The sequence below is a fragment of the Nicotiana tabacum genome, chromosome 7, assembly GCF_000715075.1.
Source record: "Nicotiana tabacum cultivar K326 chromosome 7, ASM71507v2, whole genome shotgun sequence".
Classification (NCBI taxonomy): Eukaryota; Viridiplantae; Streptophyta; class Magnoliopsida; order Solanales; family Solanaceae; genus Nicotiana; species Nicotiana tabacum.
The window spans coordinates 160,490,208-160,562,296 of NC_134086.1; the positions used below are offsets into that span (position 1 = coordinate 160,490,208).

Genomic DNA, 72,089 nt, shown 5'->3' on the forward strand with positions numbered 1-72,089 from the left:
GGGCTGGGCAGTGTGTTCTTTTAAAACGAGGGTTTGGCTCATTTTCACCATTTTTTTCCTCTATGGGAGCCGATTTGGAGCAACTTAGGAGTGTCATTTTCACCACTAAGCATGAGGTAAGTGGGTTGTGTTAGTTTTGAGTTAAATACATTGATTTTTGTATAAATTTTAGCATGAAAATCGGTAGAAAGTTCGGGTTGAGGGAAAAACCTAGAAAATTGGTATTTTCGGATTTTGACCACGATTTTGGACATGAAATTAAGAGTAGCTTATATATTTGAGTTCGTGAGGTTATGGATAAACTTTATCTTCGAAAATTTTGGAATCCGGGCACGTGGGCCTGAGGGCGTTTTTGTTGACTTTTCGATCGGGGTTAGGGATTGTTATAAATTGGATTATAATGAGTAATTGAACACATATTAATGGGTTTACATAATTATTGGCTAGTTTTGGAGCATTTTGCATCGATTTGAGTCTTCGGAAGGGTGTGGAATGCCGGTTATGGAACTTCAGAGCGAGGTGAGTCTCTTTTCTAACCTTGTAAGAGGGAATTGTCCCCATAAGTAAATTAATTGGTTATGTGCTTCTATGTGTGGGGGCGACGTACGCACGAGGTGATAAGAATCCGTGCGTAGCTACTATTATACCTATGTCCAAGTAGTTTTAGGCCTATATCATGCCTTGATTGATATCATTGTTAATTTAAGTTATTGTTGTCTTAAGAAGAAACAAGATTAGGGTTGCGTAATAATTGTGTTGAAAGGAAATTGAATTGGGAAAATCTAAGATGTTTTTAAGGGTTTCCATGAAACTTCGTATTTTTGAAAGAATTGAGAAATATTGTAATGACTTAAAAAATCTATGTGTAACGGCGTCGCATGTGCAGTTCGCTAGCGGGAAAATCTCTATAAAAGCTTCACGTTGAATTGTCCTCATTTTGAAAGAAAATCAAGAAAAAAGATTTTGATTTATTAATAAATTATATTGGCCGCGTCGCATGTATGATTCGCGAGCGGGGGAAATTTCGTAAATTATACTTGACCGCGTCGCACGTATGATTCGCGAGCGGGGTATTTCCTTTTACTACTCTTATGGGATCGGGCCTTTCGCCTCGGCAGGATTTGTGTACCACACTCTCATGGGAGCGGGTCATTCGCCTCGGCAGGTTAATAGATGCATCTGTGGTTCGCGTCGTTCGACCCTCGGCAGTGCACAATTTACTTTTATGTTGGATCGGGTCGTACGCCTCGGCATTTTCTATATATATACATCATCCTTATAGAACTCATGCGTAATATTTGGTTAGAAGCCGGTGTATCTTAGGGTTTTTCCCTGATTTGATTTATGACAATCTCTTGATGATATCCACCATATCTATATATGTGTTCCAGTTACGAAGGGAACTTGCTAGCTGAAAACTTTATAAACGAAAGAATTGTTTACTTGCCTCATGCTATTTGAGTTACCGTCATTTTTATAAAAATCCTCGATTTATTAAATTATTGGTATATTATCATTGGACCACTAATAAGTGTCGAAGTCGACCTCTCGTCTCTACTTCTTCGAGATTAGACGGGATACTTACTGAGTACACGTTGTTTTTGTACTCATGCTACACTTGTTGTGCATTTTTGTTGCACGGGCGCATGTACCCCTAGCGGCCTAATGGGCGTAGCAGCATGGATGATACGGAGACTTAGGTGAGCTGCATCTCTCGAGGCAATCCGCAGCCAGCAAAGTCTCTTTCAGTGTATTATATTTACTTTTTGTCCAAGTTTGTATTTCGGACAACTATTGTACCTTATTACTTTTCCTAGTAATTGCTCATGTACTTGTGACACCGGGATGATTTCGGAATTATTCAGTAAATAAATTTTGTAAGAACATCATTATTTATTCAGTGAAATTTATTATTCATTGTTTCATATTTAGCGGAAATGATTTTGAAAATATTAAAACGAGAATTTACTAGTTAAAGAGTGTTGGCTTGCCTGACAGTGGAGTCTGGCGCCATCACGACCCTTAGTGGATTTTGGATCGTGACACCTAACACTTGAGAGAATGTGATTTTAAGATTTACGAATGTTCGGTCAAACCTTGTATTACTTTATTTAGGTATGAGAGAGCATGTGAGAATTGATAGGGACATCTCATCTTTTGGAATTTGGCGTCTAGCAAGCAGCGGTGTACTGCTGCCATTTAGTATAGTGAGACAACTTTTACAGCTGTAGAGTTGACTGTACCACAACTGAGAAACTGATCACATTCGATCCCTATCTAGTTGCTCGACAACGTTTGGCCAGGCATCAAAACATGAAGAAACATATTAAAACAAGACCGAAAGAACACTGGTTTCCTCGAGACTGTTCGGCAAATCATCAAAACCCAAAATAACATAACTTATCACAAATTGTTTTATTTATCAAGTTGCAAAAAAGAAAAAGAAAAGAGACGATTAACATGGAAAGTTTCTTTTTAATACTTAAAATAAATAAAACAACCCAAGGAACTCCATGTGCTGGCTGGAATTAAACTGAACGCCGACTAAACTATATAAATATAAAGATAAACCTAACAAAATTACAACTTACATCTAATTTAATTCTCTGTCTTAATTTGCTGGAGAGTCATTCAACTTGTAAACCACCTTTATTTTACGCCTAAATATATGTTTCAAAGTTCTGCAGAATCCAAACTTTAAAGATCTCTATTATATCTCAAACCTAATCTTAGCATGATGTAATCGGTCAAATAATCTTCAGTATGCTTTAATTTGTTTAATTTGAAAGACTCGCATTCTTAATTAATATCACACTCATTGTAAACAAATGAAAAATTTACAGAACAGAGCTCACCAGATAACCTTTTTTAAAGGACATGTAAGATTGTTTCACGGTTAGTATCACAAACCTTGCAAGTATTTATCTCAATAATACTTGTGTGTTTTAGCAAATTCAGAGTTGGGAGACGGTTGTGCTTAATCTGCCAGAGGAAATACCTGATACTAGTTACTTCTTTCAAATTTTTCGAAAAATATTCTTTTCAGGGGAAGCTAATTAAACAGTGAAGATCATGTAAATATATAAAACTTGTCAAAATCAATTTTACTAATTGTAACCAACTTGTCACTCAGTTTCAGTTTAACTATGCTTCTGGATCGTTACGATTCGAAGTCAGATTGAACATAATTATATAAATTAGAGATCATAGAAGAAAAATTCAAAAGATAATACCTGATGTAATTGAGTACAGGGGCAGCATCCAAACTCAATAATTTTGTCTCAGATACGGTATAATTATATTAATATGAAAATAGATTTTAATTGCGGTATAATCCAAACTCGAATCCATAATGTTAAATGTTGAATATACATATGCTTGAGTACTAATTTTGTCAGCATGTACTTACAAATGATCGCCTCATTGAACAATTAAGATTATTACTTAAGCTTGTAAATGGCTCTAACAAGAATTAAGGTTTTGTCTTTACTATACCCAACCTTAACTCTCGGTTCCTGGAAGCTAGCTGCACGTATTAAATTATGATTAAGAATACTATGGTCTTCTAGTGGGATCTGTGCATATGGCACACGTTACACGAACCATAGTCAAATTCGAGCGCATGTGACATACACCCTTCACATTTTCTCATCATATTTCGAAAAAACAAAATTATTTCAAACAAAATGTTTATGTACTAAGCTCTTTCTTAGAAAATGCTTCTGACAAACAGAAAAAATTGCCCTTCCTCTTTTGCTTGTTCATTTTCTCAACATAATTAATTACCATTTATTGACTTGAGTTGTGTAACAAGATTCTTTGCTATTTTGGGATTTCACTTTCAGGAATTTTAGTTATTTCATTTTGTTATTATAATTGTAATTTTTCTTGAACAAACATTGGGATTCAACTTTTTCTAGTATATACTAGGAGTAATTGATATGATGTTGGGAAGAAGATAAAGGCAGTCAAGAACTAGCCTAGACCAGTATCAGCTACAGAGATATATATATATATATATATATATATGACAATATTGACCCTATTAAACATATTAATTATCTTATACTAAACGATAAAAGTTTATCTTCTTGAATTGGTTGAATTTTAAGAAAAAGGTCTCTTTTTCCAAGTTGTGTGTTTCTTCAATCGAAATAGTCAAGATGATCTTATCAGTAATTTGAAATTTCTTAAAATTCACCTAAAGAATCATAGGCTTCAATTGCAATTTACTATTCGAGTCTCTACTTTTGTGTAATAATTCTTAGAGATCTAGCTTTATAATTACAGAATGCAATGCCCGAAAATCCAAGTATTATGTTGTTCAACCAATCTCCAATAACCTTTTTCACTACCTATGAAGAAATTCTTTTACCGGCTTAGCTTTAAAATATTGAGTGCTACACATATCAAAAGCTCAAATTTAGATGTCCTGTAAAATGTAGTAAATAAATTGTGACTGTTTTACCTTAAAAATGAAAAAAGAAATCATTGGTTTACCAAAGAAAAAAAAATCACGTGATTTAAGAGACACTCTTACTAACTTTTTGGTGTCAAAGCAATCACACAATAATAAGTTAACGTAATTACGAAATAGCTTGGACAAGAATTAAGGTTTGTGTTTACTAGACCCCAAACATCAGCACCTGGTTCTTCCAAAAAATTGAATTAAAAAACATATTACTGTAGTATTTTGTAAGCAGGAATGAGTGTACTAAACTTCTCATGCTCATGCATGTGATAGCCCTATTCTATATAAACCTTAGCACCCTCTTGACAATTTCCCATCAAAATAAACACAGCAAAAACCATTCTATCTTCATATTCTAAAAGCTTAAGCATTTTCCATTGTTATATTTCTCATAAAATGGCAAAATTTGTCCTTCCCCTTATTTTACTTCTCATCATCTCTACCTTTGTTGTTGAGGGTGCTCTTGTGCCTACATTTATAGAGTCACAGTGTAGGCGCACTCGTTATCCAGATCTATGTGAGAGATCTTTAGCAAACCATGTAAATCCAACATCACAAGATCCTCAAGAAATAGCTCAAGTTGCTTTGAAAGTGAGCATAGTTAAGGCAGTGTACACAAAAATCTACTTGAGAAAAGTGTCCAAAGAACTCAAACAAAACAAGGCCAAGGAATATCAAGCAGTGGAAGATTGTTTAGATCAAATGTCTGATAGTGTTTCTCAGCTCACAAATTCATTTAAAGAGCTTCAACGTATGAAGAGTGCAGATGCAGAAGGAGATTTTGTATGGTGTCAAAGCAATGTTCAGACTTGGCTTAGCACAGTATTGACTGATACATATATTTGCATGGATGGGTTTTCTGGTTATGGCATGGGTGGTAAGGTGATGGCTACAATTAAAGCTAGGGTTCTAAATGTTGCTCAAGTTACTAGCAATACTTTGGCTTTGTTTAATGGATTTGCGGCTTGGCATAAGTCTAATTCTAATGGTGGTAGCTATGGGGAAAATGAGCCTTAAAAGGTTTCCATATATTAATCTTCACATGAGAGTACTGTTTTAGCTAGTTGTGATGTGAACTTTAATTTATGTCTTGATGTTGTATACATAGCATATATTTGTAAACATAAGTAAGACCATGAATTGTGCAAATGATATTTTGTGTATGTATCATGTAAAAGAAAGGAAATAATTTTGATTGGTTAAGTGACAATCTTTTGCTAGAGGTCTTTAGCTTTGTTCAATATTTCTACGAGACATACTCTTCACATATATTTATAAACATAAGTAAGACCATGAATTGTGCAAATGATATTTTGTTACAAAAAAGAAAATAATTTTGATTGGTTAAGCGACAATCTTTTGCTAGAGGTCTTTAGCTTTGTTCAATATTTCTACAAGACATACTCTTCACATATATTTATAAACATAAGTAAGACCATGAATTGTGCAAATGATATTTTGTGTATGTAACATGTAAAAGAAAGGAAATAATTTTGATTGGTTAAGTGACAATTTTTTGCTAGAGGTCTTTAGCTTTGTTCAATATTTCTACGAGACATACTCTTGACACATGGTACATATGGTCCTAATCGAGCTAGGCTTGCTAAGATTGCATCGGTCACTACCGACAGGGGTGTCAATAGTTCGGTTCGGCCGATTATTTTATAAAATTTATACCATACCAATTTTTCGGTTATTCTATTATGTATAACCTAAATTAAACTTTTCGAAACCGTCCCAATCATGTCGGTTTCTCTTCGGTATCGGTACGGTTCGGTTAATTTTCTGTATTTTTTTTAATATCATGTAAAATTCACCAGTAGAAGTAGAATTGCAATAACATATGTTCTTTTATAGGACTTAGCAAAACTGTCTAGACATTTTTACTGTTTAAAGGGTGATGAATTAAAAAAAAATGGCTAGAGTATAGATCCATCAACTATTCTGCAACAGCATAAAAGTAATCAAACAAAGGCAAAGAAAATATTAATCACACGAGTTGAAAGATATACTAAGCTGGGACCCAAGAATAAAGTCAATCGAAGATTAAATATTCAAAAAGATAAATCTAAATTATATGAAAGAAAACATATTCAATACATTGTAGTTTGCTACTCATAATCGCTAGAATACTTTGTGTCTTGCTAATAAAGATACTTGAAATAACTTAGTTTAAGTAGAAGTAGCATAATAGGTTTTAGGAATTAGTATTTTGAGTTTAATTACTTGTTGGCTTGTAATAGTTTTTATAATTCCAAGGCTCAAAGAAAATTTAATGCATTATTATTTTTAAACTTACTAAATAAATATATTTTCTACACGTAAAATTTATTCGGTACGGTTCGGTATTTTTTTGATTTATTTTTATAAAATAAAAAACCTACCCTAATTATCGGTGCAGTTATAGATTTATATAAAAATCTACGGTTTCTTAAAAAGAAACCTAAAAATCGGTTCGGTGCGGTACGATTTGGTCGATTTAGTCGGTTTTCGAATATCCATTGACACCCCTAACTACCGATGCAAACACCTACATGCTACATATATATGTGCCACGGTTGGATTACACAAAATTTTAAGTGTTTATTAAAGAATATTTTTGGATAAAAAGAGTATTAAAGAAAGTAATACAAGAGAAATGTACATTTTTAGCCGTTTTAAAAAAAATGATCGATAAATTATATAGTTTGTATATGTACTTAATCTATATACTTTTTGACTAGCGAATACAATTGATTATCTACTAACCGGCCAATTCTGTATTTAGCCCGAAATATAATTCTAAGGGGAAAATTCAAAATTAGCCAGATTTACAATTCATTCAAAAATAGCCACAGTTTCAAAAATTATCGAAATTTAGTCACTTTTCATGTAAAGATAAATCTGAACGAAAAATTGTTCAAAATCTGGAAAATACTCCAGCAAAGTATACTAGAACTCCAATATATTATACTGGAGTTTGGAGTTCCAGTATATTATGTTGGACCGATCTCTGTTACAGCAAAATAGTGGCTATTTTTCAATAACTTGGCAAATACTGGCTATTTTTGAATGACCAGTCCGAAAACTGGCTAGCCCGTGCTATTTTAACAATTCTAAGTTGCTTGGACTATTAAAATTCTTGTAAAAATTGTACGAGCACTCTATTCGGGCGCCCTCATTTAACCTATACCCATTTTTTTTTAAAACTTTTAACTTGTACCCACTTTTTAAATAACTTCAGCCCCTTACAAATACTAGAAAAAAGATGAATTATACAAAAGACGCACTGTGTAGTTATTATTCATCTTTAGCAAAAACTACAGCGAGGAGCAGAACGCCAACAGAAGTGGAATAAGCCGGAAATACATTAACATGTACATATTCAACATATTCTTATAGATATATGTCCTTATTCTCACGGGCACACAATTTTCTGAGTGTTCTTGAAATTGAAGTTAATTAACAAACTCCCATCCATTCTCCTAAACACAAAGCTGAAGTTACAAAATAAAACTCGACAGTTACAAAACAAAAACTTTAGCTCTAGAGTTGAAGTTCGCCAGTTACAAAAACAAAAACTTCAACTCTTTGCCAGTTACAAAATAAAAACTTCAGCTCTAGAGCTGAAGTTCGCCAGTTATAAAACAAAAACTTCGCCAGTTACAAAAACAAAAATTTAAGCAATTACAAACAAAAATTTCAGCAAATAGAGAACAAAACTTCAGCTACTATGCTTAAGTTCAGCAATTACAAACCAAAACTTCAGCACACTTGCTACTTCAGGCCCGTCTACTAGAATGTTGAAGTTTTGCGTGATTGTCTTTGCTACTTCAGCCCCGTATGCTGAAGTTATGCGAAAAAATGGATACGCTTGTAAATTTTTTTTGCAAAGTGGACACAAGTTAAAACGTGACACAAAAAAGGGGTGTAGATGTAAATCGGCCAAACTTCTTTTCACTCATGAGATAGCCCAACACAAAAAGCCCATAAAATTTTAGAGCCAAATTATGGGCTGTACAGCAATTCAATTTGGGCCGTCTAAGAAGTTTGACCCATCAGCTTACTCCGACGCTAATAATTGCTTTTAAACAGATGAAGTAATCTCTCAGTCCGGCAAATACCAAATACCAGCGGCAAAATCAAATCAAATTAATCAAATCGTCGAAGTGTTTCTCTGCGTCTCTGTTGGGGTTAGCGAAGTAGAAGAAAGGCTCAAAGATGGAGGAAGAATTGAAAATGGAGGCAGTAAGCAAAGTTGAATTAGACGATGAACACGATTCTAAAGAGAGCGTTGTGCAGAGATATTTCCTTCAGGAATGGAAGCTTGTCAAATCACTCCTCGACGATATTATTTCCAATGGCCGTGTCTCCGATATCTCTTCTGTGCATAAGATCCGATCTATCGTACTCTCTCTCTATCTCTCTATCATTTCTTTCCTCTGTTTAAACTGCATAACTATTAGTTCAATGCTATATCTGTAATTGGATATACCATTAAAATATAACTTCGGTGAGTAAATTCTGATGAGGCCAAGCCCAAAAACCTTAATAGTGTACTTGAGTTTCGCTTTCAAAACAGCAATTGCTTATAACTAGTGGAATTTTTATAATAGTTACTCCATCTTTTTTTTCTTTGGGTAATACTTTAACAGCTTGTTTGGATTATTGTTACATGTCATTTCATAATGCATCGTATTGTATTGTACTATATTGTACTGTATTGTATTGTATTGTTTGTTGAATATAATGTTTGGATAGATTGTATCGTTTGCCGTCATTTCATGATATCACACACCAACAATATGAAAAATAAACTTGCAATATTACTAACAACAAATGATACAATAAAATTTAAGCAACAATCAAAACAAACATTGTATTTGAAGTAACAATACGATACAATACAATAGGTAACAACCATCCAAACAAGCTGTAATTCTTTGTTCGACTATTAAACATATATGATTTGCAGATGGACAAATATCAGGAGCAAGGTCAATTACTTGAGCCTTACCTCGAGAGTATGGTTTCCCCTCTCATGTCCATTGTCCGTTCAAAAGCTGTCAAACTGGGTGCTGCCTCGGAAGAAATTCTTGAAGTAATCAAGCCTATATGCATCATAATCTATTCTTTGGTGACGGTTTGTGGCTACAAGGCTGTTGTCAAGTTCTTCCCTCATCAGGTCTCTGACCTGGAGCTTGCAGTATCTCTCCTGGAGAAATGCCATAATACACAAGCTGTAACATCATTAAGACAAGAAAGTACTGGAGAGATGGAGGCTAAATGCGTGATGCTATTATGGCTTTACATTCTTGTATTGATCCCGTTTGATATATCTTCTGTGGATACTAGTGTTGCAGATAATAACTACACTGGAAGTGATGAGCCACCTCCACTTGTACTAAGAATCTTAGAATTCTCTAAGGACTTCCTTTCAAGTGCAGGTCCTATGCGAACCATAGCTGGCTTGCTGCTTTCAAGGCTTCTAACACGCCCAGATATGACAAAGGCTTTTACCAGGTCCAACTGCCAAATCTTTTCCATTTATAACACATGATTTGAAATCATACCTTAATTAAATTAAATTACCCCCCCCCCCCCCCAACAACCCACACACAAACAAAGGAAAAAAGTAAACATAAAAGTAGATGAATGCTCTGGTCATTCTCATGCATCCACAGTGATGTTGGTTAATGTGAATGAAGAGATACGTGCTAGAGTGGCATTTACTGCATTTCACTTTGCTTGTTATGTGACACATCCAATTCACTGCTATGCCTGATCAGCAAATGAAATGCATGTCCTTAAGGATGCAAATTGTCATAGATGCCTGCTAAGCATTCTGTTTTATTTTTCTCTGTATTGAACATGAATATTATTTCTTTGAACAGCACAAGAATAAAAATCTTTTAAGATTGAAGATCTGAGAAAAGTAAGGATGTTGATATTTTTGTGCTCCTTAGGGAATTTTCTTTATAACCGAGAGTTCCCATGTGAGTTAGCTCATAGCTGGCCCGAAGGTCTGAAACTCGGGGAAGGATGAGCCTGCCCCTCTGTCCTGATCCCCCTTAAATATCAGCCTTCGTGTCAGTGTCAGGGTTCAACTTAAGATGTGCGCCCAATCCACACATTCCATGCTACATTCTTACCATTCAACCAAAGCCCTTGATGACCTCCTTAGGGAATTATTTAAGTGTTTCAAAGTTCTTTAGCCATATTCATATTTGGTTTCCTGCAATTTTGTTTTCAGCTTTGTGGATTGGACACATGAAGTTATGACATGTCTTTCAAATGAGGTTGTCAATCATTTCCAGTTATTGGGTGCAGTTGAAGCACTATCTGCTATTTTCAAGGTTCACCTTTTTTTCTTTGTGTCCTCTTTTGGAGTACTTTCTTACTTTATGTATGATTGCTAGAAATTTGCAAGTATTCGTTCCTACTTTAGAACGTATACATTCCTCTGATACTCAAATTCGAATAAACTGCATTCATCTTTCATGCCTTGCCCTTCAGACCATGAAATCCTTATAGGTGCTCTTCCAGGAGCAATTTCTTTTGAGAATTTTCTGAGACAGAGAGTGTATTGACAGTCAGTTTTTTAAAGAAATGGACAGGGTTGGAACATTCAATTTGGATTTTATCAAGTAAATGCCAGGTTTAAGTTTAAATAACTTTCGGATATATCTTCTGGTGTCATGATTAGAGACCTGTTGTTGAATAGAAAAGACAGATCAATCATCAGATGCAGTCTAACATCTTTAATGATGTAGACAGCTCATTTTGGCTGTACTCACTATGGAGTGGTACTATTGTTCAATATGTTATGTAACCTGTTTTATTTGGTAATCTTGCAGTCTTGTTCAATATGAGTATTTTTAAGCACTGTATTTTTTCCTCTAAGTGCAGAATGGAAGCCCTAAACTGCTGCTCAGTGTGGTTCCTGGTGTTTGGAATGACGCATCAGCGCTGCTAAAGTCCAACACTGCATCTCGGAGTCCTTTACTTCGCAAGTACCTTGTGAAGCTAACTCAAAGGATTGGGATTATCTGTCTCCCTCCACGGTATCCAGCATGGCGATATGTGGTTAGATAGCTAATCATGCAAAATATGTAGCTTACGTGTTTCTTTCAAGTTATAAACTGATGGTTACTCTGGTTGAATATTTTGTGCATTTAAATAGCAACTACGTTCAGGATCATCATTGGGAACAAGTTGTCCTACTTTCTAATACTCCCTCCGTTTCAATTTAGAGGATGTAGTTTGACTAGGCACAAAGTTTAAGAAAAAAAGAAGACTTTTGAAACATGTGGTCCTAAAAACTTAAGGGGCAAAAGCTTTGTGGGACCATGACATTTGTGTAGCTATAGAAGCTTCTCATTACGGGTAAAATGAAAAGTTTAAAGTTAAATTGTTTCCAAAAATAGAAATATGTCATTCTTTTTGGAACGGACTAATAAGGAAAGTGTGTCTTATAAATTGAAGCGGAGGGAGTAAAAAAATTGTGGCGCTTTATGGGGAATAAGGAGATTAGGGTCTTTGTAGTTATCCGTTAGGAGCGTCCTATTTTCTTTATGTTTCCCTGCTGATCTTTATTTGATTTTGAACATTGTCCTCCATTCTTTATCTTCTATATCCTTGTCAATATTTCTCTTTCATTTGACAAAAAGAAAAGAAAAGAAAAAAGAATACAGTAGTCTGATGTCTACCAAAGTTAAGACCAACCTATTTGTCAGCTCCTTCTCTCTATTCGATTGCTGGATATTCGTCTTTGTTTCTCATTCCTGCTCATTTTGGTATTCCACTGGAAATACTTCTGTACTGATCTACTCACCATGGAATGTGGAAAGAAATAGTTGGTGATATTACTTGCTTTTTTCATGTAGGGAAGAACCAGCACACTTGGAGGGAATATTACTGCCAATGGAATAAAAAAGGACCAATTCAATGACGCTGGAAACAATGATCCTTCATACTTCTATCAAGACCCAAACTGTCAGGAAGAAGAAGATATAGATGTCCCTGATCTAGTAGAAGAGATTATTGAATTACTGCTATCAGGATTGCGTGACACGGTATGTCTAAAGGGTGAGCTTCCATTATGTACTGATCTGGCTGTCCTCGTTCTTTACGTATATGGTGCAAGACCCTATACAAATTCAAGTTGATAGCAGTTTTCCTTGGATGTCTTTTCTTAAAAAATAAATCCTCCTTCACTTCCTCCTCATTGAGTAAGAAGTCCACGATTCTTTTGTTGAAGTTTGATTAGTTTAAGTTCAATATCCACGTATGTTCTTCTCTCTATTTTTGAGCTGGTGCATTTGAAAACTTGATATCTTGATGCTAAGGTTGTGTCTTGGTGTGTGAAAGGAGGGGGATTTCGGCTTGTCAAAAGTGTCAGTTCCTTATGTCTTTTAGGAGCTTTTAGTGCCACTCACATTGTGGAACAGACACTGGAACATTTATTTACCTCTTTTCAGGCCAATCGATCTCATTTTGCATTCATCTGTAGTTACTATTTTAAAAACAGGTATATGTATCCTCATGCAAGCAAAATTTGATTCTGTTTCAACATATTACTGTTGCAGGACTTCCTTTCATCTAACACATTTTCACTATTTATTATTTTCATTGCAACTTTCTCATCTTAGAGATCTTATAACGGTACTACAGGACACCGTTGTGCGTTGGTCTGCTGCAAAAGGTATTGGCCGTGTTACTTCACGGTTAACTTACTTGCTTTCAGATGAAGTCCTTTCATCTGTTCTGGAGCTCTTTTCGCCTAGCGAGGTGTGTTGCCCAGTTGTTTCTCGACAGTTGATCTTCTATTATCTTATGAGATAGCCGCTATATCCGCATACAGAATATTGATTAAGGAGATACATCCGGCAATGCTAATAGTTCCTCTTGCACTTCAAGTTTCTTTTTTGTTCGTTCGGGTTGGATCATAATTAAGTATTCTACTGTTGCAGGGAGATGGCTCATGGCATGGTGGTTGTTTGGCGATGGCTGAATTGGCACGTAGAGGATTGCTGTTACCTGTTAGTTTTCACAAAGTTGTGCCTGTTGTTATAAAGGTTATCTTTACTGAACGTCCTACTTTTATTCCTAGTAATTCTGATCTCTCCTTAACTCCATATATGTGGAACTTTGTGATTGAGCTATTAATTTTCTCCAAAAAGTATGAAGTTGCTAGTGATACACAGTTTGCTTCGTCATTTTCAATCTTTCTCCCTCTTTCCGTGCCTTCAAGTAAAAGTTATTGGTTAAGAAAGCAGGCAACTCATAGTCGACTTGCTCCACTCCATTTTGCTGGATTGCTGCTCTAGTTCTCTCTGGCAAATCTATAGGTCGCTCGGGATTTTGTAGTAACACATTTTAGTATTCAAGGGAAACATTATATTAAGAATCCTTTATCATATTTGTTGCTTCAACTTCTGTTGCAGAAAACGTTTTTTTATTATAAAGGTGGGGGTCCAGTACAACTTGCATGCACCTCGACTACTCCACCGAATACTTGCTAGGCTGCTATCTCTCACCACCACGACTACCGGGTAACCATCTACCAATGCCTAGGCAGATTAATTGGGGCTTTCGCCGCTGCTGGGATTTAAAAAGAAGACATTCTTTCTTCTTGCAGAAATACAACAGATAAGACCTGCTGCCTACTTCCATACACGAGAGAGAGGAAAGGGCCTTTGTTTACCCATGAAGAGTTTGGTGGCTGAAAACTGTAGGCAACCAGAACCACAGATTCCCATAGGACTCATATGTGCTGACTGCTGTGTGCTTATGGATCCAATTTAAATTATTTTTTTAGATGTCATTATTGTATTTTCATGTGTTTTTCTGTGTCTCGAGTTGCGTACTTATGCACATATACTTTTCGCCTTCAAATCACAAGTCTTTTAGATTTTCTATATCATCATCCAATCCTTAGCTTCCAGCACACAAATCATGCTCTTTTGATGTTTACTAATGAGTATGCACGGATAACGATATATTCTTTGTTTGGTTTGAATGAGTTACTGAAACATATCCAATCCAGACTACCTTGTTCAGGATAATGGATTGCACTTGTCTCGGATTATCCACTCACTAAACTTTTGGCTCGTTGAAGCTGGATTTTGTCCCCCTAATAACGAGGGAAAGTTTGTTTCGGCAGGCATTACATTATGACATTCGAAGGGGTCCACATAGCATTGGATCTCATGTACGTGATGCTGCTGCTTATGTTTGTTGGGCATTTGGCCGTGCATATTACCATGCAGATATGAAAAGCGTACTTGAACAGCTTGCTCCACACCTTCTCACTGTGGCATGCTATGACCGTGAGGTACCAAAAACACAGGGGTCATTCCTTACCCAGTCAAGGTGCTTCTTCCTCCAATTGAAATGATGAAACATTGGTATTATTTCCCAGGTTAATTGTAGAAGAGCAGCAGCTGCTGCTTTTCAAGAGAATGTTGGACGACAAGGAAATTTTCCTTATGGTATCGATATAGTGAATGCAGCTGATTTCTTTGCGCTTTCGTCACGTATAAACTCCTATCTTCATGTTGCTGTCTACATTGCTCAATATGATGGCTATCTTTATCCTTTTGTTGATGAGCTTCTGAACAGCAAGATCTGTCACTGGGTATGTTTATATTTGCTTGGTTCCTTGCTTCAACTCATATAAAGCACTTCTTTTGTAAAATATTTATTGGTCTGCTTGAGTGTGGTATGGGAAGATGCATAATACAAATAGCTGCTTCCAAACCAAAGTTTCTTTTAGTGGTCTTAGCAAAAAGAGTACTGTTACAAATTTGGTCACAGACTCACAGCATGGAACTGAAATAGGATAGAAGGAATATGAATAGAATTATGATGGGAATTTGTGTACAAATATCATTTTCTGGTTTAATTGTTTTATGTTTGAGAACATAATTTTTTGCTCCTGATTCCTTAGAAAAGGATGTGTGACGTGTCAGCGAAATTACAGTGTTCAGAAAAGATACTTGACAGAGAAGGTTGTTTTTTAAGGATCTTTTGGATTGGGAAAATAAAGGTGGTGCCTTAAGTAATGCAAACTACTGGGTCGTTTAGCACAAATGTGTAATTCATCTTCTTTCTGTAATTTCTCTAGTTTCCTCCTCCAATTTAACTTAAGACATGCATCCACAGCAGTCCAAATCTGAGAACTAAGACCCTGCTAATATCGTACCAGCTGGCCAATGTACTTAACTTCTTTGTTTGTGCATTAATTACTTCATTTGCTTTCACTTATTAGTTATATTATTGGTGGGTTCTGTTAATTCGTTACCTATTGTTGGAATATAGGACAAAAGTTTGAGAGAGCTTGCTGCAAATGCTCTTTCTTCTCTTGCTAAGTATGATCCGGGACATTTTGCTAGTACTGTTGTGGGAAAATTATTGCCTTGCACATTGTCTTCTGATTTGTGCATGCGTCATGGTGCAACTTTAGCTATTGGGGAAGTTATATTGGCTCTTCATGAGTGTGACTATGTTCTTTCCCCAGGTTGGTATCTCCTTTTCAACTTCAAACTCTTAGTATTTGACTGAGGTCAAAGTTCAAGCTGGTTCTTACTAGTTTCAGATTTAGGTCTTCAATGCATTTTTTTCTTTAGTTCATTCATAAGCAGAGGTACTCAAATTGGATCAGTGATCGATTTCTAGGTAAACCTAATTGATTATTTCCAATTACATAAATCAATAGTTCAAACCGCACTCAAAGGTAGGGCATTTCCCATTTTTATAGGAACTTCTGTACCAGAAACAATGGTATCTCCAATTATAGCCCCTCTGGGATGTAAAATATATCTCTTCTCACCATCCCCATAGTGTATGAGACAAATGTATGCATTTCGATTAGGGTCGTATTCTATGGTTACGATTCTACCATATGTCTTTTTCATTCCGTCGAAAATCGATTTTACGGTATAGACGCTTATGACCTCCCCCTCTATGCCTTGCGATAATGATTCCTCTGGCATTACGACCTTTACCACAATGATGCTGTCCATAGATCAAATTATTTCGTGGATTGGATTTCACTTGACTGTCTACGGTTCCATTGCGTGTGCTCGGGGTAGAAGTTTTGTATAAATGTATTGCGATGCTAGTAAGTATTTTTTTTTTGAGTTCTTTTCTTTCTAAGCTTTCCTTGTTCTCTCTTGATGAGTTATATAGTTCTGCATTTTACCAGAAAGAAAGATTTGCTCATACATCATTATTGAAAGTCTAGAACTATACTGCATTAGAAAGTAAATTAAGTTCAAAAAGAGAAACAATTACTACATGTACGTATATTCCACATGCTTTTGGTGTTATGTGTCCATACATGTAGGGGAAATGTTTTTTCCCTACTGTTCTTTTGTGTATGAAATCATGAATTCAAAGTGGACTATTTGGGGCTAACTTCTTGTCATAGCTGTTTGCTCCCCATTAGTGCTTGTTTTCTTTTTGTCGACCTATTTTCCCTATATCCCAATTGATTATCTGGGGTTATCAGAAGAATATTATTGGGGGAGGGGGGGGGATAGCTACTTTTGTTAAGTGCGATAGTAGAGAAGCGAGCTATTGTCTTCATTAAGTGTAAATGTGTGGCACAGTATACTTCTGTATTATGTAATACCCAGAAATGACACATAATAATTAAAGAGCAACAGATGTATTCTTGTTCAGTTTTTAGAAAAGTGGATTATTGCGGGAAAGCCAAGATGACAATGAATTTGGAAGGGGAAGTACATTCTAAGACACGCAGTCCTCTTTTTTCATAGTTTTACTGTTACATATAAAATCACCACGTGGGTGTCTTTTAAATTTTTGAATTACCACGAGTCCTTTTTAAATTGTGTGATCTCTCTCAATCTTTTTGTTACAGATCTGCAGAATCAAGTTGCTGGTGTGGTTCCAGGAATTGAGAAAGCAAGGCTATATCGTGGAAAGGGTGGAGAAATAATGCGTTCTGCTGTTTCCCGTTTCATTGAGTGCATTTCTTTAGCTCTTGTCCAATTGACAGATAAAATAAAGCGGAGTCTGCTTGATACACTCCATGAGAATTTGAGACATCCTAATTCCCAGATACAGGTTTATCTTGTGACTTTGTCAGTTTCCTGTTGATTAGCTTCCTTTTAGTGAATTGCCTGATTCACTAGTGTGTTTGTAGGGGGCTGCGGTTGCAGCCTTGAAAAGGTTCTTTCCTGCTTACCTTGTGGCTTCGGAAAGTAAAGGCATCAATACCATTACATCAGGATACCTTGAGCAATTGACTGATCCTAATGTGGCTGCTAGACGAGGATCTTCACTTGCGCTTGGTGTTTTGCCATATAAGTTTCTAGCTAAAGGATGGAAGGATATACTTCGGAAGCTTTGTGCTGCTTGTGAAATTGAGGTAAAGAAGTGCATCTTCTGTTTTGTCTGTTTCTGATGAGGAACTAAGCTGCAAATTATCTTGAATGATTAAACACTTTATACTGTATAGGCTAAACCTGAAGACAGAGATGCTGAAGCACGGGTCAACTCTGTCAAAGCACTTGTATCAGTGTGTGAAATTTTGACCGAGTCAGAAGAATATTCTCATCTATTCTCTGCAGAAGAATGCAGATCTCTGTATGTTTTTATTAAGAATGAGGTTATGCAGACTCTATTTAAAGCTTTGGATGATTACTCTGTAGATAACAGAGGTGACATTGGTTCTTGGGTTCGTGAAGCTGCCATAGATGGCCTTGAGAGATGCACATACATTCTATGCAAGAGAGAACTCAAGGGCTTCTCAAGCAAGTCGGAGAAAATGGAACTTGGATCTGTTTCTCAATTCGATGAGAAAGATAGTGCTAACCAGATGAAATTAATCTTTGATGAAAATGTGGCAACCTGTTTAGTTGGAGGCATTGTTAAGCAAGCAGTGGAGAAGATGGATAAATTAAGAGAGTTAGCTGCAAAGGCTCTTCGAAGGATTTTGCATAATAAATCAATTTTTGTACCATTTATACCTTATCGAGAGAGACTAGAACAGATTGTTCCTGACGACGCAGATCTGAAATGGGGGGTAGGTCAAAATTTGCTTGCCTTCTGTTTTGGTTGCTATAAATTTTGTTATCTGACAAAGAAGCCTTTCTATGTGATCCTGCAGGTACCTACTTACTCATTTCCTCGTTTTCTTCAGTTGCTTGGTATCAGTTGCTATAGCAAATATGTGATATCGGGGTTGGTTATTTCCATCGGTGGCTTGCAAGATTCATTGACAAAGGCATCAGTCAGTGCTTTGCTTGAATTTCTTCAGTCAACAGATGAAAATGTAAATGGTTCTAGAGAGTACAATCTTTCTAATGACATTCTTTGGGTTCTTCAAACGTACAAAAATTGTGACAGAGTCATAGCACCCACTTTGAAGGTAAATTCAACTTCAAGTTTTATTACTGCTAAAGATGATTATCGACCCTTTCCTTAAATTGTAGATCACAATGTGTTCATCTTTCTAGAATTCTCTTGTTATGATTTATGCAAGCAACTGTTTCTTCTTCTTTTTTTTGGCATTGGCAGTAGGCTATAGACGTAATCATAAAATTTTATTGCAGAAATCTGGAGAATTTACATTTTTGTCTGTCTATGCAGTATCCTGGACCTTTATCTTTCTTTTTATTGGTTGAAACCTGAGGTAGGTTCAACAGGCTGAAAATCAGGCGTTGAGCAGAATTAATGGCTCAATTTGCTTAGAGAGAGAGGGACTTAGAGTGATAGAATATATAGTAAGAAGATAATTGAGAAAACAAACTTACCAAACCTAGGCTCTAATTACATGTTAAGAAAATGGACCTTGGGCCTAACTCAATCACAAGAAGAGACATATGAGAAGTACTACATATACGTCTAAGTCTAGGACTGGACGATTGGAGCGAAGAGTAACAAAACATCTGTGGCCCAACATTAGGAATGGCTTTGGTTCTAATACCATGTGAAATAATCTGAGCTTCCAACCCAAAACTTCAAGGCAATGGATGGAATAACTCAGGATAATGCTAAACCATTTTGGAAGCTCTTATGCAACAATGTGGAACATGTTATCTGACACTGATGTGTTTACCTTTTTTGTTTTATTTCAGACAATTGAGATCCTATTCAGCAAAAAGGTATTCTTAAACATAGAGGTTAGTCTACTTTCCACTAGGTTTTTTCTTTTTATTTTAAATATCTAGTATTTCATGTAGCTGGTATCTTCCCTTTGCTCTGGTGTATACTGTGTTTATTCTGCACAAACCAAGTTGTGCTTATCGCTGTTTGCTTGGGGCTGTACGGATGATGTGCCTATACTCATCTCTCTCTCTCTTTCTCTATCTCTCACATATCTTTTAACAGGCCCAGACTGCAGTATTTTGTGCCGGCGTTTTAGAAGCTCTTAGTATAGAGTTGAAAGGATCAAAAGATTTCTACAAGCTGTATGCTGGAATTGAGATACTTGGATATATTTCATCAGTATCAGAGCCCATCAATATCCAGGCATTCTGTCATTTACTACCTTTCCTCACCTACCGATTTCCAAAGGTAGCACAAAGCAGTTGCATAGTGAAACTTAAGATTGGTGAATAAATAGATTAAGAGCATGCCACAATGAACTGAACGTCTTCTCAACAATTGTTTTCAACTATTTTTGCAGATAAGAAGAGCCAGTGCTGATCAAGTTTATTTTGCGCTCCAACAAAATGGGGCTCTTGTACCAGAAGACAAACTAGAGAAAGCACTTGAAATTATCTCCGAAACTTGCTGGGACGGTGATTTTGCAGAAGCAAAACAGAAGAGATTAGAGTTCTGCACGACGTGCAACCTAGACATTGGGACGTTTATGGAAACAAATGTTGGAACAGCCCACAAAGTTGTTGAACAGGGACGCATCAGTGACGAAAATGCATCATACTCTTCACTTGTTGGATCAGCTGGGTTTTAGTTTCCTTGTTTTACATTTCGAGAAAGAGTGCCTATAGTAATGGTTCAAAAGTGGAGTGTTGTCAAGTAGGACTAAATGCTTGCCAGATGCGTGGTAAACATCACCGTAATATTCTGCATGCAATATTATCACCTAAGCGTGGTAATTAATGTAGTTAATCTCAATTTATAGTTTGACCTACATTATGTGATGTGGTGTAAACAATTTTTGATAGTACTCGAGGAGGGAAGGGCCATGCTGATACCTACGTTGGTCACAGAAGTCCATTTCAACCATTTCTTTCAACTAAGAAGGGTCTAGTTTAACCATTTTCCTTAACAAGAACTGAATGATGTCCTAAAGGTGTATCCTTCTGATTAGGGAAAAATCAAAGGGTATTATCATTTTTAGCCCGCGTCAGAATTTATTTACATTTGGTAGCCGAAAGTGTATAAAATTTGTGTATAATTTTTGTATACAACATACAGAATGTTATACATATTTTATATATATATTTTAGACAACTATTATTTTTACAGCGGCTATACAATGTCATTTTCCAAAAATCAAGGTATATTTAATGGAGAGTGGCACTGTCCAGTGTATTGCTTGGAATCTTAGAAAGGCAACGCTATCCTATGCGTGGCCAATCTTACCATATGGATAAATAAGTTCCACCATATGGAAATTGAAAGAAATCAAAGTACACATAAGAATTAATTAATTTACCATTACTGTCAAATCGGTCCTAACATTGATAGGCTGATCTGCATTAAGAACTCTCCACCTAAAAGTTTAGCAACCTTAAGATATGGACAGTTGGTATTAACTCAAAATTTCTTCAACGGAAACTTTAGGTGTCATTTGGTTCAAGACTAGTTATGCAAGAATTATAAACTATTATATGATGATTATTAATAGTAATCATAATATAATGATTGTTTTGTAATGAATCATCATACGAAGACTCGCACACAACAAATTAATTATATATGAAATATTGTATTAGAAGTTGCAATATCAAAGGGATCAACTTTGAAAATATTTTGAGCCTTTTACTTGCTCGTAGCCAAGTATTGCCTAATACACCTATATTTGTTTCACATTTATTCCCCATAGGGTAATACAAAAGATTCCCGCATACGCTGTGATGTTACTAGTAATGCAAAATTTTATACCCAAAGCCGATCATTGTTATGAAGAGCTCTATAAAAACCAAACATTTTCATTATATAGAATCTACTTAGTAATTAAAAGTTTTATACCAAAATACGAACATTATATTAATTATACAAAACGTTATATAATGGAATTTTTTTTTCTTAACGGCAAACCGAGCAAGCCCCTTAGATAGAGCTTGATCAAATACGAAATCAGATATCCAAAAGCTTCAGCTTCATTATAGCATTTGACTCGAGAAAAGACTGATTCGTTCATCCAGTTTACTCTATGATTCTCAGTCTACAAACTAGACGACCTTTAAGACCAAAATTTCAAAAGCCAGCCAATTAAAAAATACATTTGACACATAAATAGACCAACTCGTCACTGAAATTTTTGATGCCTGGGTGGATCCTCAATTGCGCTAAATGCTGCACCAAAAGAATGCAAACCACGAATCAAGAACTCAGCCAAGGGAACACCTTGGGAGATGTCGGCAGGCGTGCTGTGAGTACTTCAACTCCAGCCTCTGTGACCTACAAATTATCCATCACCAGAAACACACATCAATCAACCCGAATGAAGCAAAATTACTAAAGTAATTCTCTGATATCTTTAACTAGCGTGCATATATGAATGTTTTCTGATAGCGAGACACAGAAAAAAATCCAATAGTTCTACCAAGCTTGGTTCTGCTTCATTGACGTTCAGCAACATAAACTTTAGTGTTTCTAGATAGAAATAGCCTTGATAAAGATTATTCCGGCATTCTTCTCAGTTCTCACCTCTTGATCCCAGATTCTTGTATACAAGTAAGAAACATTTCAGTCTTTTCTAGTTGATAATTTCAAGTGCAGACATACTAATATTGATGTTACTTTGGGAAATTTTCTATTTGATTGATCTTATTGTTTCCTTTGTCATACTAGAAGACCAGTAAATGTCTCATAATTCTCTAATCTGGTGGTGAAAAGTTTGATTCTGATTAATTTCACTTTAAATCTGACAACTTTTTTGGCCCCCAAGGGGTTGGCCTAGCGGTTGAAGAGCTACAGTAACAATCTTGGAACCAAAGTTCAAATCCCAACAGAAGCGACACAAGATGAATTCTTTCAATTTGCCTAAACCTTGTGGCGCAGAGTTGGGACAAGTACCCGGGTGGATATGTCAGCACTCTGCTCAAGACTTTGATGAACCTACCCGAAACTTGTGCTAGTGAGAGGTATCAAGTGTCTGATACATTAGTCGAGGGCCGCACAAGTTGGCCGGAACACCATAGTATCCACTAATTAGCTCTGACAATCCTTTCCTTCACATCTGATCTATTAGTCTATCCTGGGTGGTGACTAGAATTTGAAAATTTCCAATTGCTTGGGATTTATTAGTTAAAAGGCTTCAGTACTAAGATTCACACACAAGCTTGCTGCGCTCTCACATTGAGTTTGAAGAGCCATTGGTCAAACCATTATTCAGACAAGCCGAATTTAACCACGACTCTGCTCATTAACAGTTCTTATGTGGGACACATTTGTGGAGACTGTCATTCTACTTTTTGCATTTTTCTTCATCATCTTAGGGTAGGAGCACTTGGATTTCATCAAAAAGTCAACCCAAGTATCCTCTCCTTAGAAGGAAGGAGTGTGCTTTATTTAGTTTTAACAGAATAGATCCAAACTAACTGAAATTTCCATTTTATTTTCTTTTGTTCGGGTTTTCAAAATTTCAGTCAGTTACCATTTTCATTTCTCAAAACTAGGGTATTTTATTTGTTTGTTTAAGTTGGAAAAAGAAAAAGCTAAAACCGAAAACCTATGAAGTTCTATTTATTTATCTTTTTCTAGTTCTTTCTCCAAGACTTATTCTGGTTTTATCTTTTGGATATTGTACGATAATTATGATTAGCAAGAGTATGACAATTAATTTCTACAAAACTAAAGGAAGATTTTATAATTTGAGACAGGAACTGAAAACTGAACCTATATAGAAAAAGGCAAAAAAAAAAAATTCAAACCTATTTAGGTTGGGTAATTGATTTGCCTACCTACCAACTGAAAAGCCGAACTGAATTTAACCTAAACTGACCAACTGCAAACCTCCTAAAAGAATCCTTTACAAAAGAAGCTATAGGCTACAGAAACATCAGAGCCCCCCCCCCCCCCCCCCCCAAAAAAAAAAACAAGGCTGAGCTTTTCATCTTTCCTTGAGCCGGAGGTCTATCGGAAACAATCTCTCTGCCCTCCAAGTTAGGGATGGCAAATGGGGTGGGGCAGGGCGGGGCGGGTCAAAACACATTTTCTAAAAATAGTTAATGGGGCAGGGCAGGGATAGGGCAATAAGCAGTGTATTAGAGGACAACAACCCATTAACCAAATGACCTCTTGTAGGTTTCTCAATTTTCACAAGAACTACAACACATACGTGTAGATTTTTTTTATCAGAATTCAAATTTATTTGGTTGAAGTTTAAAAAAGAGTATTTAAGTGCTGCTCCACGTGAATTTTACTTGGGGGAAAATTGGATGCTTGTAAAGAAAATTATTATTTTATTTAAAATACTTCTCAAATCAATTATGCAACTCCAAATAATGAACCAAACTGCAAAATAAACATAGCTTTGTCAATCTTTAAATTGGACAAGTCCAATGGCCCATTTTTTATACATTATACAATATTGATAAAAACTATATTTTATTCAATCAATATGCATAAACAACTAAACAATATTTTAAATGTTTCAATAGTTAGTTGAAAAGGTAAAAGAAATTAAAAGCATATTGCAAAATAAAAATAAAGAGAAAAAAATAAAAAAGAGTCTAAACGGGGCAGGGCGGGGCGGGGCGGGGCAGGGCAAAATTTTGACAAAAGGCTAAATGGGGCGGGGCAGGGCAGGGCGGGTCAAAATTTTAGCGGGTCAAGGCTTGCCCTGCCCCGCCTCATACCATTTGCCATCCCTACTCAAGGTAGGGGTAAGGTCTACATACACACTGCCCTCCCCAGACCCCATTTGTGGGATTTGTTGTTATTGTTGACCTTATGGCTCATGATATGTTGCTTTCATGCGGAGTCAATACATTGTGAATTGTTTAACTCTCCATGATTTGAGATGCAGAAGTGTAGATTTTACAGTGTTTCTTTCATATCATGGCTTCATGTAGCAAATATATTGGATATCATTGGGTCCAGTTTTATATTTTACCAATGTGTAATAGAAAAATAGATCCGAGAAAAATTTCTCCAGTTAAATACGGTGCTCAGCCACAACAAACCAATTCATCAAGCCAAGTATCTCAATTCAATCTGAAACAGCATACAATAAAGAAGGGCTACCATTAAATCATTCAGATACCAAAAAGGATTATAAAGTAATACCAGGAGGGTGTGTTCAAACTGAGCACTTCGTTTCCCGTCTGCTGTCACAGCAGTCCATCCATCAGGCCACATCCGATCACGCCAAACACCTTAAGTAGAATTAATCGAGACATTAAGGAAAAGAGATTTCATATCGAACAGTAAGTAATAACTTTAGCACTGAAGAGAATTTACCAGCATTAATCATGGGTTCAATTGTAAAAGTTTGGCCAGCTTTCATCACGCCAACTGCTTTATTTCCTGATCAGGTTAAGGTAACCAAAGAGAAAGCTACCAGTAGTAAAGCAAGATCAACTTCGATTACCACAATCTCAGAGGTACTAATTGGACAATATTTGAAAATATTACGTTAAATCGATACAACAGTCATCATTGTGCTAGAAGCTGCAGGAAATATTTGATGCATTTACATTTCACGTGACAGAACAAAGATTTAAATGGTAAAAGACAACTTTTTTTTGATAAATCATAGAATGTTAAATAGAAGTTGTTGAGGATACTTGAATAATGTGGAATATTAGGTGCGCAATGGAAAAGTTCTCCAATGCCATGACCACAATATGACTTCACCTGTCACCCCAGTTTACAAGAAGAAAATGACAACATGCAAAACATGTCACCTTCCAACAAAAACTGAGCCTCACTAATCTACCTGATAGGGTAGTTTAGGCAAACTAACTTTGTTTTATCTTACCACAGATAAGCCAGACATTGAAGCATGTCGATTGATGACCTCCCCAATTTCTCGAAACCGTACCCCAGGCTTAACTGCAAAGAAATGGCATAATGAAAGAAGTGAGACACCTGGAGTTTTGATCAACGCTTTAAGCCAAGATGAACTGAAACATTCTCCCACAAGGCAACATGTTTTATTAGCACACGCTTACAGATTAATTTCACTTCCCTAACTCTTTAAGAGCATATGGAACAGAAAATTCTCAGCAAGACCATTCGAGACTTAGGTATATATATACAGAGCAGATGCAAGCAAAAGGGAAAAGGTGCTATGGACAGATCCAAAGAGCAAACAACTGATCAAATAGCAAAGAATAAAAGGGTAAAGAGCATATTTAACAAGCCTAATTGACTAGTAATACTTACTCTATTTGTTTTTGCAAACTATTGGACTCTGTCTTTCAAGACCTTTTACTTCAGGAATCAAAAGGCATTAAGTTTGATCTTCATAGAACGGTAAAGCCTATGATATGTCAAGTATTCAAGGCATAACATACAGTAATGCAACCTACCAATTGATATTGCTTTCTCCAAACACTCATATGTGCACTGGACTAACCGTTGAGATGCTTCATCAACATTACCAACAAAGAAGGTTTCATTCAGATCACCTGCATAATCAGCAGTGCACTAATTAAATATCAAATCTGCAAGAAGTGAAAACATTACCAAATAGATCAATGGTAAGAAATGGTTTACCATGAACCCCTTTGTAATATACAGTAACATCAACATTTACAATATCACCATCCTCTAATTTCCTGAAACAATAACAAGTGACAAATGACACACAGCCTAAACAAAAAAAATCAGAAAAATACATCCTTCTCCTCTAATCAAAACCACGCATGTAGTAAACACATGCCATGATGACATCAACCAAGGAAAGAGCTGAGACGCAGTCCTCATCAGTAGTTTCATGATTAAGCTTTCAGAAAAAGGAAACTTGGTAATAACACAGTCCTCTCTTCCTTACCCAAAAACAAAGTGGTATGACACCCTTTTTGAAATGAACAATGAGAACTAGTTTCATTTGCGAATGTAAGACCAACCTTGCATCTGGAATCCCATGGCAGATAACTTCATTGACTGACCTGCAACAAGCAGACAGAATTCCATCTTTCAGTAAATTATTGGACCTGCATACACAGTGCATAAAGAACATTTACAAGATAAAGTACCTACGTGCAGCATGACTTGGGGAAAAAATGATAATTCAATGGAGATGGATATGCTCCTGCATATGCCACCCAAAAAAAGAGTTAAAACAGCAGCTCCACATATTAGAAGAACAGGTGATCCAATATAGATCAATTTTTTTAAGAACAGGATTTGCTAAGCGCTGTTATAGATAAAATATGAAGCCAACAAACTTCAGCTAGGATGATTTGCCTACAATCTAACTTAGCAAAGAGCAGCATACTAAAATACAAGCACAAGGAATAAGTGTCATATGAAACCAGGAAAACTTTTTTATTTTTTATTTTTTGGAACTAGGAGCTTAGATCATGTCAAGTATCAATTTGGGGAGCAAAGGAAACATCACCTTCTACCAAGTACTAAAAAAAACAGTACCAGTGAATCATAGTATGTAATATGCACGAAAAAGGAGACTATGTGTAAGTCGAGAGGAAATAAGTGCTTGTGCTTTAACAGAAACTTGAATAAAGCATGACATCTAATAAAATCTAACAAGTTGGGAATGGCCTCCACAAACCAATTGCAACTATTAGAAGTGATTAAAATGATCAGAGCCCTATCAGCATACCAGCGGCAACAGTAGCCTCATGCACCACTGCATCAATTTCATCAGTAGTCACGCCAGGTCGAATAATACGAGCTGCTGCATCCAAAACTTCCCTTGCTATCTGAAGGTAGGATATGAATAAACAAGTACTTCAAGAAATACAATAAAGCTGAAAGAGCAAAGTATTGCCAAATATTTGTCCCTCGCCATCTCTCAACCAAGAAAGCTTAGAATCATTAACTGAGAGTAAGAAGCACAGATATTATACGAATCGTTGTTCTGGTGAAACATTGGGTCTTGAAGATAATAAAAACAATTGTGCATTAAGACTCTCACACACAAAATCCTAAAGACTGGTGAAGAACCAGTGAACATGCTTAGACCATGGTTCTTTGCCAAAGCTGCACGGCGTGGAAACTTTATAACCTTAGGAACACTAACCATCCGTTACTCAGCCGATTGAGGATAGTAGTATAAGTAAATGGAATGAAATATAAGAATTCTGTAAATGAGGTTGGTGCACCTGGTTTACTGTTAGTGGGACAACTATCAGTTCTAGCCTAATAATGCTTTTAGCAAGCATCAAGATAATTGTGTGCTTCCACAAGAGAGTGTAACCACTCCCGTTTTCGCTTGGAATGTGATTGAATTGAGTGCTCTCAATTATTAGACGATAGATGATGGATATACAAATACGTCACTTTCTGTAATCATTGATGTCAGTTATCTGTTCTGGAAAACCCATGCCCCATAGGTTCTTATAAACCCAATCAAAAGCTACTATCTAAAAGCACCGCTGCAGAAAGGAGAAAGCCAAAGTCATTAGAAATACACTCAGGGGCTTGATCCCAGTTATTGGTAATCCATCAAAACTTAACCTATCATAGCTTGAAAGTATCCTGTCATAGAAGGAAATCTAATGCTTCAGTATAAAGCACCTTAGACAAGTCTTCCTAACTTGGTTTCTTTCTGATCTCTAAAATATATGTGAACGCATCCCTTCTAAGGCTTCAATCTCACGCAGATCTCACATAAGTCTTCAGGAAGCAATTGCATGCATTACTAAAAAATTACACTGCACAGTTTATGCATTTTTTCTTGCTGGTGTGCGTAAATCAATTCTCCATTCACATATTCCCTCTGTGTTATTTTCCTCCCCTTTTAGTCGCTAGAATCTTAACTGTGACATCACACATTCCCTAAAGTCCCTTAGAAGTTTCTTTCTAAACCACCTCAATAGTCTAAACAATGGCAAGAATCATTAACCACCAAGATATATACATATTAACTTCACAACTCATTTACTGTCCTGAGACATTGGTGATGAAGTAACGGAAGGTACTTAGAAAAAGACTAGTGTGTGGTATTTAATAAAGGACAGGCAAATGCATGGTATAGCTATTGATAACAAATGGCTATGCTTTAAAGAGAATGAAATATTGATTTATGAAAAGACTAATTAAGAAGATAATTTATTGGTAGAACATAATCAAAAAACATAAGCTGACAATACTTACTCGGCATGTTTCTCTCATCCTCGCAATCAGCTCTGGAGTTTTGATCTTCAAAAAGTTTAGAGAAGAAGCAGGTGGTGTGAGCAAAAATTTAATATGTTAACGCACAAACATCTAGTATAACTGCAAATCATCACTAAACATAAATAGTACCTCAACGACGTGCTGTAAGTCACTATTGGGTTCAATTTTTGGGATACCCTACAAAATAAGACAAACAAAATATATGACATAATATATCTTCTATCATCAATCTTCAGAACGAGAAAAACGTGCAATATTAGGCACATAAGCTCCTTATGGAAAGCAAATTAATAGAAGCAATTGTCAACATCTTTAGCTATCCAGCTCCACAAGAGATGGCAAAAATATGCAGCATGTGTGTATCTGTGTGTGCGTATGACTAACTAGTGCTTGGAATATACAGAAATAAGATAAAATGACTCACATCATCTGCCCAATCAGGTTGATCAATATGAACAGGTACAACACGCTTTTTTGATATTGGATAGGGCCTTAGCGTCCTGAAAGAAGTCAGCACCATAGGTTTTAGACAACAAACATATTTTTATTTTATTTTTATAAGGATTTTAGACAACAAACATTAGCAGCAACTTTGTAGGAAAATAAGAGAAAAAGGGGGAAAAGAAAAAAAAAAGGAGTGAATGTGTCATCCTTGCAGCAGTGTATTACAGCAAGAGCTATGTTCAAAAGGAGCAGAAAGATGAAAGGGAAACTGAAAGATGAAAAGGAAACTAACTTTTTTGTATATAACAGAGGAGCAGAGTATGCTAGGAAACTAAGTAAAGCTAAATACTTTTTGTTGGAACTAAGAAACTAAAACTCCAGTTTACTTATCTAGTTATCTCACTATTTCAGCTATCAAAAGCTTCAAACAAAAAGAAAACGAGTAAAGATAAGAATATATGCAAAGAAGCTTAGAAAACTTTTCATCTTTAACATCGGAATCCTAGAAAAGAAAGTTGGATAATTCATCTTCAAAACACGAGGTACTGAATAATCCCTCCCAAAGACACAAGGTATTGGATGCTTTGACATCAACTTACTGCTGAAAACAAGCAACCCTTCGCACTTACTCCAATATTAGTGCAAATAATAAGTTCTGGTTGACTTTTGGTTCCAAAAGAAAATCATTTTAAAAAGTACAGAGAAATCAAAAGTTTATTTACTCTTCATAACAAGTACTCCTAGTAATGCATGTAGCTGTTTGGATAGCCGCTTAGGTTTATAACACCATGTGTTTTTTGGCAGCAAAAATAAGGTTTGAATATTTTTTTTAAGAAAGGTTTAAGAGAAAAGGCAGTGAGAATTGCAGAAAGATATATAGCTCCCGTTTGGCTATAGATTTTGGCTTCATTTTTTCAAAAAAAAAATTTGAATATTGTTTGTTTATGAAATATGATCTTTGTGAAAAAAAAGTTCAAACACAACTTCAACTTTCAAAAATTATTTTTCAACACAAGTTTCAATCAAATCTATGTCCAAACGCATAAAATAAGGTTTACATAATTTGAGCATGAAATAAACAAAGACGACTTCATTAATCCAGTTACGTTAAGACTCTTCATTAGAAAAAACTATGCTAGCGTATTTTAGGACTAGGAGGAGGAACACAGTGACTCAAAATAGACTACGCTAGCCTATTCAGTTTCATTAGAAACTTGTCAAGACCTTTCAGTGATTCTCCACGCCAGAGCAAGCAAGTCTAAGAAACTACAGCTGGACTAAATGTCAGTCGAATATGCATTCCATAACTCAACGAGGTTAAGGACAAGCAGAAAAAGCATCCAAACAAGTAGAGGAGGAAAGCAAAACACTGACTCCAAAATAGACTATGCCAGCCAGTTTTAGTTTCATCACAAACTAGCTGAGATCAAATTAAAAGTAGTCCATTATACAAACAAATGTGCTGTTCTAACTTCTACCTTTTCTAATTGAAGAGAAACCATGGCAATCCTCAAAAAGTAACATCAGAGAGGTAAGTAAAAATTACATCAGCTAAGAGTAATAACCATATCAAACATACCCAGCCCAGTCAAAATGCGGAAGTTTGGGTGTTCGAGCCTGTCCTTTCCTCAAGCAATATAGCCAACCATCGCTAAGTGAGGCTGCTCCTGAAGTTTCAGTTGCCAGAGAAGATAACTTTGCCTTCAAGTGGACAGACTTGTGAGAGCCCCAAGATGCCTTGAAACAATCCTGCGTGCTGACAGGAAGCATCTTGCATTAAAACCAAAGTATCAAGCTAATGGCCGGAGAAGATAAATTTAACTATTTTTATCGAAAGAGATCCTCATTTCAGTAGTCTTCTATTTTTTGGCTCACAGTCACAGCACACAGCAGTAGATAACTTTCCAAATTCCACTTTACAGTGGTCTCTCAGACAGATAGTTGCACCTTATATTTTGTTTATTAGCTGCAATGTTATATTCTTATAATATCCTTTAATTATTCCAGTTTCCACCACTGAAACCTAAGTTTTTGACATTGAACAACTTATGCAGATAGGCAATCCATCTTAACAATGTGCCGAATAGTCCTATCACAAAACGCTCTGCAAATATAGCATTAAAGGTGCAGAGGTTATACACACATCAAATCTTTAACAAGCAGCAGGTGCTATCCCTCTCTTACCAAACTTGTACATCCTATGTACAAGCTGTTACCAAAAAAAAACCACAGATTGATGGTTTCAGCTATGATAGAAGTTATACATATCAGTAACCCCAAAATTAAGCTTTAGCTCGATAATGAAAAAAAGGAGAAGATAGTTCAGAAAGAGAATGGTCATAGCTACAAACCAGAAAGCAGCTCCTTCACGAGGAAGTTTTAACTCCACACACTTGGGACACCTTCGAATAGTAGGGAAAATAAATTAGCAGAGAAATCCGAGTACAGAAACTCTTCTGTGAAATTAACATCACTGTAAGGCCAACTATTGGCAGTATAACTACAAAACCAAATGAAAGATCACCCGTAGCAATTGCCAACAGGTATTGGATGCATTAAATTTCAAACTCCAAGGATGAACAAAGGTACCCAAAAGTAAGTTTCTGATATCCTTACAGATACACTACGTAAAATGGAATTCTATATGATCTATGAGAATCAGTAAAAATATTACTTATACATGGTAACACAGCAAGAAAACGGAACGAGGCAAGGAATGAGGACTCCACCAAATACAAATAAAATGACCAAAATATAGAATGGAGACACCAGCATCAGAATTACTTGTTCCCTTATCTTTTTTACGCGATAATAAGGAATTTTTCAGAATATCCATCTCCCCTATTTCAAATGAAATACTCTATTATATCCAGACATCTTCAGAATTTTCAGCCACTCAGCTTTAAACCACAGTAGAACCTTGTTTACCTTTGAGAACCAAGAAATCCGCCAATTCCAGCTTTAAACTCATAGGATAATGGGCCCGCCCTCTAGTCTTTATCACCACTTAGATACCAGACTTGTTTCGTTAGCCAGGATCCAAACTTGTGACTTGAGTTTACCACACATCACGCATTATACTACCTTTGCCAACAACAGAAACTATACTCGAACTGCAACATTGATTTTTACAGTAAGGACACAAAAATCCCCTAGCACAATTTTTATTTGTAATCAGATATATTAGCCAATGGTAACAATTTCCAGTCAGCTTTTTTGTTCTCACAGAAATGAAGTTGACACGCTACGATCCAGCTCTAATCCCTTTCATCATCTAAACTCTGAACAGCAGTCCCCAGTTTCATCTTCAACTCATAAGACAAAAACTACCATGTTCCACCTACTGGAATTAGAATATTTTTCTTTCATCTTGACCCCTTTAAAAAATCCACTTAACTCTTAAAAATTAATCTTTAAGTCTTAAAATCCGAACACATAAGTAAGCAATATGCATAACCTCAAACTCAGTTGAATATCATAAAGCATATATTTGTATCAAAGCCACCCAAGCAATCAAATTCAACAAAGAAAATTACAAAAACATCTTTTTTACAATTGAAAAAAGAATAAAAAATTAAAAAGAGGGGAAACCTACTGAAGATGAGCGGGCTTGCCACATTGAGCACAACATAAAGTAGCTTCACCCACTTCTGCCATGGATTCTTTCAATATTTCTACACAGTACAGATCATTATTAATCACCACATCATCGATAAGAAAAAACCTAAAAATAAAAAGGGTATAGGGTTAGAAAGATTGAATCTTTAGAGCTGGGGAAAGCTGACCTTTGAATATGGTTGTGGGTGTTTCTTGCAAGGGAGAGGAAAATGGCAACTGGGGTTTTTCAGTTTAGGGTTCAGCCGAAAAAGGACCGGAAAACAAAAAGAAAATAAAAGGAAGAATAATGGTTTGAGGTGCTCTGTATAAAATAAGGTCAAATTTAGAGCCTCTTTGGCCAAGGTTGTAGAGGCCAAAAGTAATTTTTTGTCAAATTTGGAAATATATCCTTACCATAAAATTATACTAGTATTACTATGCATGCGGATGCCCGAATACTAATTATGTCAAATATTTAAGTTATTTAAATTATATGTAAATAATCTTAAATTTACATTTTTTCAGTAAATATAGATAATCATTGGATATTAACTACATGAAAAAAATTAACCATTTATTCTATTTTTCTTTTTTGATATCATTCTTGTCGGTGTAATTAGATCCTGAAAATAGTCAGGAAGCAAAATAATAATTCATATTTATGGCAAAATAATCTGTCACGGCCCGAATTTTTCCACCCTCGGGAGTCGTGATGGCGCCTACTCGTAGAAGCTAGGCAAGCCACGAAATTAGGAATCTTTAACTCTTTTGTTTTAATCCTTCTTACAACTTATATTAACAAGTGATAAACATTTAAATAACAGTGGAATATGAGATTAAGCGGAAGACTTAGACAAAATAAACCAAAATAATACGGAAATCAACATATGCCCTATCCAGAAACTGGTGTCACAACATTCACGGACTAACTATGATTACTACATACAAATGTCTGAAAGAAAGATCACTGTCTATCTCAGATACAAATGATAACAGAACATAATAAAAGATAGAGGAGACGTCGGGCCTGCGGACGCCTGCAGGGCAACCTCGGAATCTCATTGGACTGAAGGCTGGCTACCCTACTGCTGCTAACCAAGTGCTGCTCCGATATCTGCACAGAGTGTAGAGTGTAGCATCAGCACAACCGACCCCATCTGCTGGTAAGTGTCTGGCCTAACCCCGGCGAGGTAGTGACGAGGCTAGGATCGGACTCCAGATAAACCTGTGCAGTTATATAACATACGGCGAAAAATAAATAGGAATAAGCAGTTTAAATGGGAGGGGGTACATGCTTCGGGGAACATATCAAATCCAACAGCAACTTAATAAGATATGAAAGGACAATTCAATATCTGCAACAATACAATAATAATACTGTTGTGGCGCGCAACCCGATCCCTTATCATTTAATATTGTTGCGGTGTGCAACCCGATCCACATATATAATTGTTGCGGCATGCAACCCGATCCAATATAATATCTATTGTGGCGTGCAACCCGATCCATAAATATATATAATAATGTTGCGGCGCGCAACCCATCCCAAATATACAGTCAACAGTGATCATAATAACAGTCCGGGCAAGAGGTCAACAATAAACTACTTTATCCCGGCAAGAAAATTCAACAGTACAAGTATATACGTCCCGACAAGGGAGAATCAGCTATAACCAATCTTAACTCAACTCCTACTCATCTCAATTATTATCATTTCTCAATCATAAGTATCTTCCACGAAAATAAACTTAAGTCTTTACTCATTATCAAGAATTCACCCACTATAGCATTCATAGTATCATTTAAGAATACAACAAGTATCAATTTAGGACTCACGGTCATGCTCGACACCAACGTATAGATACTCGTCACCATGCCTATACGTCGTACTCAACAAGAAGAAATTAGCAAATAGGACTCAACTCCTAATCCCTCAAGCTAAGGTTAGACCGAACACTTACCTCGATGCCACAAACACAATTCACGATTCAACTATAGCTTTACCCCTTGATTCCACCGCGCAATTCGCTTGTATCTAGCCACAAGTTACTTAATTACATCAATAAACGCTAAGTGAATCAATTTGAATGCATGAAAATGAGTTTTCTAAAGTTTTACCCAAAAAGTCAAAATCGCTCACGAGCCCACGTGGTCAAAACCTGATTACCCATTCCCCACGAACTCAAATATATAATTTATTTTAAAATCGGACCTCAAATCGAGGTCCAAATCCCTATTTTTTTTAAAAAAAAACTAGGTTCTACCCAAAACACTCAATTTCTCCCATGAAAATCATTGATTTGAAGTTGAAATCATGTTAATTAAAGAAAACTAGTTAAAAACGACTTACAAGTGATTTGGAGAAGAAAAGTTGTTTGAAAAATCGCCTCTTATGTTTTTGTGGTTTTGAAAAATGAAAAATAACTGAAAATCTCGTTTAAATATACTGCCCTCAGATGCCCTGTGTGAACCGCACAAAATCAACTGCGGCCGCACAACACTACTTGTGTTTTGCAGTGACAGATCTTTGTATTTTGGCCATAACTTTCTCTACATATGTCCAAATGCCTATTATAATATGTTTCTGAAAACTAGACACGAAGGGCTACAACTTTCATTTTTGAATCATCTCAAAATTCCTTATGTATCAAAATATATAGGCTTCCGAAGTCGAACCAGTGAAGTATTCTTCACCGCTGACCGCACCAAAACTAGTGCGGCCGCACAAGCCCCTCTGCGGCAGCAGTCCATATTGTGCGGACCGCACTAGCCTGTTCAGAGGCCTCCCACCTCTCTGAGCCTGCAACAACTCTATTTTTAAGCCTAAGACGTCTCGGAACCTACCCGAAATTCACCCGAGCCCTCGGAACTCCAAACCAAGTGTACACAAAACTTCAAAAACATCCTACGGATTTATTCGTGTAATTAAATCATCAAAATAACAGCATAAACATCAAATTAAATCTCAAGATCAATGAAATTTTCTCAAAACTTTTTTAAACATCAGTTTTTGCAATTTAAGTCCGAATCACGTCAAATGACATCCATTTTCACCAAATTCCATAGAAACGTCTTAAATCATGTATAAGACTTGTACCGGGCACCGGAACCAAAATACGGGCCCGATACCATCATGTTCTAAGCAAATTTCATTTCAATTTTCCTTAAACAATTTCAGAAAATAAGTTCCTTTAAAAATTCATTTCTCGGGCTTGAGATCTCGGAATTCGATTCCCGGTATACGCCCAAGTCTCATATTTTTCTACGGACCCTCCGGGACAGTCAATCACGGGTCTGTTTACCCAAAACATTGACCGAAGTTAAATTAACTCATTTTATAACCAAATTATTATCATTTTCACAGATTTTCATATTTAAGCTTTCCGGTTACGCACCCGGACTGCGCACGCAAATCGAGATGACTCTAAATGAGGTTTTCAAGGCCTCAAAAACACAGAATTTAATTTAAAGCAAGTGATGAAAAAAGGTTATCACATTCTCTACCTCTAAAACAACTGTTCGCCCTCGAACGGACAGAAGAAGGAAGTACTTGAGTAGGGAAAAATATGGGGATACCGCCTCCGCATATCGGACTCGGACTCCCAGGTCGATGCCTCAGGAGGCTGACCTCTCCACTGAACACGAACAGAAGGAAAACTCTTCGACCTCAACTGACGAACCTGCCGGTTTAGAATAGCTACCGGCTCTTCCTCATAAGACAAATCCTTGTCCAACTGGATAGTACTGAAATCTAACACGTGGGATAGATCGCCGTGATACTTCCGAAGCATGGACACATGAAACACTGGATACACGATTGATAAGCTCGGCGACAATGCAAGTCTATAAGCCACCTCTCCCACTCGATCAAGAATCTCAAACGGACCAATGAACCTAGGGCTAAGCTTGCCCTTCTTACCAAATCTCATCATGCCCCTCATAGGCAACACTCGGAGCAATACCCGCTCACCGACCATAAACGCCACATCTCGAACCTTGCGGTCTGCATAACTCTTTTGCCTGGACTGAGCTGTACGAAGCCTATCCTGAACAATCCTAACCTTGTCCAAGGCCTCCTGAACCAGATCCGTACCCAACAACTGAGCCTCTCTCGGCTCAAATTATCCAACAGAAGATCGACACCGTCTACCATATAAAGCCTCATAAGGAGCCATCTGAATATTTGATTGGTAGCTGTTGTTGTAGGCAAACTCTGCTAAAGGCAAAAATTGATCCCACGAGCCTCCAAAGTCGATGATACAGGCTCAGAGCATATCTTCTAAAATTTGAATAGTCCGCTCGGACTGCCCGTCCGTCTGAGATGAAATGTTGTACTCAACTCAACTTGAGTGTCCAACTCTCGCTGAACTGCTCTCCAGAAACATGAGGTAAACTGCGTACCTCGATCTGAAATGATAGACACAGGCACACCATGAAGACGAACAATCTCCCGGATATAGATCTCATCTAACCTCTCGGATGAATTGGAGACTGCCACAGGAATGAAATACGCTGACTTGGTCAGTCTATCAACAATGACCCATACTGCGTCGAACTTCTTCCGAGTCTGCGGGAGTCCAACAACGAAATCCATAGTAACCCGCTCCCACTTCCACCCGGGAAGCTCAATCCTCTAAAATAAACCACCAGACCTCTGATGCTCATACTTAACATGCTGACAATTCAAACACCGAGCCACATATACAACGATGTCCTTCTTCATTCTAAACCACCAATAATGCTGCCGCAAATCCTGATACATCTTCGCGGAGCCCAGATGAATAGAGTACCGGGAACTATGGGCCTCCTCTAAGATCAACTCTCGGAGTCCATCCACATTAGGCACACAAACTCGACCTTACAATCTCAAAACTCCATCACCATCTAAGGTAACCTGCTTGGCACCTCCGCGCTGCACCGTGTCTCTAAGGACATACAAATGGGGATCATCATACTGCCGATCACGGATACGCTTCAATAACGAAGAACGAGCAACTGTGCAAGCTAGCACACGGCTGGGCTCGGAGACATCCAACCTCACGAATCGATTGCCCAAAGCCTGAACATCCAAAGCAAGCAGTCTCTCACCGACCGGAATATAAGCAAGACTGCCCATACTGGCTGACTTCCAACTCAACGCATCAGCCACCACATTGGCCTTTCCCGAATGATATAAGATAGTGATATCATAATCTTTCAACAACTCCAACCACCTCCTCTGTCTCAAATTCAACTCCTTTTACTTGAACAAATACTAAAGGCTCTTGTGATCCGTGAACACCTCATATGCCATGCCATATAGATAATGTCTCCAAATCTTCAATGCGTGAACAGTGGCTACCAACTCCAAATCATTAACCGGGTAGTTCTTCTCATGAATCTTCAACTACCGCGAAGCATAAGCAATGACCTTGCCATCCTGCATCAACATTGCACCAAGTTCAATACGAGATGCATTATAATAGATTGTATAAGGCCCTGAACCTGTGGGCAAAACCAACAGTGGTGCCGTAGTCAGAGCTGTCTTGAGCTTCTGAAAGCTTGCCTCACACTCATCCGACCATCTGAACTGGGCACCCTTCAGGGTCAACCTGGTCATCGGGACTGCAATGGATGAAAATCCCTCCACGAACCGCCGATAGTAGTCTGTCAACCCCAAGAAACTCCGAATCTCTATAGCTGATGCTGGACTGGGCCAGTTCTTGAATGCCTCAATCTTTTTCGGATCAACCTGAATACCCTCTGCTGATACAACATGACCCAGAAATGCAACTGAACTCAACCAGAACTCACACTTCGAGAACTTAGCATATAACTGACTATCCCTCAAAGTCTGAAGAAACACTCTGAGATGCTGCTCGTGCTCCTCCTAGCTGCGGGAATATATCAAAATATCATCAATGAAGACTATCACGAACGAGTCAAATAATGACTGAACACTCGGTTCATCAAATCCATAAAAGCTGCTGGGGCATTTGTCAACCCAAATGACATCACCAAGAACTCATAATTGTCACACCTCCTTTTTACCTACACCCCCGTGAAGGGGTATAAGGAGAGCTTTTTCTAACTTAAAGTGACAATCGAAACGGGATTTATTTATTTAAAGATTCAGAGTCGCCACTTGGGATAATTTATGGTGTCCCAATTCACCGGTTCAAATCTCGAATCGAGGAAAGATTGACTCTGTATTACAGTCCGCGAACACAGAAATCCGGGTAAGGAATTCTGTTAACTCGGGAGAAGGTGTTAGGCATTCCCGGATTCCGTGGTTCTAGCACGGTCACTCAACTGTTATAATTGGCTTATTATCTAATTTTAATACATGTTTTAGCCTATAGTGCAATTTTAACTTTTATAACCGCTTTTATTCAATTAATTTTTAAGAAAAATTCAACGTTATAAAAAATACGTCTTGAGCCACATCACATAAATGCACCCGCGGTCTTCGACATATTTTATCTAACATTATTGAGAATTGGATTTAGGTCACATAAATGCGCATCCGAGCTTAAGAAAATTAATTTAAATAGCGCGCCTAAAGCAACTACGCACATTTGGATTATTTTCCTAATCTTTGAGATTATTGTGGAGCCCCGAAGCTATGGATTTTGTTGTGGATAAAGTGTATGATTGAGTTATGGAAAGGTGAGTTATATTAATCCTTATCTATGAAAAAGGGACGCCTGAATTATGCCCATGGGCATTAGCTGCTTTACAAAAAATTCGATCTATAGTCCAATTAAAATAGAAGCCCAACAAATGTCTTAAGCCTAACCTTCTTACTTTAATTAGCATTTCAAGAGGCCCAACCCAGTTGCAAACAAACCAAGCACCTAATCTTTTACAGTGTTACGTCTACCACTAAGGCCAAATTCATTTTTAGCAACAATTAACAAAAGAAAATAAATGCATCTGAATCAATCAACTCATGTTCTTTTAACCAAAATTAATTGACAATTCTAGGTCCATTTGAGCATAAAACTGAATTATTAAAATTATTCAATCAGGAGCACCAACTTAAAATCAAGATACATGAAAAAATACTAACAAAATTAATCAGAGAGAAGCGTGTCAACATGAAACATCATAAACCCATTTGCATATAACATTGAACTGACAACATGCTTATATCAAATGCCAGATAAAACTAGCTAGCCGAATTTAGGGAATATATACAAACGGTAGCCATTCACATACTAATTTTTACCAACCAAAAGCCCAGTTTATATTGGCTTCATTTCAAACATTCCGTCCGAACTTATAGTTAAACAGTGAAGGAGTATTAATCAAACATATAGATGAACGAATTTGAGGCAGATTTTATAATGCTATTATGTATGTATAGTGGTCACATGATTTGAGGCAAAAATTAGTACCTGAATAGCCGAAGAATAGTATACAATAAGCCAAGTAAAGATATAGAGACGAAGATGAATTCGAGCTTGACAAAGCAGCAATAGTGATTTCAGTAACAACAGTCCTTTAATAGCTCAATCTAAACTCGAAAATCCCAGAGGCTACACAAAGTATCAGCTAAGTGAAGCAACTTGTGAAATCTCGGATATTAGCCAACTTCAAACCCGATAATTCTCACTCGAATTCCATGAGTTGAAATCAAAACAAAAATAAAGTTTTCCTCGTTTTCTTCTTATATTTTATGATGATTTTTTTTCGGAAATCGACTAAGACAAAACTAAAAGAAAATTTCCTCTTTGGGGTGAAGAAGAAGATAAATGAGGTGTTCCTCATTTTTGGACCAGTTGATAGGGAGTGGCGCTGGTCCTTGGGGTCAGTATCTGATTTTTTTCAACTATTTCTCATGTGCGTGTGTGAAGAAAATGAGGAAGAAGAAGAAAAAAAGAAGGGAAGGTCTGTTGATGGTGAAACTGGAGAAGCTTTTGCTCCCAGATGCGCCGATTTTTTGGTGGAGGAGCTCTCTATTTTTTTTTAGCTCCCCCTCAGATAATGTGTGTTTAGGGTATAAAAAGGGGAAGGGTTAATGGGTCAATAGTCTAGGCTGGGTAGGTATAAGGTAATTGGGCCATTGCATTTGTTCTTTGGGGTGGCCCAATACACCAAGACTAAGTCAATTTTTTTCCCATTTTTCTTTTCTTTTGTTTTTTCCTTTTTCTTTTCTTTAACTAATTAAAAACCTAAATTAGGCTATTTTTGTATAAATTAAAATTATTTATTTATTTTTAACATTAAAACAACTAATTAACTTAAAACTAAAGAAAAATGCTACTTTTTAAAGACTAAAAGATAAATATGTAAAAATGACAATTTTTAGGATTTTTTCTATGATTTAAAAATGTTAAAAATGCATGAAATGCAAATAAATAAAGAAAAATTCCTAAAATTAATGAAAATTATTTTTGGTCTATTTTTTAGGAGTTATTTTCATGTATGGCAAAATCACGTGCTCACAGGTGCCCCTCTTTGCTCGGAAACCCGAAGGGTTTTCGTACAAAGATAAAGTGAGCGGATACGAGCGATTTTTGCCCGTTTGAATACTCCGTGGGAAGCATTTTTGAAAGATTTGACCGCACCATACTTCCGAGGTTGCCTACATATCCTTGGCTATAAAGGAATCAGGTTAGTGTAGTTCGGGAAGTTTTGGTAGTTGGGACTACCATGAAGTTGTGATTTCACTGTTGCTGTTGTTGCTGCTACTGCTTACTGAACCCCTTATTATACCATGACAAAATAAAAAGAAGTTAGACTAAACTATGATCTATAAATTACAAAAGGCCTATCTATATCTTCAAACTTGATCCTGTGATTCTTGTTGCCTTGTTGACTTGTATTCTCCCGGTGAAGTCCCTTTGTTGCCGATTTGGATTGTAATCTGAGATGCTTTCTCTTTTATCCAGGTGGACGCCTGATTGCTGAACTTTGAACTGTATTCCCGTGCTCTCTAGGTGGGCGCATGACTGCTGAACTTGAACTGTATTCCCGTGCTCTCTAGGTGGGCGCCTGACTACTGAACTTGAATTGTATTCCCGTGCTCTCCAAGTGGGTGCCTGACTGCTGAACTTGAACTGTATTCTTGTGCTCTCTAGGTGTGCGCCTGACTGCTGAACTTGAATTGTATTCCCGTGCTCTCCAGGTGGGCGCCTGATTGCTGAAATTATTTGTATTCTCGTGCTCTCCAGGTGGGCACCTGACTGCTGAACTTGAATTGTATTCTCGTGCTCTCCAGGTGGGCGCCTGATTGCTGAACTTGAATTGTATTCTCGTGCTCTCCGTGTGGGCGCCTGATTGTTGAACTTGAATTGTATTCCCGTGCTCTCCGGGTGGGTGCCTGACTGCTGAACTTGAATTGTATTCCCGTGCTCTCCAGGTGGGCGCCTAATTGCTGAACTTGAATTGTATTCCTATGCTCTCCAGGTGGGCGCCTGACTGCTGAACTTGAATTGTATTCCCGTGCTCTCCAGGTGAGCGCCTGATTTCTGAACTTGAACTGTATTCTCGTGCTCTCCAGGTGGGCGCCTGATTGCTAAACTTGAACTGTATTCTCGTGCTCTCCAAGTGGGCGCTTGACTGCTGAACTTGAACTGCTTCTCCCCGTTCTCCAACTGGGTGCCTGATTTCAACAAAAATAGACAAAACAAAGAAAGTTTTCTGTCCCTGTTTGGTAGCCGGGCACATATGTGAGTGTTAGACCAAATAATGTTACCAAATATTCTAAGAATTTGAAAGCTAGATCTCATTATCCAGGAGGGTCCTGAAAACTCCTAGTTAAACAACAGTTTTAATCTAAATTATATCTGTTAAAAGTATGACTTCCGCTAAATCTTGTTATCTAAGAAGGTCTTGAAACTACATCCCATTATCTAGGAGAGTCCTGAAAATCAAAAATCAAGTCTTATCTTAAGAGTGACAACTTTTACGGCTGAATTATACTACCCTACAACAGAACTTACGATAAATCTTGTTATCTAATAGAAATCTTAAAGCTAAGTCCCATTATTCAGGAGGGTCCTAAAAGCTCTTAATTGAATCCTATCTCAAACATGATAACTTTGAAGCCAATTTATATTCCTTAGGGGTACATTTGTACTAGATTTTGTTACTCATGATTGTTTTGAATTTTAAACTAGGTCCCATTTTCCAGAAGGGTTCTGAAAATTTAGTGTCAAACCTGTTTGGTGCCTGCCTTTCCTTACTGAGGGTCCCTCCGAAACAATTGAAATTTTTTGCCCCTGTTTCAATCAAAGAAAACTTTGTGAATTTAAACATGGTGGTTGGTTGTGGCCTTGAACTTCGAAGGCGATTGCTCCTTCATTTCCCATGATAACTTTAATTTCCACTCGAAGATCTTGCTTGTTTATTGACTAACCATTTTCTCTATCACCCTTATCATAGAAAATACCCCGTCTCCATTCAGACCCGATACCCTCCATCTGTTGCATTGCTCATGAACTGCCATTTACCAAACCTTTGTATCTCACATGAATCTCAAAGCATGACAATTGCCACCCGCTCAGTGCGTATGTTGTTCTTTCTCGACTTAAACCACTGGCCTTGGCCTTGAGGTCTATTGTCCCTTCACTCGCCCTGACAACTTGATTTTTGCTTGGAAGACCTTGCTTGTCACTGGTTAACCACCTTCTTTGTCAATTTTATCACAGAAAATACCTTTGATCCGTTCACCTAACACCCTCCATCTGTTGCATTGTTCATGAACTGATATTTACCAAACCTTCGTGTTTCACATGTACCCCAAAGCATGTTGATTATTACCGACTCAGTGCGCTTGTTGTTCTTTCCTGACTTATGCCACTTTGACGTGCTAACCAGATCCCGTTTTGTGCAATTGGAAAGTTGGTGGCAAATTTTGAAGTCATTTCTCACTTGTTTTGACCTAACAGACTCAGGAAGAGGAAGTAAACAAGACAGAAGGAACAGAGTAAAGGACAGAGGAAAAAGATGATTCCTAATAAGAAAACTACAAAGTAGAAACCTATCAGATATGGATACCAACTCTAATGACCATGACATGTACCTGCGGTCTATTCTGTTAAGCAAATCTGATCCAACTCTTGTTGTACCTCTAAGCTGTAAAACCAGGCTTCAATGCTCTGATTATCTACTCTGATTCACGATCCTTATTTGACTTGTAGTGCCCGAAGGGTTTTCACCATCAAGCCTATCTCATTTCGTTCTTTCTCTCATCTTACAGTCGCCTCAGGGTGCCCGTGAAGGTTTTCACCGATAAGACTCTCCCATTTTTCTTTTCCTTGTTCAGAACAGAGTGTTGTCCCTGATGTGAATCGCCTCGACTTGATATCTCTCAAAGACTGGTCGGAAGGTCTTTCTTTGGACCGTAATGTGGGCTTTTGGATAAGGCTAGAAAGAAAAGGTATCAAAGGATCAAAACAATTCACATGGGTTCAAAATTACAACTTTCGGAATCAGATTTCTTACAACAACCGCAACTTTTGCCCCGGTTTCTTTGCTTAGGGATTTTTATTTTGATGGGACCGAACCGTGAGGCTGCCTACGTATCCTTAAAAAAGAATCAGATCGAACATAGTTCATGTCATAGAAATTACTTGTTGTTGTGATTTTCTTTTTTCTCTTTCTTTTCTTTATCTTTTTTTGCTTTCTTTTTTTCTTTTTGTTGTTTTTCTTCTCTTTTTTTCTTTCTCTTTTTCATTCTTTTCTTTCTCCTTTTCTCTTTTCTTTCTCTTTTTTTCTCTTCTTCCTTTACTTATCTTTTGCGCTTGCCTTTCTGAACTTTGCTACTGATTCCCAAAGAGGGGTATGAAAGAAAATAAATAAGGCTCAAAGGGGTAACGAAGGATAAAGTGTTTAGATAGCAGAACAAAATGCCTTCGTCATTCCAATCTTCAAAACATGCCAAGTAAAAACAATACAATTTAACCAAAGAAATCATACATAATATCTTTTGACTGCATCAGAATTGATAGTCCTTTCTATACATTTGCCTTCTACATCTGTTGAATACAAAACACCATTTGACAACACTCTCACTCTCATTACCACGAAAGGCCCCTGTCAATTTGGGCAAACTTGCCTTTAAATTCAAACCGATGCGGCATGATGCATTTCAATAGGGTTTCTTTATGTTCCATCTGCCCCAGTTTCACACAATTCGGACTTGAAGTGATCTCAAAATGCCTTTACTTATTTCCCTTAAATGTCCCTATCATCTTCAAAATTGTTTCATTCATTGCTTCATGACTAAACTGACTTTTTAAGACCAGACTGAGAATTACGCATGCATGTCATGTTACTAGAGTCAACAGGAAAAGAACTGTAACAAAAAAGGGAACTAAACAAAAATGACTAAAAATAACAGAAAACAAAAAATTGCATTAGACAGATGGTGTAAGGGTTTGAACAATGAAACAAGCAAACTAAATTGGGGCTACAAACCTGGAACAAACCTAGACAACACTAAATGAGCTACTACAATTAAACAGACTAGGCAAAAATAAAAGGATAGAAGGGTTTGAGTCACAAGACAATATCCGGATTACAACCCTGAAATAACCTGGATAATAGAAATGACAACAAAATAAACCACCAAGACTCCTCCCTGGCTAGCCAAGAGAGGAGCATCTGTCCGATCACCAAGCTCAACATCTTAGCCACTGAATTCTGCATCAACAATACTAGGGACCTTCACAAGTCTTCATCACATTGTTCTTAACAAATTGCTTTTGGGTTCCTTTTGCCGGCTCGTTCTTAAGATCAAACTCTGATAGCGCTGAAAGCTCCGTAGCACGTGGACCTCCGAGGATCTCAAAAGAATTCTCATATTCCTTTTTCAAACGAATCATACCCACCATATGCGTTTCATTACGGACATGTGATGGACTTTGGCTAGTGTCTGCTGCATCTGGATTTTGCACGACAATGTCACCTGCGTCAATAAGCTTTTGAACTGCTTTTTTCATGTGCCAACACTTTTCTGTACTGTGACCGGGGGCATCGGAGCAATATGCGCATCTTTGAGAAAAATCAAACTTCTTTGGAAGAGGGTTTGGCATTTTTATCTGAATCGGCTTCAACATGTCCAGTTGCCTCGACCTTTGGAACAAACTGGCATATGACTCTCCAATAGGGGTGAAAGCCTTTTCTTTTTTCAGTAGTCTTTTCAGTTTATATTCTGGCCTCGGTTGGAACCTTTTACGGGCAGGTGGCTGATATGCTTGAGGGGGCAGGTAAGACATTTGGGTAAGTGGTGTGGGCCATCGCGGGCCTCGAGGGTGTGGAGCATATGGTGGTGCATTGTGGATAGGGTACCGGGAAACTGATGTACAATTTGGGGGTTTTGTGGAGAGAAGTAGCAGTGGGGAGGATTACAAGGATATCCGCGGGGTTGATATTGAGGTTGAAAGCGTTTAGCAAGAACGACCATTGGACCCTGTCGTCGGCAGGGCTCATCAACATCTTTTCTATCAATGGGAGGACTATCCCGAGTAACTTGTTCGTTCCATCTGAGCCAAAAATCCTTAAAACTTTCCTTGGATTTCTTTTCCATTTGGGATAGGGAGGAGCGGTCTGAGACAATGTCTATATTGTACTGAAAGCGTCGCATAAAATCTTGAGCCACGTCGCCCAATTTATGCCACTTACCGACATCTTGACGATTATGCCATTCTAAAGCTGCCCCAGTCAAGCTCTCACTGAAATACGCTATCAACAAATCATCTTTCTCGCCAACACTTCTCATTTCACTGCAATAATCCCTCAAATTGGCTATCGGATCTCCACACCCATCATACAAGTTAAACTTTGGCACTTTAAACCCTGCGGGCAGGCGAACGTCAGGGAACATACACAACTCTTTGTAAGACATGTTAACCCGATCTCCCGTCCCTTGCATGTTCTTTAAATAATGTTCTATGCTTTTTAGCTTCCCGGATATCTCATCTCGCCCTTCTTTTCCTGTAACCTTTTCATTTTCAGTATGAAGCTCATCCCGAGGGCTCTTCTTGTATGAGTCAGGAACCTTGTGGGCAACCTTTGAGGGGTAATATTGGCCATCATAAGCTTTGAGTGGGTGTTCATTATTGGGGATAGTGGATATGGCAGGAGGGAAATTTTGGGGAAAGATAACTGGAGGACGAGTGATAGAGCTACTAGGGTGGTTGGGAAAGCTGTGATAAGCGGGAAAATCTGGAGAGTATGGGGAATCATCTGGCACTATCATCGGAGTTTGGGTAAGGGTATCATCTAAGAAGGTAAGTGGTGGCGGGGGTGGTGCCTTCCCAGTCATCCAAGCCCGATACATGTCTGATATGTGTTGTCTTAACATCCTTACCTCCTCAGCCAACCCAATGTCCTGTTCAACCAACTACTTTCGGGCACCGGTATCAACCAACTCAGTTCTGTTGTCGCCTGCCATTGCCTTTCGACCTTATGTTGTAGAGAAGAGTTACCACTTTAAGAACCACAAACCAACCACCTTTCTGATGAAGATAACAAAATGAAGTCATCACGTTAGCGTTAGGGCATTTAACATAATATAATATCACATTGCGTGCAATGCACCTAGTCGCAATTATTGGTTCTAAAATGACTTCGAGGGTATGAAGGTCATTTGGCATCATCCCAATTTGTTCATTTCAATCCTTTATTTTCTTTGCTTTTCTGGCACCACTTGGCTTGCCCATTTTCCTTCATTTCTCTTTTTCTAATTATCACTCTTTTCTTTTCTCTCATTTCTCATGTCCCACGACTTCGCCCTCTTTTTTTCTTTTTGTTTCCTTCTTTTTTTCTTCTTTTTTTCTTTTAATAATAAAAAAATTCGATCGAACCCTATGTAGGTTGCCTACGTATCATGACCCCGCATGAATCAGATCTTTGCGTAGTTCTAGAAGATCGAAAATAAAGTAGACAAACTAACGTTCTCATTTTTTTACCTTAATGACTACTCTGATGAGAAAAGAGAAATAAAAGAAGCAAAACCCTTTTTTTGAATTTTCTAGACTTAATGTTCTATAACCTATTTTAAACTCAAGTTTAACGAGAAAAATATTTTTTTTTTGATTCTTTTTTTTAGGAAGGAAATCTAAACAATAAACCAAAGAAAAATATTTTGAATTTTCATTTGATATCTTGAAGAAAGATTGCGAAACGAGAAATGAATCAAGATAAATTTTTTTTCTTTTGTTAATTTCTCAAAGAAGAACCTCAAAAGAAAATCCTTTTAGATTTTTGGAATTAATACCTTAAAGAAAACCTTTAGAGGTACTAAAAGAAAATTCTCTTCTTTTTTGGATTTTTAGTCTTAATATACTAAAGGAAATATAAAATAATTTTTATTTTGATATTAATTGCCTAAAAGAAAAACAACCTCAAAGGAATTTTTTTTTATTTCTAAAATTAGTATTCTAAAGAAAACTTATAACGAAAATATAAAAATGCAATTTTTTTTTGACTTGTAACACATTTCCAAATACAAAATAAGAAATACAATAACAAAAGACTGGGCAAACTTAACTAGAACATTACAAACTCTAGCATCGCCTAAAAGACTAAATACTACTATACATGACTAGAAAGTAAAACATGAACAATTAACTCAAAAATATAAAATGGCTCCTCGAGTAGCTCCGGAATGCAGTGATCCTAGGGTATCTGTCATGCTCAAACTCTGGTAAGTAAATCCACACTTGTATAAGAAAACTTAAACCAACACTATGTGAGACAAAAACATTCCTTACTAGACACATGCAAGACATGGTTGTGACCATTTTCTAAAATTAACCTATGTGGCTAAAAGTGACTAAAAATGCAAGATTTGGCTAAGACCCCGCGAAGCCAAGAACCTAAGATTTACTAGGAAGACCGGACCCTATGTGGGTTGCCTATGCATCACGCCCCGAAAGACGAGAATCAGGTATGCGTAGTTCGGGCAGATTGGATACGAGCGAGAATTAAAAAAATACCTAATTTAGAGAAAACATATTTTTGTCTTTTCCTTGATAATGATGAAACATGCAAAATCTTTTTGGATTTTCTTTTCCCTTTTTTTTTGTCTTTTTTCTTAATAAAAATGTAACAAAAAATATAATTAGGCCCTACTCGCTTTATTTTCCCACTTCACCCTCTCTTTTTTTCCCTCTCTTTTCTTTTTCATTTGCCCTCAACTATCATTGGTTCGCCAAATGACCCTTTTACCCTTGGACAAATGCAACATGTAGCACATATGATGCGTCAAGATGGTCTGTTATTTTGGGTACACCTGTCTTAGACAGACCCAACCCCTGTGTTGAGTCTCCAAAATCAAATGCATATGATGCAAACAAGCGCTCCTACTAGGGATCCGGCATGAGGCTGAGTAATTCTAGGTTTAAAACCTGGGTGTATTGTTCTAGAACCTGGCTTACCCGAGCGGACAACTCGAGCCGAGAGGGGGTTGCGTACCGGTAACCAAAAGATCATCCGGCTTTGCAACTTGTCCGAACCTCGTTCTATTTGGGATATGACACTAACAGAAAGAAGTCATGGCCAACATGCACTCCTCAGGAGAGAGAAGAGAGGGGTTTCGTAGCAATTTATATATACAGTTCAGATAATATCAAAACGGTAAAAGCAACATTTAGCACATTAGGCCCAAACATGTAATAAAATCAGATAATAAATAAAGCCAAATATAACAATTCTGGGTTTTTGTCCCCAGCAGAGTCGCCAGAGCCGTCACACCTCCTTTTTACCTATACCCCCGTGAAGGAGTATAAAGGGGAGCTTTTTCCAACTTAAAGTGACAATCGAAACGGAATTTATTTATTTAAAGATTCAGAGTCGCCACTTGGGATAATTTATGGTGTCCCAAGTCACCGGTTCAAATCCCGAATCAAGGAAAGATTGACTCTGTATTACAGTCCGCGAACACAGAAATTCGGGTAAGGAATTCTGTTAACCTGGTATAAGGTGTTAGGCATTCCCGGATTTTGTGGTTCTAGCACGGTCGCTCAACTGTTATAATTGGCCTATTATCTGATTTTAATACATGTTTTAGCCTATGGTGCAATTTTAACTTTTATAACCGCTTTTGTTCAATTAATTTTTAAGAAAAATTCAACGTTATCAAAAATACGTCTTGAGACACATCACATAAATGCACCCGCGATCTTCGACATATTTTATTTAACGTTGTTAAGATTTGGATTTGGGTCACATAAATGCGCATCCAAGCTTAAGAAAATTAATTTAAATAGCGCGCCTAAAGCAACTACGCACATTTGGATTATTTTCCTAATCTTTGAGATTATTGTGGAGGCCCGAAGCTATGAATTTTATTGTGGATAAAGTGTATGATTGAGTTATGGAAAGGTGAGTTATATTAATCCTTATCTATGAAAAAGGGACGCCTGAATTATGCCCATGGGCATTAGTTGCTTTACAAAAAATTCGACCTATAGTCCAATTAAAACAGAAGCCCAACAAATGTCTTAAGCCTAACCTTCTTACTTTAATTATCATTTCAAGAGGCCCAACCCAGTTGCAAACAAACTAAAGACCTAATCTTTTACAGTGTTACGTCTACCACTAAGGCCAAATTCATTTTTAGCAACAATTAACAAAAGAAAATAAATGCCTCTGAATCAATCAACTCATGTTCTTGTAACCAAAATTAACTGACAATTCTAGGTTCATTTAAGCATATACTGAATTATTAAAATTATTCAATCATGAGCACCAACTTAAAATAAATATACATGAAAAAATACTAACAAAATTAATCAGAGAGAAGCGTGTCAACATGAAACATCATAAACCCATTTGCATATAACATTGAACTGACAACATGCTTATATCAGATGCCAGATAAAACTAGCTAGCCGAATTTAGGGAATATATACAAACGGTAGCCATTCACATACTAATTTTTACCAACCAAAAGCCCAGTTCATATTGGCTTCATTTCAAACATTCCGTCCGAACTTATAGTTAAACAGTGAAGGAGTATTAATCAAACATATAGATGAACGAAATTGAGGCAGATTTTATAATGCTATGATGTATGTATAGTGGTCCCAAGATTTGAGGCAAAAATCAGTACCTGAATAGCCGAAGAATAGTATACAATAAGCCAAGTAAAGATATAGAGACGAAGATGAATCCGAGCTTGACAAAGCAGCAACAATGATTTCAGTAACAACGGTCCTTTAATAGCTCAATCTAAACTCGAAAATCTAAGAGGCTACACAGAGTATCGGCTAAGTGAAGCAACTTGTGAAATCTCGGATATTAGCCAACTTCAAACCCGATAATTCTCACTCGAATTTCATGAGTTGAAATCAAAACAAAAACAAAGTTTTCCTCGTTTTCTTCTTATGTTTTATGATGATTTTTATTTCAGAAATCGACTAAGACAAAACTAAAAGAAAATTTCCTCTTTAGGGTGAAGAAGAAGATAAATGGGGTGTTCCTCGTTTTTGGACCAGCTGATGGGGAGTGGTGCTGGTCCTTGGGGTCAGTATATGATTTTCTTCAATTATTTCTCATGTGTGTGTGTGAAGAAAATGAGGAAGAAGAAAAAAAGAAGAAGGGAAGGTCTGTTGATGGTGAAACTGGAGAAGCTCTTGCTCTCAGATGCGCCGATTTTTTGGTGGAGGGGCTCTCTAATTTTTTTTAGCTCCCCCTCAGATAATGTGTATTTAGGGTATAAAGAGGGGAAGGGTTAATGGGTCAATAGTCTAGGCTGGGTAGGTATAAGGTAACTGGGCCATTGCATTTGTTCTTTGGGGTGGCCCAATACACCAAAACTAAGTCAATTTCTTTTCCCCATTTTTCTTTTCTTTTCTTTTTTCCTTTTTCTTTTCTTTAACTAATTAAAAAACTAAATTAGGCTATTTTTTGTATAAATTAAAATTTTTTATTCATTTTTAACATTAAAACAACTAATTAATTTAAAACTAAAGAAAAATGCTACTTTTTAAAGACTAAAAGATAAATATGTAAAAATGACAATTTTTAGGATTTTTTTCTATGATTTAAAAATGTTAAAAATGCATGAAATGCAAATAAATAAAGAAAAATTCCTAAAATTAATGAAAATTATTTTTGGTCTATTTTTAGGAGTTATTTTCATGTAGGACAAAAATCACGTGCTCACAATAATGCCCGTACCGAGTGCGGAAAGCTGTCTTAGGGACATCAGATGCCCTAATCCTCAGCTGATGGTAGCCATATCTCAAATAAATCTTTGAAAATACCTTGGCACCCTGAAGCTAATCAAACAGATCATCAATCATCGACAATGGATACTTATTCTTAATTGTAACCTTGTTCAACTGTCGTTAATCAATACACATCCTCATCGATCCATCCTTTTTCGTGACAAACAACACCGGCGCACCCCACGGCGAAACATGGGGTCTAATGAAACCCTTCCCAATCAAGTCTTGCAACTGTTCCTTCAACTCTTTCAACTCAGACAGGGCCATACGATACTGCGGGATAGAAATGGGCTGAGTGCCCGAAGCCAAATCAATGCAAAAGTCAATATCCCTGTCGGGTGGCATACCCGGCAGTTTTGAAGGGAATAACTCAGGAAACTCATGAACGACGGGCAAAAAATCAATAGAGGGAACCTCAGTACTAGAATCATGAACATATGCTAAATAGGGCTAAACACCCATTCTCGACCATATGCTGAGCCTTCACATAAGAGATAACATTACGGTTAGAATGACCAAGAGTCCCTATCTACTCTAAACGAGGCATACCCGGTAAAGCTAAGGTCACAGTCTTGGCATGACAGTCCAAGATAGCGTGGTAAGGTGATAACCAGTCTATCCCCAATATAACATCGAAATCGACCATGTCTAGAAGCAACAAATCCATACGAGTCTCAAGACCCCCAATCACCACCATACAAGAACGATGGACTCGATCTACCACAATAGAATCACCCACCGGTGTAAACACATAAATGGGAACACTCAATGACTCACTAGGCATAACCAGATACAGTGCAAAATAAGATGACACATACGAGTAGGTAGACCCTGGATCAAATAACATTGAAGCATCTCTATCACAAACCAGAATAGTACCTGTGATAACCGCTTTTGAAGCCTCAACCTCGGGCCTGGCTAGAAAAGCATAACATCGGGGCTGGGCCCCACCACCCTGGACTACATCCCTGAGACGACCTGCACCTGGTTGTCCTCCACCCCTAGCGGCCTGAGCTCCACCTCTAAATCATTTACCTCCACCTCTAGCACCTCTACCCCTACCTCTAACTGGCTGGACGGTTTGTGGAATACTTGGTGCCTGAACCATAACGCGGGAACCCTGCTGCTGCGACTGAGTACCAACTAACCTCGGACAAGTCCTCCTGATATGACCATACTCACCACACTCAACACATCCACCTGAGTGCTATGGTTGAGGAAATTGAGACTGATCCTGGCGACCTGAATGACCACCCCGAACACTCTGAAGCGACGATACATTAATATGAGCTAGTGATGCACTGTAGGACTGTTGATCAAAATAATGTATCTGCGGACCACGGCTACCTAAAGCACTGTGAGAAACCTGAAGAGTTGACTGAAAGGGACTAGGAGGATGGCCTCTACCATATGAATCTCTGTCTCCAAATGAGGCACCACTGAATCTACCCGAATGACGGAGCCTCTTATCCGACCCATGACCACCTCCCTACGATAGAACTATCTCCACTCTCCTAGCCACATTGGCCGCCTCTTAAAAAGTAATCTCACTCCCAGCCTCCCTAGCCATCTGAAGACGAATCGACTGAATAAGACCATCAATAAACCTTCTCACCCTCTCTATCTCTCGGTAAGAAGGATGACAAGGGCATGGCCAGCCAAGTCGATAAATCTGGTCTCATACTGGGTATCCATCATGGAACCCTGCTGGAGGCGCTCAAACTGCCTCCGGTAGGCCTCTCTCTAAGTAATGGGGAGAAACTTCTCCAGAAACAACACTGTAAACTGCTCCCAAGTCAAAGATGGCGATCCGGTTGGCCTAACCAAGCAATAATCCCTCCACCAAGTCTTGGCAGATCTAGACAAGCGAAATGAATCGACCCCATTGGTCTCAACGATACCCATGTTCCTGAGAACCTCGTGGCAGCTGTCTAGATAATTATGGGGATCCTCAGTAGATGCACCGCTGAAAGTAGAAGTGAAGAGCTTGGTGAACCTATCCAACCTCCACAAAGCATCGGAAGACATAGATGCTCCATCGTCGGTCTGAGCTACCACACCCGGCTGAATCATTGCAGTCTGAATCTGGGGAGCTATCTGCTCCGGAGTGCGGGTAGCAGGAGTCTGGGCCCCTCCTCCAGCCTGAGAGACGGCTGGTGCTACAGAAAGTAAGCCTACTCGGGTGACACTCTCCATGAGGCCCACTAATCGGACCAGAGCATCCTGAAGAATTGGGGTAGCAATAAACCCCTCTGGGACCTGAGCTGGGCCCACCGGAACTGCTGGGGTTGGAACCTCCTCATCAAAATCAACCTGAGGCTCCGTCATTGGTACTGCCGCTCGGGGCTGAGCTCTGCCCCTACCTCGGCCTCTAGAGCGGTAGATGAGGAAGCGCGTGTTCTCGCCATCTGCAAAAGAACAGAGTAGAAATTCAATTAGCATTGAGAAATAAAACCGCACGACAGGAAAAAACAAATGTGAAGTTTTCCTAACTCTGTAGCCTTTGGGGATAAATACAGACGTCTGCGTACCGATCCCTCAGACTCTACTAAGCTTGTCCGTGAATTGTCAGACATGTGTAACCTAGAGCTCTGATACCAACTTATCACGACCGAATTTTTCCACCATCGGGAGTCGTAATGACGCCTACTCGTAGAAGTTAGGCAAGCTACGAAATTAGGAATCTTTAACTCTTTTGTTTTAATCCTTCTTACAACTTATATTAACAAGTGATAAACATTTAAATAACATCGGAATATGAGATTAAGTGGAAGACTTAGACAAAATAAACCAAAATAATACGGAAATCAACATATGTCACTACCCAAAAACTGGTGTCACAACATTCACGGACTAACTATGATTACTACATACAAATGTCTGAAAGAAAGATCACTGTCTGTCTCAGATACAAATGATAGCAAAACATAATAAAAAATAGAGGAGACGTCGGGCCTGCGGATGCCTGCAGGGCTACCTCGGAGTCTTAGTGGACTGAAGGCTAGCTCCCTTACTGCTGCTAACTAAGTGCTGCTCCGGTATCTGCACAGAGTGCAGAGTGTAGCATCAGCACAACCGACCCCATGGGCTGGTAAGTGTCTGGCCTAACCCCGGCGAGGTAGTGACGAGGCTAGGACCGGACTCCAGATAAACTTGTGCAGCTATATAACATATGGCGGAAAATAAACAGGAATAAGCAGTTTAAATGGGAGGGTGTACATGCTTCGGGGAATATATCAAATCCAACAACAACTTAATAAGATATGAAAGGATAATTCAATATCTACAACAATACAATAACAATATTGTTGTGGCACATAACCCGATCCCTAATCATTTAATATTGTTGCGGCGTGCAACCCGATCCACATATATAACTGTTGCGACGTGCAACCTGATCCAATATAATATCTGTTGCAGCGTGCAATCCGATCCAATATAATATCTGTTGCAGCGTGCAACACGATCCATAAATATATATAATAATGTTGTGGCGCGCAACCTGTCCCAAATATACAGTCAATAGTGATCATAATAACAGCCTCGACAAGGGGTCAACAATAAACTATACTATCCCGGCAAGGGAATTCAATAGTACAAGTATATACGTCCCGGCAAAGGAGAATCAGCTATAACCAATCTTAACTCAACTCCTACTCATCTCAATTATCACCATTTCTCAATCATAAGTATCTTCCACGAAAATAAACTTAAGTCTTTACTCATTATCAAGAATTCACCCACTATAGCATTCGTAGTATCATTTAAGAATACAACAAGTATCAATTTAGGACTCACGGTCATGCTCGACACCAACGTATAGATACTCGTCACCATGCCTATACGTCGTACTCAACAAGAAGCAATTAGCAAATAGGACTCAACTCCTAATCCCTCAAGCTAAGGTTAGACCGAACACTTACCTCGATGCCTCGAACATAATTCGCGATTCAACTATAGTTTTACCCCTTGGTTTCACCGCCAATTCACTCGTATCTAGCCACAAGTTACTTAATTACATCAATAAACGCTAAATGAATCAATTTGAATGCATGAAAATGAGTTTTCTAAAGTTTTACCCAAAAAGTCAAAATTGACCCCGAGCCCACGTGGTCAAAACTCGAGGTTCGAACCAAAGCCCGATTACCCATTCCCCCATGAACTCAAATATATAATTTATTTTGAAATCGGACCTCAAATCGAGGTCCAAATCTCTAATTTTTTGAAAACCCTAGGTTCTACCCAAAACACCCAATTTCCTCCATGAAAATCATTGATTTGAAGTTGAAATAATCTTAAAAGATATTAATGATTGAAGAAAACTAGTTGAAAACGACTTACAAGTGATTTGGAGAAGAAAGGTTGTTTGAAAAATCGCCTCTTATGTTTTTTTGGGGTTTTGAAAAATAAAAAATAACTGAAAATCTCGTCTAAATATACTGCCCTCAGATGCCCTGCGCGGACCGCACAAAATCAATTGTGGCCACACAACACTGCTTGTGTTCTGCAGTGATAAGTCTTTGTATTTTGGCCATAACTTTCTCTACATATGTCCAAATGCCTATTATAATATCTTTATGAAAACTAGACACGAAGGGCTACAATTTTTGATTTTGAATGATCTCAAAATTCCTTACGGATCAAAAGATATAGGCTTCCGAAGTCGGATCAGTGAAGTGTTCTTCACCGCGGACCGCACCAAAACTAGTGTGGCCGCACAAGCCCCTCTGCGGCAGCAGTCCATATCGTGCGGACCGCACTGGCCTGTTCAGAGGCCTCCCACCTCTCTAAGCCTGCAACAACTCTGTTTTAAGCCTAAGACGTCCCATAACCTACCCGAAATTCACCCGAGCCCTCAGAACTCCAAACCAAGTGTACACAAAACTTCAAAAACATCCTACGGATTTATTCGTGTAATCAAATCATCAAAATAATATCATAAACATCAAATTAAATCTCAAGATCAATGAAATTTTCTCAAAACATCTTTAAACATCAATTTTTGCAATTTAAGTCCGAATCACGTCAAATGACATCCATGTTCCACCAAATTTCACATAAATATCTTAAATCATGTATAAGACCTGTACCCGGCGCCGGAACCAAAATACGGGTCTGATATCATCATTTTCTAAGCAAATTTCATTTCAATTTCCCTTAAACAATTTCAGAAAATAATTTCATTTGAAAATTCATTTCTCGGGCTTGGGACCTCGGAATTCGATTCCGGGCATACGCACAAGTCCCATATTTTCCTACGGACCCTTCGGGACCGTCAAATCACGGGTCCATTTACCCAAAACATTGATCGAAGTCAAATTAACTCATTTTATAACCAAATTGTTATCATTGGTTACAGATTTTCATATTTAAGCTTTCTGGCTACGCGCCCGGACTGCACACGCAAATCGAGGTGACTCTAAATGAGGTTTCCAAGGTCTCGGAAACATAAAATTTAATTTAAAGCAAGTGGTCATCACATAATCAAATGTTGAGACAATGAATGACTCTTTGGATAAGACTTAACTCTTTTACTACTACTTGAACTCTTATTTGGTGTGTTGATATCTCTTAAAAATATTTCTTTCTTAAAATTTCAGTTTCTAAAACATTATTTTTCAATAATAATTATTTTTATAATAATGTAATCGAAAATATTATTTGGCTATCTAAAAATATAAAAAAAAAATTAGCTAGTGAATTGTTTTTACTCCATTTTGATATTTGACATTAACCATGTTAAATATCTTAGTTATTTGAATTATATGTAAATAACCTTAACATTTAAACCTTCTAAATAATTATAGATAATCGTTAGATATTAATTAAAAAACACTATATGAAAAAGACTAATATTTTCTCAATTCTCGTAGTGATAATTTTATTTTTGCACTATTCTCATAGGTGTCACTGAAACCTAAAAATAGCCACAAAGTGAAATAATAACTCATATTTATGGCGAAGCACAAAGGCTGACACGATATAAACGATTCTTTGATTACGACGTAACTCTTATATTACGACTTGAACTCTTATTTGGTATGATTTTATCTTTCAAAAAATATTTCTATTTTGAAATTTCAATTTCTAAAACTTTATATATATTATAATAATGATTATCTTTATAATGATGCAAGTGAAGATAGTGTCCTTAATTTAAATTTCACTTTAATCGGCTATCTAAAAATTTAAATGATTCTTTGGCCAGATTTATTTCAGTATGACTCCACTCTAAGTTCATCGATATCTCGCCTCAGAATTTGAATTTTTAATATCCTATATATACAAAAATTTTGTTCTTTGAATTATTAAATGTTAAATTAGTTGATTATTATTATAAAATATTGCATCTATTGTCTTAAAATTGTCAAGTAGTTTATTTTTCGACATCATACGTGGTTTAACCTCAATGCAAACTACTCAATTTGCATTAGAATTCAAATTCAAATATCATATCAGTTTGTAAGTAATAGTGATTTTTTAAAAACGATACATAATGTAAATTAAAATAAAAATATTCGAAGATATCCTTATCTTATAATCTATGCATTTGAGTTGAAAAAATATATATTTGAAATAGATGAGATTAATTTTTAAATTTTTTATACTCAACAAAGATGAAACATAAGAAGAAATTTGTTGTCATTTTTATTTCTCGTTTTTAGATCTTTCTAACATTTTTTTCAATATGTATTTTCTTTTATTTTAGTTTTTATATTGTCACACCTCCTTTTTGCACGCCCGCCCCCGAAGGGTTAAATGCGCGAGGGGAGTTTTTCCAATTTAAGTGACAATATTCGAAATGGGATTATTTATTTAATTCAGAGTCGCCACTTGGGAAATGTTTGGTTTTTGGTGTCCCAAGTCACCGGTTTATCTTGAATCCCAAATCGAGGAAATTTTCGACTTTTCCAAATGAAGTCTGCGAACCAGAAATTCTAAGCAAGGAATTCTGTTGACCCGAGGGAAGGTGTTAGGCACCCTCGAATCCCGTGGTTCTAGCACGGTCGCTTAAATTGTTATAATGGCTAAATATCGGATTTAAATACATGTTGTGACTTATGTGCTTTTATTAAGTTTAAAACGCTTTTATTATTATCATTTATTTTTATAGAATTGCAACGTTGTGAAAATGCATCTCGAACCACGTCACAATCAATGCACCCGTGGTCGTCGACACATTTTGACTCCGTTGAGATTTGAATTTGGGTCACATCAATGTGCACTTAAGAATATAATTTGATTAAACCGTGCCTAAAAAAAGTCTAACGCGTTATTATTTTTGGATAAGGCCGTGAGATTCACTAAACGGCCTGTCCTGGATTCTAAATATTTATTATGGTTAGTTATTGAGGGCCCCGCAATTTGCATTTTTTATTTGGCGAGGCTCGTCTCATTATTTTAGAAAAAGGATATCCAAAAGCGACTACATTTCTATTATGTTTGTTTCCAGAAATAAAAAAATGTATGCTAATTGAAGTATATGCTTTGGCCTAAACCGGATTCTTATCAATTTCTGATTGGTTACTTATAAAGTGAAGAGACGTCATACCTTACGAAAATGCTTTGGTTGGACAAAGAAATTACATATGAGATTGAAGAAATGCAACACTTAATCCGAACAACATCCTTAAGTCGAGTTTAAATTAAATTGTTTAAGCAGGATTAATAGAGTTCCTTATTAAAGGATGTTACTAATGATGTTCAAAACTCGTCCTATAAACTGCCTAAAGAAGTCGAAACTGGGTAATTCAAAAACTGTATTAACTTTGGCTAGATTTAACAACCATTCGCCCTTACGTATTCAAAGCATGCTAAAAGAGCGAGTTTAAGTTAACAATCGTATTAAATAGCTGCACATTTCATTAATTATATTTACATCCTGGATACGACTAAACGAGTCAAATGTCATAGTTTCAGATTGGCATAAACTTTAATTAAATACAACCTTACTAATGTATCTCTATTGGGCTCACAGACTAGAACTCACACAACTTAACAACATTTATATAAAGGGAAACTTGTGAGCAATGCAACAGATGATTATAACTCCTTCAGTTCTTTCGATTCAACTCTTATTGCAATATCAGATAGGTTCGAAATGTGTACCTGAGGAGATGCTTACAATGAAGAAAACAGGGGGGTCAGTTGAGTAGCAGTGTAAATAAAACAGCAGCAGTAACAGATGAATAGCAGCAGGCCCAATTGAACAAAATCCCAGTGCAAAAGGCAACCAATGCCGATGGAAAAAATGACAGAATGACAACAATGACTAGCAGTATAGGAACAGAGATCCAGACCATCCAATTCCAAGAGAATCAACCCAGGCAAACCAAACTAACACTTTTAGCTGATGCTTGAAAGAAAAGAAAGCTGACTGAATAGGCTGAGCAGGCTAAACATTGAACAAAAGCAGGAAGAAAACCAGTTTCTGACTTCTGTATCTTTATCCCTCTTACTATCTATTTCTTTTCAAAATCCAATCTCCAATTTCAGTCTTGAAATCTATTTTGGATATCCAGAGGAATTCTTTTCCAGTTTTCTGTTTTTCAGAACTCAATTCTCCTCCAAATGTTCCCTCTCAGTTCCCTCTGTTGTTATCAATGTCTATCCGTGTGTGTGTGTGTGTATATCAAAATCTTTGTATCTCTCCCCCTAGATCTATCTAATCTCCTCTATCTTTTTCTTAACAATTCCCTCTGTCTCTATCTCTGTTTCCTATATGCTCTGTGTGTATTAATATCTATGTATTTCAGCTCTCTCCTCTCCAATCTCTCTCTAAAACTGAGGGAAGTCCTCCTCTTTTATAAGCCTAAAGTCTGCCCTTTAACAGCCTGTTAGACCAAAAGAACACCCCTCCCATGTGTCCTCTTCTTTTCAGTTCCCACTCAGCTATTTAAGTATTAACTCCCATGACATTCCCTTGCAGGCTTAACTTTTTTATTAATGTTTATTATTTCTGAAACTTAAAGCAGAATATGGCAGCAGGATGTAGTCTGACAGCACATGCTGTCAAACTATTTAATTCAAAAGCACTTAGGCAGGGCACAGGCTGTGCACAAAATGCACATATTGTGCATAAGTGCACATGCTCTCCAATTTCAGAACTGTGACTAAACAGAACATTGATTTTTACATTTCTGATTCAAATTACTAATTATAAGCACTAAACTCAGTTCCTAAGTGATTCAAGCCATGCTTATCAAAAGTAAATCGATTTGTTATTGTTCAGGCAGCTGAAACTAATTGACGACACATGTCGACTCGACTATATTAATCATAACATGCACAATCGTAGCCAAAAATCAGACATTTAACAATATTGACACATGATTTGAATTATACTGACTAAACAAAGTGGTATTCAAGGAATCAATCAGTCAGTTCAAATTTGATAATCAGCTAATTGCACAACACTTACATACACATTATCAGAACAAATAGAAAGACTCAATCAAACAACAGAAGTTCAGGCAAAGTGGATAGGGCACAGTTGATAAAATTCAGGGACACAAACAAAACATGAACAGACCTTTAAAACAATCAGATGAACCAAAACAAATAAAGAAAAGAAAGCAAAACTTACCTCAAACCCCGAAAAATCAAAATCTTACTTGGATTCGAACAGACCTTTCTTAAGGCTGAACGGACTTTAATCGAAGTGTTTCTCAGATGAGAAAAACTTCGATTAAGGTCCATTAGACCTTAATCTCTTCGGCTCGATTGGATATGGACCAGTGACGAGGAACCCTAAGGTTCAAAAAATCAGATCTGGGATTCATGCTTCCCTGATCAGATTCGGACCAAACCAAGCATGGTTTGGTCACGAGGGGGGTCTGGGGAGTGTCTCGTGTGAAACTGGGGTTAAACGGTGTAAGTCAAGTTCCGACTCGAATCTTCAAACGAAGATTCGAGAAGGTGGGAAGGGATTCGAGTCACGTGGTTAACAGATCCGTGTTCCGGATGGCAAGGGGGTTCTATGGTGTTAAGGGTGGGGTCACCGGTGTCCGTGCCGCCGGTTTTCATGGTGAAGGATACAGGGGCGGCTAGGTTTTTTTGGAGGGGGAATGGGATGAGGATGAAGGTGACCTAAAGCCGGGGTTCGGATAGGGGGGCAGGGTAAGGTTATGGGTTTATATAGTTAGTGAGGGGTTGATTTCTAACCGTTGGATGGGGTGCGATGAAGGGTCAGGATCTCTTGGCTGATAGGGGACGGTGTCGTTTCATCTTTAGAGGGTTTGGGTCGGTCCGGGTGGAAACGGGTCGGGGTTATCAGTGGGTTATGGGGAGGTGATCTTGGCCGTTGATCATTCAGAGATCAACGGCTCAGATCAGACTCAACCATTACGACGTCGTTTGGACGTCCTTGGTGTCAGCTGGACTGGACTGGGTTGCACAGGGGTTTTGGGCTGAGTTTGTTTGGGCCAATTTGTTTAAAATTGGCCCAAGTCCGAAAAGATTTCTTTTTTTTATTATTATTTTATTTTCTTCTTTATTTTAAAAACAAAAACCTAAGTAAATCAAATTAAAATTAAATAAACACTTAATACAATTGTTTGCACACACCTTAGAATATTTTAAAACAGGTAAAATCAAGCAAGAACAAAATCACGGACAAAGATGCCTATTTATGATTTTCTATTTAACAACCGAATTACGGTTCAAATTATGCATGACACATACATTTTTTGTATTTTGTTTTAATAAAATAAAATGGGCAAAAAATCATAAATAATTAACAAAGTGCCATGTAAAAATCCAAAAATTGTACAGCAGGACCAATTGTTATTATTTTTTATTTCTTTTGGAGCGATTGTCGCGCGAAACAAAAATCACGTGCTCACAGCTGCCCCTCTTTGTTCGGAAACACGAAGGGTTTTCGTGCAAAGATAAAGTGAGCGGATATGAGCGATTTTTGCCTATGGACTACTCCGTGTAAAGCATGTTTTGAAAGTTTTGACCGAATCTTGCTTCAAAGGTTTCCTACATATCCTGGGCTAAACAGGAATCAGGTCAATGTAGTTCGGGAAAATTTTGGTAGCTGGGACTACCATGGGATTGCAATGCTTGCTGTTACTGCTGTTGCTGTTGTCACTGCTGCGTCACTGACCGCCTTATTACAACCAAAGGAAAATTGAAACTGAACTAAACACTTATATGCATGTCAACTGCTAGTTACAAGATTCCTATCTATGATTCTTTTGCGACCTGATCTTGGGTCTTAGCTGATTCTGCTTGTAGACTCCGATCTGAATCTTGATGCTTGCAAGTTGGAGGCGCCTATTTATTTCTGCGATACTAAATATGACGGGATTGGTAGAACTCGGGACCTTGATCAAATCTTGGAGCGATCCGCCTTCCATTTTCTCCGGTGTCTCGGGACATCTTTTTTTTCTTTTTCTTCTTAGATTCTGAGTTGAGACTCATCTTGTGGGTCGTTTCGATCCGTGTGGCTCGAGGTTAGACCTGCGGGAAAAACATATGAACGAAATTTTCTGCCCCAGTTTCACTAGGAAAATTTCGTGAATTATTCGCCAGGAAGTTCATAAAATTGATGAAAGAGGATATGCATGCTCAGTTCAGGGTTGGAGCCCTAATATTGACTAGCTGGGGAAAGGTTCAGTTTAGAGTTGAAACTCTAATACTGACCAACTGGGGAAAAGTTCAGCTTAGGGTTTAAAATCCTAATGCTGGCTTGAAGGAAAAATTCAGTTTAGGGTTTAAAACCCTAATGCTGACTAAAGGGAAAAACTCAGTTTAGGGTTTAAAACCCTAGTGCCGACTAAAGGAAAAATTCAGTTTAGGGTTTAAAACCCTAATGCTGACTGCAAGGAAAAGCTCAGTTTAGGGTTTAAAACCCTAATGCTGGCTGAAAGGAAAGAGTTCAGTTTAGGGTTTAAAACCCTAATGCTGACTAAAGGAAAAATTCAGTTTAGGGTTTAAAACCCTAATGCTGACATGCATGGAAAAAGCTTAGTTTAGGGTTTAAAACCCTAATGCTGGCTGAATAGAAAAAGTTCAGTTTAGGGTTTAAAACCCTAATGCTGATTGCATGGAAAAAGCTCAATTTAGGGTTTAAAACCCTAATGCTGGCTGAATGGAAAAAGTTCAGTTTAGGGTTTAAAACCCTAATGCTGATTGCATGGAAAAAAAGCTCAGTTTAGGGTTTTAAAACCCTAATGCTGGTTGAATGGAAAAAGTTCAGTTTAGGGTTTAAAACCCTGATGCTGACTAAAGGAAAAAGTTCAGTTTAGGGTTTAAAACCCTAATGCTGATTGTATGGAAAAATTCAGTTTAGGGTTTAAAACCCTAATGCTGATTGAAGGAAAAAAGTTCTCGGGTTATGCCGAAAAGATTCATCGAGTTATACCGGGAGGATTTATCGGGTTATGCCGGGAAGATTCATCGGGTTATGCCGGGAGGATTCATCGGGTTATACCGGGAAGGTTTATCGGGTTATACCGAAAAATTCATCGAGTTATGCCGAAAAGATTCATCGGGTTATGCCGGGAAGATTTATCGGAAAAGATTCGTCGGGTTATGCCGAGGGGATTCATCGGGTTATGCCGGGAAGATTCATCGGGTTATGCCGAGGGGATTCATCTGGTTATGCCGGGAAGATTTATCGGGTTATGCCGGGAGGCTTCATCGGGTTATACCGGGAAGGTTTATCGGGTTATGCCGAAAAGATTCATCGGGTTATGACGGTAAGATTTATCGGATTATGCCGAAAAGATTCATCGGGTTATGCCGAGGGGATTCATCGGGTTATGCCGGGAAGTTTCATCGGGTTATACCGGAAAAATTCATCGGGTTATACCGGGAGGGTTTATCGGGTTATGCCGAAAAATTTATCGGGTTATGCCGAAAAGATTCATCGGGTTATGCCGGGAAGATTCATCGGGTTATGCCGGGAAGATTTATCGGATTATGCCGAAAAGATTCATCGGGTTATGCCGAGGGGATTCATCGGGTTATGCCGGGAAGATTCATCGGGTTATGCCGGAAATTTGGATAAAAAAAAAGGCTCCTTGGGTTATGCCAGGGAGATCCGGGGCTTATACCGGGATAGTTGAGGAACGAGGTCCTATGCTATCATGATTTGTTTTTCTTTTGAGATGTTCATTTTTTTATTCTTTGTCTTCTTTCCTTCCTTTAGTTCTCCCCTTTCTCTCTTTTTATTTATCAGAAATGCACGAAAGACTTATGGGGAAACTTACCATTGGTCGTTTTCCCGCTGCAAGGCTGTTTCAATGCTTGTGTGCTCCATTTCTTTCGGGCTACACCAGTTTCATGCATGGCTGCTTTGGGGCGCACCTGTCTCAATTTCCTACACAAAGAAAACATTGTCAGTTTGAGAATGGCGGTTGGTTTTGGGGGCCTTGACCGTTCCAATTGCTTTGTCTTAGCCTAATTCTTGTTGAGAAACTCTGCCATTGATTAGTTTTATATGCGAAACCCTTTGGACTACTCAGACTTGCGTTTCCAGATTTTGTGATGATTTGCCTTATAAGGCTTTGGTTTTTCCGTCCCGTTCTGCTTGGGGATTTTGGTGGGGATTTTATCAGGGAGACTCTGTGGGGATTTGTACAAGAGAAACTCCGTGTGGATTTGTCCAATGCGAACTCTGTGAGGATTTTTTTTTTTTTGTAGCAAACTTGCTGGGGATGTGCTGGGGTGGACTTCTTTGGGGAATTGTACAAGGGGAGACTCCATGGGGGATTTGTAACAAGGGATACCCTGTGGGGATTTGTCGGTTTTGGAAGCAAATCAACTACCATGGCCAGTCGGGATGGGACTGACGCGCCACTGAGGTCGTACATTTTATTTGACTCTTGCCAAACGGAGCCCTGTAAAACTGGTCCTGCCACCTTTCTTTGCGATTATTACGGAATTAAGAGTTAGATCAAAAAGAACTCAAAGAAAACTATGTAAAGGAGAACATATGAGTTTAAAGAGAAACGCCCCTTTCGGGGAGAAAAGAAGGACTTATCTGGAGTGTATGCCAGTTTCAAACTGACATGACATGCCTTTTGGACTGGATGCCCGACCTCTGAGAACTTGCATTTTCTCATGAATCAAAACAGATCTATATTATTTTTTTTTCTCAAAACCCGGGAACCTTGCCAGGACTTTCTGAGGTGGAATCATCTTTTTGGCCGACAACGCCCTTTGCGGGTTTTCGCTAGTCGACCTCTCTCATTTCTCTTCTTACTGTCGCCTGCTAGTACTCTTTGCGAGTTTTTACTAAACAAGCTCTCTCATTTTCAATTTCTCTTCTCGCATCGCCTCACGGTGCCCAAAGGTTTTCACCGACAAGACTCTCTTATCTTTATTCTCCTCATTTGTTGTATCGGACCCAAATAATTCCATCTTCCTATTTTGGAATGCTTCGTTGATTGATCAGAAGGACTTGAAAAAGGTTTGGGGTGAAAAGAATTTGGGTTGAACTACAACTTTGGAAACTTTTGGGTGGGATTATTGCTGAATCGTTATAACTTCTGCCCCAGTTTTACTTTCGGGGGGAATTCCTAGATTTTTGTTTTGGTGTGACTGAACCCCTAAGGAGAGGTTGCCTACGTATCCTTTCGGAATCAAGTCAGACGTAGTTCATACGACTTTTGTTTTTGGATTTTGTTTTTTTTTGTTTTGTTTTGTTTTTTTTTTCTGATTTGCTTTTTTTTTTCACTTCCCTTCCTTTTTCTTTGTCTCCTCCTTTTTTGTATATATATATTTTCTTATTTTTCCAATTCTTTCTTCTTCTTTTTTTCTTTTTCATTTCAATTTTTTTTTTAATTTTATTTTCAATAATAATTTCAGGTTCCAAAGAGGGTAATCAAAGAAGAGTAACCAGCTCAAATGGGTTTGCAAAGGGTTGATAGTGTTTGGGTAGCGAGAATGAAAGCCTTCGTCATCTCAAACTGTGCAAAGATATCGCCAGAGTGATTTAGACATATTACTGCACCTGCTTTCCAAGCAAATGCTCCATTTGGTAACGTTTTTCAATGACGTATGGACCCTTCTTTTTTGGTACAATTGCTCGTGACAAACCGCAGTTATTAAGGTTATCATTCTGTACGGGTCTAAACCCATTTACTGCTCTCAAACTCTGCTTTAGTGACGGACATTTTCCAAACCATGAACCAATTTTCTTTAGTTGTTCCTACTTTTCAAATTCTTTATATCTCAAATTTTTGACTCATTATTTGAAATCTGATCGGAGTTCTCGTGATCCGGGCATGAAGTCTGCAAACGTGTCATGTTATTTAAAGCTGCATTTATCAGAATTAAAGAGAACACAAAAGAAAACATAGAAGGAGAAAATGAGTAATGAAACATGAATTCATTTCTTGGCGTTTTGGGGAAGATAAGGAAAAAGGTTGACATTCAGGAAATTTAAAACATGAAAAATGAAGAAAACATCTGAGTCACCCTCTGGGGTAATTCGTGATGCAGAGAAGGTGGCAAGACAGGTTCATTAGGACTTCCGTTTGATCAAGAATGGCGTAGCCTTCTAGTTTTGAAACTTGGTGCTTGGTCCCATGTACGATACTTCAACGGTGCTAGTGCCCTCTCCTGGCTGGACCATGTGTATTTCGCATAGCTTTTCCCTTGTCGCCTCACATATTTCCTCGCTCTCGTCAAGCGGGGACACCTTATCATCTCCCTCTTTGTTGTATTTTGGTTCCTGTGGTATGCGTCCGACAAACACTGGCTCGTTCGGCCGAGGTTGTTTGATCGTCCCCCATACCATGGAGGCCTGCTTGAATACATCACTTATTCCTTTTTCTTGCTCCGGAGTTACCCTGGGTCCTTTTTCTGTATCAGCAATAGCAATTATGGCTTTAAGTGCCGGATCAACTTCCTCGTCTTCACAAATCATCCCAACTATCGGCCCGTTGTTATGGGCGGGCAGCGGATTATTGGTCACATTTGGGATATCCTCGTCTGTCAACACAATCTTCCCTTGGTCTAACAGATTCTCCACAGCTTGTTTCAATGTCCAACAGTCGTTGGTGTCGTGCCCTTCTACCCCTGAATGGTATGCACATCTGACACCCCGCTGATATGATGGTGATCCCGGGTTCTGCCCATTCGGTGGTATGGGCTGCAACAAATTCATTTGGACAAGCTTAGGGAATAGGGTGGAATAGGGTTCACCGATTGGTGTGTAGTTGGGTTTCCTGGGTGGTTCCTGAGGACTGAAATTATTTTGAGGAGGTCGAGGATTGTAGTGGTTTCGGTGAGGAGGCTGATTCCTAGGATGTGGGGCCTGCCCCCGATTGACTGGTTGTGTCCGCTGGATATAAGGCTGGGTGCTCATGACCATGTAAGGCTGAGGAGCGTATGTCGCATTTTGGTGGGGGAAATAATGTTGCGAGGTTCTTTCCGAGGAACAAAGCCCGGGATTATGATATTCTCCCACCTCTGACACTGCCATGGATGTTTCCTCTTTTTCTTCCCTCTTGCCATTCCTCCAGACCCGCTTTGGACGGCTTGGGAGGTTGCCCTTATGGCTGCCTGACTCAAAATTCTTCCCATTTTCAAACCGTTCTCCACCATCTCTCCAATCTTAATCGCTTCTGCGAAAGGCTTTCCCATGGCCGACATCATGTTTTGGAAATAGTCGGACTCTTGAGCCTGGAGAAAAGTAGTGACCATTTCTATCTCGTCCATGGAAGGTTTTACCCTTGACGCTTGCTCACGCCACTTGATGGCGTATTCTCTGAAACTTTCCGAGGGTTTCTTCTTTAAGTTTGACAAAGCATTTCTGTCTGGTGCGATGTCAATATTATATTGAAACTGCCCTACGAAGTCTCTGGCAAGATCATCCCATATATGTCAGCGAGATATGTCCTGGTCCATATACCATTCCGAAGCGACTCCCACCAAACTTTCTCCAAAATATGCCATTAGCAGTTCTTCTTTTCCGCCGGCTCCCCGCAATTGATTGCAGTATTTTTTAAGATGTGCAATGGGGTCACCGTGCCCATCGTATTTCTCGAACTTTGGGGTCTTGAAACCTGCTGGCAGGTGCACGTGAGGGAACATGCATAGGTCGGTGTAAGAGACGCTCTTCTGTCCGCTCAATCCTTGCATATTTTTCAAACTTTGTTCAAGGCTTCTCATTCTCTTGGTAATCTCATTTTGTTCTGCAATTCTGGGGCTCTGATCCTGCCCTGGTGCAAGCTCGCACTGAGGCGGTAGAGGATTAGTGCTGGTAGCGAATCTAGTTGGTTCCATTGAGAACGATGGTGCTTGGAATGTAAAAGAGGATGAGTCAAAGCTTGGATTGTACGTGGCAGGCTGTGCCGTAATCGGGCAAGGCGATGCAGTAAAGATGTTCATGCTTGCATCGGTGGTTGACATTCGGGGATGAGGGTCAGAAGGCGATCCAGCAGAGAAGGCTGAGGTGGTTGGGTACCCGAATGGGGTAGCAGGATAATTTATGGGGACATTAGAAGTCCCACTTGACCTGGAGAATAATTCAGGGAATCCGGGGACGACACTTGGCGGCTCTTTCCCATTATTCCAGTCGTCCAGCATTTCCAACATGCGGAGCCGTAGTATTCTATTTTCCTCCGCAGTTGCGGACTCAGGTGTGAGGACGGCTGAGATCGTGCTCTCCTCGGAAACAGGGATTGTTTGCAATGGAATTTCTGAAGACATTTCCACACTTTCTTTTGACCTGGTGAAGTAAGTGTGAGTACTGCTTCTGGTCCTAACAACAGGTAGTTGAACACTTCTCCTTGACCTCGTGAAGTATGAGTGCGAGGCCAGACTTTCACCAAACCAACCGTCTTTTCAAAACCCTGGATACTCAACGACAAACGCACGGTTAATTTGCAGCGAATAACAGGTAGTTAATCTCACGTTGGCCATGATGCACCTATACAGTGAAGTGGATTACTACATGTTTGCTATGAGAGCATGCGTCATTCCGGCATTTTTCCTCTTTATTAGTTTTTTTCTCTTTTTTTATTATTATATATTTTTTATTTTGCAGTAAAAGAAATGCGACCGGATCCGATGAGGATTGCCTACGTATCACGATGCCTACGTGAATCAGATCATTACGTAGTTCGAAACTAACAAGTATAAAAATAAAGAAGCAAGTGCTCATTTAGCATAGGGCTCAAAAGATTTGACTATTCTTTGTTTATTTACTTATTCAATTTTTTTTTTTTTGGAATTTTTGAAAGAAATACTTTAAAAGAAGAAAGAAAATTTTGTTTATTTTGATTTTTGTTTTATTTTTTAAAGAAAGACTTCTAAAATTTATTTGCTTTTGACTTGAATTCTGGAAATTTATTAAAAAAGAAAATATGTTTGGTTGATTTTTTTTTCGTTTGTTTTACCTTTTCTACGGAAGAAAGAATGTATATGATGTTGCCCCTTAAATTTTGAAAGAGGGACTTTTAAGAAAATGATGTGAAATTCTGAGTTTTATTTATTTACAAAAGCACTTCTAAAGAAAAATCCTAATATTTTGAAATTCAATTTTTCAAATATATATTTTTTTTGTTTTTTTTTAAAAAAAATATTTTACAAAAGAGAGACTAAAAAACAAGGAGTATTTTTTTTGGATTTTTATTGCTGATTTTTAATTCTTATTACATTATTTCACATGAAAGACTTCAGAAAGAAGGAGACCATTTTTATTTGAGTTTAAGAAAACTTCTATATTATGTTTTGTTTCTTTTTTTTTTATATATTTTCTAAGGAAAAATTTATAAAGAAAGAACTAAAGGGAAATTTATTTTTTTTGGATTTTTGAAAATTGGGATCGGAACCGATGAGGTTTGCCTACATATCTCACATCCGGTGAGAATCAGACCCGGTAGTTCGGTCAAATTAACCGAATTATTTTAGAACAAAATTCTTTCCTTTTCAACAAGCAACTTTCCATAAATAAAAGACTATTTTTCTATCTTTTTTGTTTTTTTTTCTTTTTCTTAGTAAAGCAAATTATTGAAGACAAAACATTTTCCCTTTTTATTATCGCAAAATTTCGGCAGAGTTTTGACAGTAATTGGGCATTGCTATTTTTCAAAGTAGAAAATTAGTCCTATACACTGTTATGTTTTTTTTTTTTTTCAAATACTCCAAAGTCAGGCAGCATGCATGTCCGAGACAAATAAATGCGCGGAAACAAATAGGATGCAACAGGATGGACTTTTCATTTCAGGTTGCTAGTCCTAGACGGACCCAACCCCTGTGTTGAGTCCCCTAAGTCAAATGCAACATGATGCAAATAAGCGTTCCTACTAGGGATCCGGCATGAAGTCAAGTTATTCTAGGTTCGTAACCTGGGTATTTGTTCTAGACTGTATACCCGAGCGGACAACTCGAGTCGAGGAGGGGGCTACGTACCGGGGACCCGAGAGATCGTCCGGCTTTGTAACTTGTCCGACCTCTTTCTTATTTCAGGTATTGACACTAACAGAATAGGTAGTCTCGACCAGCGAGCTTCTCCCCGGAGGTAAGAAGAGAAGGGTTTCGGTACAGTTTATATACAGTTCAGATAATATCAAAGCGGTAAAAGACAACATTTAGCACGTTATGCAAAAACATGAAATAAAGATCAGATAATAAATCCAAATATAACAATTATTCTAAGCTCGAATTCTTGAACCCTAAACCAGTGGTTCTGGGTTAAATCCCTAGCAGAGTCGCCAGAGCTGTCACACCTCCTTTTTGCGTGCCCGCCCCCGAAGGGTTAAATGCGCGAGGGGAGTTTTTCCAATTTAAGTGACAATATTCGAAATGAGATTATTTATTTAATTCAGAGTCGCCACTTGGGAAAGGTTTGGTTTTTGGTGTCCCAAGTCACCGGTTTATCTTGAATCCCAACTCGAGAAAATTTTTGACTTTTCCAAATGAAGTCTGCGAACCAGAAATTCTAAGTAAGGAATTCTGTTGACCCGAGGGAAGGTGTTAGGCACCCTCGAATC

The 72,089-nt window shown here is 37.9% G+C and overlaps 3 protein-coding genes across 3 annotated transcripts; 2 read left to right on the plus strand and 1 right to left on the minus strand.

The window, feature by feature from the left end:
- The first annotated feature begins 4,805 nt into the window (after positions 1-4,805).
- Positions 4,806-5,674, plus strand: LOC107787596 (21 kDa protein-like). Its single transcript, XM_016609189.2, has one exon. The coding sequence runs from the start codon at positions 4,868-4,870 to the stop codon at positions 5,486-5,488; it is 621 nt and encodes a 206-aa protein (XP_016464675.2). The 5' UTR covers positions 4,806-4,867; the 3' UTR covers positions 5,489-5,674.
- Positions 5,675-8,552: 2,878 nt separating this feature from the next.
- Positions 8,553-20,911, plus strand: LOC107787597 (tubulin-folding cofactor D). The gene is made up of 17 exons (XM_016609190.2): positions 8,553-8,857; positions 9,426-9,973; positions 10,704-10,806; positions 11,360-11,536; positions 12,337-12,525; positions 13,124-13,240; positions 13,423-13,527; positions 14,616-14,786; positions 14,874-15,089; positions 15,773-15,971; positions 17,337-17,542; positions 17,622-17,846; positions 17,937-18,503; positions 18,588-18,848; positions 19,558-19,602; positions 19,811-19,996; positions 20,109-20,911. Exons 1-17 carry the CDS (start codon positions 8,672-8,674, stop codon positions 20,394-20,396), a joined length of 3,789 nt encoding a protein of 1,262 aa, XP_016464676.2. The 5' UTR covers positions 8,553-8,671; the 3' UTR covers positions 20,397-20,911.
- Positions 20,912-21,753: 842 nt separating this feature from the next.
- Positions 21,754-33,291, minus strand: LOC107787598 (methionine aminopeptidase 1A). Its single transcript, XM_016609191.2, has 17 exons — positions 33,154-33,291; positions 32,964-33,042; positions 31,720-31,770; positions 30,948-31,124; positions 29,349-29,424; positions 29,054-29,101; positions 28,904-28,948; positions 27,408-27,507; positions 26,825-26,876; positions 26,692-26,733; positions 26,339-26,400; positions 26,152-26,250; positions 25,599-25,672; positions 25,405-25,474; positions 25,079-25,144; positions 24,905-24,993; positions 21,754-22,072 (listed from the first exon to the last, which is right to left on the minus strand). The coding sequence occupies exons 2-17, from the start codon at positions 33,023-33,025 to the stop codon at positions 21,995-21,997; spliced, it is 1,191 nt and encodes a 396-aa protein (XP_016464677.1). The 5' UTR covers positions 33,026-33,042; positions 33,154-33,291; the 3' UTR covers positions 21,754-21,994.
- Positions 33,292-72,089: the final 38,798 nt, after the last annotated feature.

What these genes read in the sequence shown, in the direction of transcription:
- LOC107787596 (XM_016609189.2), top strand. Translation starts at nt 4,868, where the DNA reads ATGGCAAAATTTGTCCTTCCCCTTATTTTACTTCTCATCATCTCTACC.
- LOC107787597 (XM_016609190.2), top strand. Translation starts at nt 8,672, where the DNA reads ATGGAGGAAGAATTGAAAATGGAGGCAGTAAGCAAAGTTGAATTAGAC. An exon ending in ATCCAGCATGGCGATATGTG is followed by an intron (nt 11,537 to 12,336) that starts GTTAGATAGCTA and finishes TTTTTCATGTAG; the next exon opens with GGAAGAACCAGCACACTTGG. An exon ending in ACAGCAAGATCTGTCACTGG is followed by an intron (nt 15,090 to 15,772) that starts GTATGTTTATAT and finishes GTTGGAATATAG; the next exon opens with GACAAAAGTTTGAGAGAGCT.
- LOC107787598 (XM_016609191.2), bottom strand. Translation starts at nt 33,025, where the DNA reads ATGGCAGAAGTGGGTGAAGCTACTTTATGTTGTGCTCAATGTGGCAAG. An exon ending in CCGCATTTTGACTGGGCTGG is followed by an intron (nt 29,425 to 30,947) that starts GTATGTTTGATA and finishes GACTTCTTTCAG; the next exon opens with GACGCTAAGGCCCTATCCAA. An exon ending in TTCCCCAAGTCATGCTGCAC is followed by an intron (nt 26,734 to 26,824) that starts GTAGGTACTTTA and finishes TGCTTGTTGCAG; the next exon opens with GTCAGTCAATGAAGTTATCT.